The sequence below is a fragment of the Balaenoptera musculus genome, chromosome 12 (genome assembly GCF_009873245.2).
Source record: "Balaenoptera musculus isolate JJ_BM4_2016_0621 chromosome 12, mBalMus1.pri.v3, whole genome shotgun sequence".
Classification (NCBI taxonomy): Eukaryota; Metazoa; Chordata; class Mammalia; order Artiodactyla; family Balaenopteridae; genus Balaenoptera; species Balaenoptera musculus.
Window position 1 is genome coordinate 64876788 of NC_045796.1, and position 72089 is coordinate 64948876.

A 72089-nucleotide genomic window follows, 5' to 3' on the forward strand; every position below is an offset into this window, starting at 1 on the left:
TCTGCTCTTTCTTTTTTTCATTCATGTCATACATGTTTTTATTTCTTTCCCCTTCCCTTATCTATTTTTTCTCTACCCTATTTTCTCTTTACTCCTTTTTTTCTGACCTGTACCTCCTTCTTCACTTTTACTTACTCCCCTTGAACACTCTCTACTCTGTTTTCTCCAAGTTATATATGAAAATGAAGTCTTTCTAAAAAAGAGGTTATGTTGGGGGATCTTGGAAAGATGTATAATATTTCTTATTTATTCCTCCATAAATTGCCTCGTAAATGGCAGCATCTAGCCATACATACAAAAAAGTCACATACCCTCATTTCATACATCTAGTCTCAATACTCTCCTTCCAAAATATACCTTAAATCTCTCTACTTTCCTTCAACTTCACTTTTCTAAGTCCGATGCAGATTAATCCACTTTCTCCCCTCATTTGTAGTATTAAAACAGTCTACTAACTGGTTTTTCTTTTTCTCCACTTGCCAAACCTCACCAAAGCCACAATCAGTTCAATGGCCAATGTGATTGTAGTATAAGTTCTTGGTGACCTAGGTTGATCTCCTTTTCCAGATGTTGTAAGGATTGGCTAATAATAATACACAGATGACTGTGGTCCCCTCTGCAGATCGACTTACACAAAATAGGAGCTGCCTCCTCCTGAGGCTGCACCCTCTTACAGCCCCACAAAAGAAAATGGTCAGTGACTGATAGGTAGGGTAAAAGAGGCTGGACCCCTGCCTCCAGGACTAACTCTGTGGTGCAGTTTGTGTCCAGAGCTTTCCCATGGGATCAGGTGAAGTCAGTCTCCACTGAGACTGCATTCTTGCTTCTCTCACTCCCATTCTTCTGAGACTGCTGGTTGTCTCATGCGCTGCTTCTAGGGAAGTCAACCTAAGACAGTAAAAGTCCAATATTCTATCAAATTATTTAGTTTTCTGCTTAAAACTCTCCAATGAATTCCAACCTCTTCTTTTCATCCTACAAAATACTGCTGTAACTGACAACTGCCTATCCTTCTGACATCATTTCCCATCAATCAGCTAAGAAGGAAAAATCTTTCCCCAGGGCATTTGCGCTTGCTATTTCTTCAGTGTGGAATTCTGTTCCCTGGATTTTTGTCATGTTCAGATTTCACTTCTAACATTACCTTCTGCTAGAGGCCTTTCTGACCACTCTATCTAAACTTGCTCCCTACCTTCCTTCCTCATTCATTCTGTTAAATTAATATTTTATGTTTTTCAGAGCATTCACTACTATTAGAAATTATTCTGTTTACTTATTTATTTTTAATTATCTCTCTACCCACTAGAATGTAAGGAATAGGTTTTATCTGTTTTGATCACTGCTGCATCCCTAAACATAGAACTAAGTATGTCATATAGTAGATGCTCAATAAATATTTGTTGGCTTGAATTAATATTGAATTATAACATTTATGCAATTAGTTTTAAAGTAATGTTGTATTCCATGATAATTTATTGATTTCCTCATTCATTCATTTAACAACTACTTTAGAGACTTATTTTGCTGAACTTTAAATTAAATGTTGTAAAGGTTAGAAACCTGTGGTAGACACTACTAGTTTTCTTCAATATCTTGTTATTTTCCTCCTGGGAACACAAGAAAACTGCACTTTCTAGCCTCCTGTGTGAATAGGTAGGTCGTGTGAAAAATCCCATAACAGTAGTATAAGCAAAGCCCTCTAAGAATTCATCATTATGGGAAAGCAGGTGATAAGCAAAGGTTTCAATGAAAATGTGGTAATTGATGCTTTTATAAATGAATATTGGAGTAAATAATTTTAGTCGAAAGAACCAGGATGAAAGAGAAGAAAATGCAAAATCCAGTCAAAGGACAGAAAATAGTTTGGCCAGGACAAAATTATATGTGGGGGAGGAGTATTTGGATTGATGACCTGGTGCTGAAGGGAGAAAGCCACCCATTCCTGTTCTTCTATGATTTACAGATGGCCAGAAAATTTTTTAAAAAAGAAGAAGGAAAAAAAAAAAACTCTTCAAATACTCGTGGCTTAATCAGCATAGTTCTACTCTTACAGAAAGTGAAGCAGCAGCTGTGTGAGATGTGATTCAGGATTTCATCCAGCTGTCTGCTTCTCAGCATCCTTACAATGTGGATAGTGCTGGATGTAGACTTATCTTTCCCACAAGCAGGGAAAGAGCTCTACTTTCCCTTTGGAGCTTGCACCCCATCTAAGACTGCACCCAGTTACATTTCAATGAATAACGATTTTATTGACTAATACCTATCAAAAATATAAGTACTTTTATTGTCTCTTCTGTTGAACAAGTGCTTTATCAAAGTGCAAATATATTTGGATAAGCTTCTTCATCTGAGACTATGCTAATACATAAACCCAGGCTAATAGGTAACTCAGATAAATAGCTCAATCAGAGGCAGGGATTGGGGAAGGGGAGGCGGAAGCAAACTAATTAATTGACAGTTTTCAAACTGATCGATCAATGAAGTCAAAAACCTAAACCAGTTTATCCACCAGATTGAAGTTTTGTTTAAATGTTATTAATTGCAAACTTGGAGAACAAAAGAAGATGACTGATTACCAAAGTTTGGAATTCTTGAAGTGAATTTAAATTATTCCCTTTATCTTGGGAGGGAAAAAAAAGACATGACTTTCATCAAAATTTGTACAATGTATAACCCTAATGGTGAAGTTAAGCTCCGGAGACCCTTTATAGAATATAAATCTCTAGTATTCTGAATGCTGTCACAATAGATGCCTCACCATAGGCAAACATGTTGTAAGATGCAATTGATGCACTTGCCAAACAGAAGCCAGAGAACTACCATGTCTTTTAATGGCTAAACAGAGAACATATCAGATTGCTTACCTGTTTATGTTATACACAGTCAGGAAATATGTTCTGACAGTTTCAAAAACAATATAATTATTTTTGAAAATTGAGGATGACATAGCTGTTTTATGATTCTTTAAATGTAATAAAATATAGAATCTATCTAGAGGGAGATTCCACCTTGATTTTCAATTAGCTTAATGAAACAGAGTAAACACAATTAGCCACAATAATTTTTACAGCCTCAATCATTATCTGTCAAACTATTTGGGTGATCATTTCTGCTTGCATAGTTGGGATAAATAAACAGGGCATAAAACACAGCAGGTCTTTTTGTCCCTGTGCTAGCTAAACTTGTATATCTCCTACGCATAATTTATTATTTTTAAGCTGTAAAAGCTTTTGTGTCTTCTGTGTAATTTGTAAAGATGGATGACAAATGTTTAATAAGTAAAGGAAGGTGGGGGAGGCAAAGGAGAAAACGTATGCTTACATTTAATCAAAATTTAGCAAAGTGTTCAATTAGAAAATATCTTCTTTGTAGTGCAAATCAAGAAGGTGTTATGGCTCCTTATCAATGTCTAAAGCTGACTGGACATAGTCCCTAAAGGTTATCTATCAATCCATGATAATAAATAGTTACATTCTAGGGAGATGGTATTTTCTTACACTTGTAAGACAAATTACTATTGAGTTTATTTGTGTTCCTTTTCCTCACTCACTCACAAGTTTGAGCCAGTCATTCTCATCATTAACTTCTGGGAAGTAATAATTAACCCAATGTTCTAACACCATCACAAGGGCCTCTTAATATGCCATGTCTCTCTTCCCAATCTCACACTGTATGTGTGTGTGTGTTTTCTTGGTTTTTTTCTTTAACGAATTACCCATCAATTTTGACAGTACTGCTTATGAAACCAGTCAACTCAGTTTAAGTGGTTAGAGAAATTGAATGCAAAAAATGCATTGTAAAATCTCATAGAATCTATTTTAAAGAGAGGAAATATAACATTTGAGGAAGAACAAGGAATGTAGAAAGGTTAATAAGATAGTAAGTGGTAGAAAGTTTCAAATATAGTTCCCGAAAATTCTTTCTTACACACTAACTCTTCTCCAAGTTGTTCTTTCCTCTAATCTATTTGTCACTCTCATAACTGCTTTAAAAACTTTGTTAATATATCATATCAATCTCTAAAATGAAGTCATCTTAATGATATTTTACCTTTAATGTTCCATTATTGTTTTGATACAACATATTCTTTATCTCATTTAGAAATATACAACAACCCTGTGGAAAGTTCTCCAGATACCCCCATTGTACTCCTGAAGAAAGTCAAAGTTGCAGACATTTCCTAACTCATGCCAAGTCATGCAAGCATTCAGCCCTGTGATTGGAACTCAGCCCCAGGTCTCTTTACTCTCAGTTCAGCATTCTTATGACAATACTCTCTGAAATCTGAACATTTCTCCACAATCTGGGAAAGTAATTTTTCTGCTCATCTCAAAATGTTTTTGTGTGAATAGTGCTATGGACTGAATTGTGTCCCCTCAAAATGTATATATTAAAGCCCTTACCTTTAATGTAATGTCATTCGGAGATAAGACCTTTGGGGAACTAATTAGGGTTAAATGAGGTCATGGGGGTGGGGCCCTCATGAAGAGATCAGTAACTTTATAAGAAGAGGAAGAGAGATCACGACTTGCCTTGTGCAGACACAAAGAAAAAGCCATCTGCAAACCAGGAATAGGGCCCTCACCAGGAATCAAATCAGCTGGCACTTTGATCTTGGACTTCCCAGCCTCCAGAACTGTAAGAAATTAATGTCTGTTGTTTAAGCCACACAGTGGTATTTTGTTATAGCAGCCAAAGCTGACTATAATTATACAATTCATACCATGTTTATTGTATTCACAAATTCACATATTAACAAATGCATTAATTTAGAAATATGCCCCCCTTTTCCCCAAATTTTCATAATACCTGAATTTTCAAATAATTTTATGAGATTAAGGCCAGTTTTATTAATCACTCTCTTTTTGTTTGATTCCTTTTTGTTGGTGGAGTATTCACTTTTTCTTGTCATTCTAGTGGCTTCTCAGGAGGGCTTCAATATAAATGTGAGTAAGAAGTCAGATTGAGATGCAGACCCGACAAAGTCTGGACCCATCTTGCCCATCAGAGTATCAGAGTTGACCTGCCTTGGGCCAAAATGGCCTGGCCTTTTCACCCACACCTCACTCAGCCACTGTATGGAGGCTGTTCTGGGAAGCACAGTGGCTCACTGGAGTTGAGACACATCCTGAAAGTGCTGACTGCTGGAAATCTCTGTTGACTGCCTTCCTTACAGCCAAGCAGGATCAGGTTGGCCCATCTCAGTCTTCACAACAGCTGGATATTTAAGATTACCCATTACCATTACAGTGTGGGTAAAGGCAAATTCTGAACATCCTGAATGATGCCCTGTGTCAGAATATCCTGAAAAAATACAATACATAGATCCTGTTGAAGTCAATGGGATGACCTTGGCTATTTTCTGCCGTGTCTACACCCGATCACTTGCCTACTATGGTCACCACCTGGCTACTTTTGAAGAAACCGGTTCACTGTGGAAGACCACACTAGCCATCTGCTCATCCTCTGGTCACAACTCTTGCTCCATTAGACCCACAGTATAATTAACTTTTACCACACACTTTACCTGGGTGAATAGCAAAGGGAGGGAATCTTAATAGCCAAGTGTTTATCCCCTCTTTTAGTAACCATATTTTGGATCAATTAATTAGCACTAGACATATAAGAAGAAATGTTAAGCATATATTAATCCTAAAATATTCAAAGAATCATTTAATCTGAATACAGCTGTTGGCAAATATAAAATATTGTTTTTCTTTGTTTCTTTTTAACAGAACTAAAACGTTTATCCCCAACTCTCCTTGAAAAGCAGCTCAATTAGTGTATCTATAACAGATTTCTCTCTCTTTGCTCATTCCGTCCTTGGGAAGTGGAGTGATCTAAGGAATTTGTGAATTTGGCAAAGAATAGCTGGGCATATGTGACTCCACTCTGCCCTTCTTCCTCTTCTGGGAAAGCTGCTGAAAGAGAGCATGAGTTATACCCTGTTCTCCCAGGACAGGTCTCCACACGAGGCTGCCTATGAATGGAAGGTAAGGACCAGTCTAATTTTGAAACTATAATCCATGTCCTAAACCTGACTTTTATTCGTAATAAAAGAGACACTTGGTATTCATGTTTATTCTTTGTGTAATTTCTTCCTATTTCAGTATCCAAATATGAAAGAAGATACTGTGAGGGTCTTCCTCAGAAACTCTCAATAATTATAACAAGGTAGACAAAATAAATAAAATCCTAATCTGTCTTATAATGATGTCTTTGAATTACTTTTCATATAAGTAAAAGAGAAAGGAAAGTTAACAAGTAAATATGAAGGGGAAAATGTATATTTTAAGCTCCTTTAAAAGTCTGCTTTGACTTCAAGGTAATCAAAATTCTTATAAATATCTGATAATAATGCAACACAATAAATAATGTAAACAACTCAAGTTTTCATCTGCTATGCCAAATGTAATTCCTCTGGTTTCTTTTTGTTTGTTGGTTCATTCGAGAAAGTCTTCTTAAAACATGGATTGACCAGATGGGCTTCCTGTACTGCCATTATATAAGAACAGCTAGAAATGTTGAATAAATAAATCAGTATGATAGAGCTGTATATTAGAAACAACAAACAGGGATTGTCCTAAATGTTTGCCCCATAACCAGGTTACTTTGAGCCAGCATATGAAAGATTTTGTGATTAGGCCTCAAAGCACAAAAATACCAATTAATTGTGATGATTAGATATGTCTTCATTAGTATGCTATAAATAAATCATGCTCAGCATTATGCAGTCAGCTATCCTGGAAAAATATTCTTCTAGAGGGCTGTGAAAACAGATTTATTAATTATAAATGCTCTGCAACTTACCACATATTATATTTTGAAATGTTAAACGTACATATATACACATGTTATATATGTGTGGAGGTATCTGTCAAACTGTTTCAGTGTTTCTTTATGCTACTTACCACTAAAATACTTTCCAGAATCAAGATGGGAGTTTGTTAAAAATCTGTATTTATTGTTAAAAATAAAAATGTTAGTTAGAACACTTATATTTCCAACTCCTTTCATGTTTTCAGATGACAGTGTTTCTCTTTGATATTTAACTTCTGTGTTTCCAGAGATGTTTTGTGAATGTGTTCCTCTCCGCTTCCCACCCCACCCTCTTGCTGCCCTCAGTATATTTTCTTCATTTATTCAAACGAATTTCTTCCTGAATATGTCGCTGTTATTAAAAACATTTTCATTGCATTTGAAATTAAGCCAGTTGTGCAAGGTATCCCCCATTCCCTCCTCCAGATCCCCTGTTCCCTTTTCTCTACCCTGCTAGACCTCTAAGAGACTGACCTCTGTGAACTGCGTCGAGCAATTCCTTGCCCTCTAGTTTCCAGTTGATTTCTGCTAATACGGATCCCTGGCGGGAGATCAGAAGTGGGTAGGGGAGTTTATTCCCTAGCTCCTTCTCTGCAGGTTGACTGAGTACCTCAGCCAAAGGTCACAGCTCCTGGCATGTGATTCTTACCAACAGATCTCTCTATGGGTTTTAGTCCTTTCAGATCTAAGGGTGGTAACAGATCTTTCCCTGTAACTTGACTTGGGAAACTGCATTATCTCTCTGGTTTCCCTATACCCTAGGCTAGCTTTTGTAAATAGTCCTTTAATTAAATTTATCTAAAATTACCCAATTTGAATAAGTAGTCTGTGTTCTACAGGACCTTGATTGATACATGATTCTCTTGTAGATTATTCAAACAATACAAAAAGAAAAATAGTAAAACATGAATATCCTAATTACATCTTTTGATTGTGAATACTGGAAATACAATTCAAATTGGCTTTAGCACCTGGATTTTTCTAGTTTTCTGAGTCAATATATCACATACAGAAACATACGCAGAAAGATGCACTTTTCAGAGCCAGTTGGGGTTTAAATAGGCCACAACAGAAGTTCTAGGTCCCATCAAACATGATTTTCCATCTGTTACCCTGGGAAGGAGTTTGTATCAGTCAGGAGACAAAATCAAATTAGTTAACTTAACAGAAACAGTATATGTAAAGAATTGTTAGTTAGGTATTGAAGAATGAAAAAGGCAAAAAGAAAAATTAAGTTATTATAGAAGGACTGTCAACAGGCTGCAGCTACCATCCTAGGGCTTCGGGAAGGAGAGCAAATGTATAAACTTGGAGTAGGCGCCCTGCAGAGTTGAAACTCAGACCTCAGAGAAGGGACCACTGTTTGACCTAAACTGTTATCTCTTAGCTTGGAGGAGAAATGCCACTGGACTAGGACCCAGACTCCTGAAGAGGGATACTGAACAACATCAGAAGGTGCTGGAGTTTCTGCAGGCACACACCTAGGCTGGTCCAGCAAGTGTTGAAAGACTGCAAACTCAATTCAACATTTTACTAAAGCAAACTAGTGCCTCCGAAGGGAAGAGGTGAGAAGAGGCCAAGGTGATGCTGATAGGGACAGGAAGCCAACAGCAAGCAAACAAGATGAAACAAGTCCCTCTTCCTCCTTCATCCTTACAGCTCCCTCTTGTGCTTCCTGCTGGCCAACACAGACAGAGAGGCAACTGCAAAGCTGACAGATTTCCAACCCCAGCATCACAGAACACTCTAGAAGAGAGAGTTTGAGCTGAGAGGCAATGGCTGAGAGGCAATGACTTAATAACTGGCATAGGGTAACAGCCAGAAAATCAACTACACTCCTTTAGTGAAAACACAGTTTCAGAGTTTTCACTGTATACCAGGCCCTGTGTGAGGCTAGTCTGCCTTAACTGCATGTAAGTTTTAGTCTTATTTCTAATAGGGCATTTAATATGACAAAGAAAGCAATTATAATATTATGTAAGAAGTGCCATGATAAAGGTAATAATATGGGACTTTTAGAGTGGCATTTAAATTAGGCAAGAAAAATAAAGTATCCAAATTGGAAAGGAAGAAGTAAACTGTAACTATTTGCCAGGGGCATGATTTTATAGGAAAATTTAAAAACTCATCAAGAATCTGTTAGAACTAATAAATTCAGTAAAGTTACAGAACACAAAATCAATATGCAAAAATCTATTGCATTTCCATACACTAGTAACAAATTATCAGGAAGAGAAATTAAGAAAACAATCCCATTTACAACTGCATCTAAAAGAATGTAATATCAAAAAATAAATTTAACCAAGGAGGTTAAAGATCTGTATACTGAGAACTACAAAACATTAATGAAAGAAATTGAAGAAGACACAAATAAATGAAAAGGTATTCTGTGCTCATGAACTGGAAGAATTAATATTGTTAGAATGCCCATACTACCCAAAGCAATGTATAGATTCAGTGCAAACCCTATCAAAATTCCAATAGTATTTTTCACAGAAATAGAAGAAACAATTTTAAATTTGTATGGAACCAAATACAGATTTGTACAAATGAAAAACCAAGTACAAATAGCCAAAGCAATCTTGAGGAAAAAAAAAAAAAAAGGACAATGCTGGAGGCATCATGGTCTCTGATTTCAATCTATATTACAAAGCTATAGTGATTAAAACAGTATGGTGTTGCCATTAAAAGCAGACACATAGATCAAAGGAACAGAATAATAAGCCCAGAAATAAACCCACATTTATATGGTCAATTAATTTATGACAAAGGAGCCAAAAATACAATGGGGAAGGAACAATCTCTTCAATAAATAGCACTGGAAAAATTAGACAGCCACATGCAAAAGAATTAAATTGGACCACAACAAAAATTAACTCAAAATGGATTAAAGACTTGAATGTAATATCTGAAGCCATAAAACTCCTGGAAGAAAACATAGGCAGTAAACCCCTTGACATAGGTCTTGGTAATGAGTTTTTGAATCTGACACTAAAAGCAAAAGCAACAAAAACAGAAATAAACAAGTGGAACTACATCAAACTAAAAAGCTTCTGCACAGCAAAGGAAACCATCAACCAAATGAAAAGGCAACATATTGAATGAGAGAAAATATTTGCAAATTATTATATATTATGTACATATATATAACTATATATCTGATAATAAGCTAATATCCAAAACATATGAAGAACCCATACAACTGAATAGCAAAAAATAAAATAAAATGAAATGTTTCAGTTAAAAAAGGGGCAGAAGATCTGAATAGATATTTTTCCAAAGAAGCATACAGATGGCAAACAGGTACATGAAAAGATGCTCAGCATCATTAATCATATGGAAATGCAAATCAAAAGCATAATGAGATATCACTTCACACCTGTTAGAATGGCTGTTACCAAAAATACAAGAAATCAGAAGTGTTGATGAGGATGTGGAGAAAAGAACCCTTGAGCACTGTTGGTGGGATTAAATTGGTACAGCCACTATGGAAAACAATATGAGGTTTCTTAAAAAATTAAAAATAGAACTACCATATGATCCAACAATTCCACTTCTGAGTATTTATCTGAATAAATCAAAAACACAAATTTGAAAATACATATGTATCCCCATGTTCATTGCAGCATTATTTACAGTATCCAATATATGGAAACAACCTAAGTGTCCATTGATGAATGAATAGATAAAGAAATTGTGGTATACATATACAATGGAATAGCATTCAGCCATAAAAAAGAAAGAAATCTGTTGTCTGTGACATCATGGATGGACATTAAGAGCATTATGCTAAGTGAAGGGCATAGAAAGACAAATACCGGGACTTCCCTGGTGGTCCAGTGGTTAAGAATCTGCCTTCCAATGCAGGAGACGTGGGTTCGATCCCTGGTCAGGGAACTAAGATCCCACATGCCGTGGGGCAGTTAAGCCCGCACGCCACACCTAGAGAAGCCTGCACGCCCCAATGAAGACCCAGCGCAGCCAAAAAAAAAACAAAGACAAACACCACATGACCTCTCATATATGAAAACTAAAAACAAATAAAACACAAGCTTCTAGATACAGAAAACAGATTGGTGGTTGCCAGAGGCAGGAAGTGGAAGTTGGGGGAAATGGGTAAACTTTTTTTTCAGCTTAAATAAATTGAAAAAAGGGAGCAAGGGGGCATCTGGTTGGTGAAAGGTAGGTCCCTTGCCCTGCTCTATGTGCCAGAGGAAAAAAGTCTTTGACCCTTTTGTCTCTCCTTGAACCTTGGCTCCCTCCAAGATTTACATAATGGAGACTTTATTCCCAAATAAATTAAACATTTGTATTTTGGCCCTGAAATATGCTCACTAAAAATTGTCCCTTTGGCAATCCAACATTCATATAAAATGTTCTTCCTATTTTGAAAGAAAAAACTCCTACCACAATGCAGTTTCCTCTCATAGCAAAAGTCCATTTTTACCAGTGTCTCAAAAAGAGAAAACTCTAAGTCTCTTCCATCACAGCATCTAGCTCCAAGTCTAGGATCCTTCAGTAACATCCGTCCTGACCCTAGTTCTCTTGAATCCAGTCTTGATATTCAACAAAATATATCTGAAATTATAAAGTTAACCATCACTTATTCCTGTAGCAGTAGTGACTGAAAGAAAAGGAACTGAAAGGAGAAAGAGGTTACAATTATGTATATATATTTTAAATAAAAAGGTTTGCAGAGAAAAAGATGTATACAATGGAGCCAATGCTCATTTTTACAATGATCACAAAATAATATATACATATATATATATATATGAGTGTGTATATATATATGTGTGTGTGTGTGTGTGTGTGCATATATATATATATATATCACTTTTTTTTTTTTGTCTGCACCGCGAGGCATGTGGGATCTTAGTTCCCCAACCAGAGGTCAAACCCGTGCCCCCTGCATTGGAAGCGTGGAGTTGTAACCACTGGACCGCTAGGGAAGTCCCAATATCACTTTTATTTTTCTCTAAACTATATATTTCCTTTGCCATCAGCTGTTGTGGAGTTCTTTAGCAGTAAAGTGATCAACCCTTTATTCCTAGGAGTTCCAAGTTCTTGCTAGTCCTATCTATACAGAGTCCCAGTATTTTACAAGTAGATATGGTTGTATGAAAATTCCTCAGGGACCGTTTAAGAATGCATCCTCCTTGACGCATCATTATTCTCTTTTTTCTTGATTTCCAGAATCTAATGACCCAATCCAATACAGTAACCCCTTTTTTTGCCTGCTGGCTCAGTTTCATGAGACTGAATTGTCTAGATGGTGTTGTTGACTTCCATGTAACCGTTGCTGAATCCCCTGGTAGAACATTTTTCCCACGGTTATTACTAATGTCTAAACTAGTAGTTCCCAATCTCAGGGATGAGAATTTTTCTAAAAATGAGAATGGCTGATTAGGTTTAACTGTGAGAGGTGCTAATTACAATTTTATTCCTTTGTTTGGGAACCTATATATACTTATTATGAAAGAAATAGCACCATATACTGGTCAATGTTTCAAATCATAGGTGGCATCCTATGATCTGGTGCCGTAATTGATTCTTCAATAAGGTATATGATAAGACTAAAGTAACCTAAGAGCACTACCCCCATTGTCGTATTTCTTTCATGGGAAATTGAGTTCCTTGTTTGGAAGAAATTATGAGCAATATCATCATGCTGAATAAGGTATTCAGTTGATTAAAACATTCATGAAAATGCTGCCTTGAGGCATGATGAATGGAGAAATCAAATCTAAATCCAAATACAGAATAAGTAACTAATCCACATCACAGGAACTCTCCACGACAAAAGAAGTAAAAGAAAAAAAAAAATCAACTGTTGCCCAGAGGTATTATGGTACAATATTATAGGTTCATATTTACTACTTTTGGAAAAATGTCTTCATACGCGGGTAAAGGGAATTCTGTGTTGTTGCACTTGTGAATTGCATCCATCTTGTTCACCATAGCCACATAGTTCATTAGGCAAGTTCTGAAGATATTATAGAAGGGAGATGACTGACACTGAGAGATCATGTTCTCTTGTCTACCTAATTATTATGAGTGAAGATGTCCTTTGAGCATGTAGCATGGATATTCTTTATGTTCCAAGCCCATTTCAAAAAAATTCTTCCCTGCTTCTCCTTCCTCTCCAAAATACTTATCCTTTGAGATTCCTTATTATCTACGAAAACTAGCAGCCACTTCCCATAAATTCTTATAGGTTCTTGTTTAAGGCAATGTGAAACAATTGTCAAGGTCTACATGATATACTAGCACCAGAGAAAACTGGACTTCCTGTGGCATTATTTTGTACCATGACATTCACAAGTGGCCCTGAAGGTTGTAAAGAAAGAGTATCCTCCAATAGGTACAATGAGTTAATATATGCTTAAAGTCTGAATAAGCATTTCTCTTTCACCAGGGAACCTTTACCTTGGTAAGTGGCTATAGGTGTCTTTAGGGAGAGGAATGAGGATGCTTCTTTGCATGTTCTTCAGTGTCAATGGACTACAGGTGGGAATTGTTTAGGGTGCCAACATACTCTTCCTACCAGTTCTTTAATTTCCACATGCGAGAGAAGGAAAAGCTGTGAATTCAACTGATAGTCTTAATTTTACTATCTCTAAGACCACATTTTGTTTTTTACCCAGCTCAGTCCCTGCAGCAACAAAAGATAAGAGATTCTTTTATCTTGATCCTAGAAACTCCCTGGATTTCAATCAGTGCTATGAGCCTAGAATTCAAGGATTTTAACTTGTCATTCTCTTTCTTTAAGCTGCCCATTATGTTTGAAACAGCTGCTCCTTTTCTACGTCCATAAATTCCTCATGTCATCCTACTGTTCTGTGGTAAAAGCAACTCAATTCCCATAAGTCATGCCTGCACTGCGCACTTGATGCCAGGTGACCACAGGCAATGATTTGATTAGGTTTTTCACTGCTGAAGAATTCCCATCTTGGCATTTGAGCAAGATTTTGACTAACTGACCCAGCTATGCCAGATAAACAATTGACGGTCCCCATATTCCCTTGCAGGTATCTATCGATGCACCCCATTCCTTGGTAACAATTTCTCTCTCAGTTAGGGATCTTCGTTGTGAGCAGCAAAAACAGGTCTTCTAGCTAATAAAAGGAGAAAATTAATTTATTGAAGGAATGTCGGATAGCTCATATAATTAACTGGCAGGATGGAAGACCTGCTAGGAAAATGGGCAGAAGACAACAGAAGCTTTGTGGGAGGAACTGCAGCCAAGATGATGTTGAAGAAATGCACTTGTTTGGATGCCCCTTAGGTACCAATGGTGCCATGGTACAGATCCACCGCTGCATACTACCACTGCTACACACACCAGAAAGTGATAGATGATAAATGCAAAGGACATAAATCCAAATATAGATCACTGGTAAGCATGAAAAAGAATGCAAAGCAAACAGAAGAGAAACTAAAGGTCATCTCTGTTGGTGATACTCAGGAATGTAATAGAGGCATTCATTATTTGAGATTAAGGGGGAAGGGATATTAAGAGACATTTGATTAATATGCCATCTTTATTTAATATCTTCCATTATGCTCAATTATCAGTTGTATGACCTTGAGAAAGTCACTTATCCTTCCTGTAACTGGTTCATTATCTCTAAAATGAAGATAATAATATCTACCTCTGAGGATATCGTGAGGAAAAGATGAGTAACACACACGAAACAGGTACAGGTGGTACCCAGCATATAGTATGCACTTTTAGGTGTTAGTTTACTAGTAGTAGTAGTAGTAGAGAGGTAAGAGCCACTTTAAGTTTGAAAAAAGAAATACAAATATGTAAATACAAAGAAAAGAGAGCATTTAGACAATTGTTACTATAATTAATTTAAGAACTGCTATTGGAACAAATTAGTCAATTAGATGTGTTTTACTTTTCATCTTATGTTAAAAAATTAAGTCATAATAATTGAATGAGTATTTTTCTCAGAGCTGATACTTGTCTTCAGATGGAAGTTTCTTTATAAAAATAGTTAATATGCTGGAATAGAAAGAAAATTTGGTTAAGCATATCTAGTAGGAACAGAGCCAACAATATACTTGATGCTAAACTATTAGTGGCAGTGCCATTATAGTGAGAAGCAAGATGCCACTATTACTACCGACTGAGTTCCTAGGTAATGTAATTATACAAAGCAATACATATATGGGATATTACAATGGTAGGAAAAAATTACTCTTGCAAAAAACATGATCGTCTATCTCAAAAACACAAGGGAATTAATGGAACAAAATGTTTAAATTAGGCCTAATAAAATAGTTCTGAAAAGTAATTGAGTTCACCAATAAAGAAAAATCAATGGCTTTCCCATTCATATACACAAGATTCAACTACTAGAAAATACAGTGAAAATATATAATAGAAAATTATGATATAAAATAAAGGACAAATTCCATTCACAGTGGTAGCAAAACCTGTAAGATTCCTATGGATTAATCTGATGAGGATGTGTAAAACCTAAGTGGGGGGGGGGAATATTTCCTGAAGACATGAAATATACCAAGATATTTTTTTCCTGAATGAGGAGTTTCAATCCTAATTCTTAATTTTTCTTAATTGTTAGTTCTCCTCCAAATCAGTTAATTTTTTAAAAAAATTCAAATTCACTTTTTAATTGTATTTGTCCAACTGATTCTAAACTGTTTTTCATTTGATATTTTTTGTTTTTTGCTTTGTTTTATTTTTGCTTTTCCTTAAACAAGTTTTCTCAAATAGAGATATTGTTAACATTTTGGTTAAAATAATTCTTTGTTGGGTGGGACTCTTTTACTTATTGGAATATCTTAACATCTCTGGCTTTCACTTAGTAAATGCTAGTGGCACACCATCAGTCATTTTGACACCATAAAATACCCCCACACCTTCCCAATATTCCCTAGTGATATGGAACAACTTAATATTGAGAATTAGTGGTCTGGAAAATATCAAATCATACTATAAAGCCAAACAAGCAAAACATTGTAGTGTATACACAGAAATAGGCAAATAGGTCAGTAAAATCGAATAGGAAGTATGAAATAACAATAGATATATGTACATGTACAAATTTTGCTTATCATGAGCATGATCTTTAAAATCATTGAGGAAAAGATCTATTATATATTGATTAGTGTCAAAAACAAGATCAGGTTAGAGATCTAACACTCACACACACACACACACACACAAGTAGTTTCTGGATGGATTGAAGCATTAAATAAAAAGGAAAATAAATGAATTTCTGGGAGGTCTGTAGGGGAGTATTTCTACAACCTTGACATAAACAATATTTTCCCTAGGAAGGAAAAAACTAGAAAAAAGTAACAGTTTTGCTTACAAAAATATTTAAAACTTCTGTAAAATGACAGACGCCATAAAACATTAAAAGGTAAATGACATGCAGAGAAGAAAAAATTAACAAACAAATAATACCAATAATATAAAGTGTTTCTGTACAATGATAAGTTGAAAATAAATTAATTTGGTGTGAAATGATCTTTACAATATTGAAATTTCAATCCAATGTATCATTTTAATGAAAAATGTTTTGTATACATTAAAATCAACAAATTTACCCCAATTGAAGATCAATTCTGATGATTAAAAATGTCCCTTCAATATTGGACAAAAAATAAAAGTAGGAAGAAAGAAAGAGACAGAAAGGGAAGGAAGGAAGGAAGGAAGGAGGGAAGGGGGATCTAGTTGGTCATAATCTGGTGAAATGTGTGAATTTCAAGGATTAAAAAAATACTAATTTTTAAGAAGTGGAAGATCCAGCAGGAAACAAATCAGTAAGGACACAGTTGAATTCAAGGACACCATCAATCAACTGGATATAATTGACATCTATAGACTGCTTCAACCAACAACAGCAGAATACACATTCACCAAGATACGCCATGTTCTGGGCCATAAAACACACTTTAACAAATTTAAGAGAATAAATAGAGTTCATACATTATCTGCTCTCAGACTACAGTGGGGTTAAACTAGAAACCAGTAAGAGAAGGATAACTGAAAAATCCCCAAATAAGTGGAGATTAAACAACACACTTCTAAACAACACATAGGTCACTGAAAAAATTCTCAAGAGAAATTTTAAAATATTTTGAGCTAAATGAAAACACAACTTATCAAAACTTGTGAGATACAGTGAAAGCAGTGCTTAGAGGAAAATATCATTGAATAAATATATTAGAAAAAAGGAAAGATCTAAATCAATAATCTACATTTCTAGCTTGGGAAACTGGAAGAAGAAGAGCAAATTAAATCCAAAGTAAGCTGAAGAAAATAAATCATTAGAATTAGAGCAGAAATCAACAAAATTGAAAACAGAAAATCAATGGAGAAAATTGATGAAACTAAAATCTTGTTCTTTGGAAAGATTAGTAAAATATATGTATACACCTCTAGCAGGCTAAGAAAAAAGAGGATAAAAAGTACTGTATCAGAAATGAAAGCAAAGGCCTCAGTAGAGATCCTTTGGACGTTAAAAGAAAGATAAAGGAATACTGTAAACAACTCTATGCCCACAAATTTGATAACCTAGATGGAATGGACAAATTCCTTGAATGACCCAATTTTTCACCCAAGAAGAAACAAATGAGTCAGTCTAAACCTATTACAGAAGTTGAATTAACAATTAATAACCTTCCAAAACATAAAGCACCAGACCAGTGAATTCTACCAAACATTTAAGGAAGAATTTGTACTAATTCTCTAAAATCTTTTAAAGATGATAGAAACAGAGGACATACAATCTAACTCATTCTTTAAGGCCAGAATTACCCTAATATCAAAACCAGACAAAGACATTACCAGAAAAGAAAACTAAGACCATTATCTCTCTTGAACATTGATGCAAAAATCCTCAACAAAATATTTGCAAATTGAATCCAACAATGTATAAAATGCATTATATACCATGACCAAGTGAGATTTTTCCCAGGTATGCCAGGTTAGCTCAACATTCAAAAATTAAATAATGTAATCAATTATATCAATAAACAAAAAAAAAACATATGATTATATCATTAGATGCAGAAAGGCACTTGGCAAAATCCAACACCCATTCATGATAAAAATTCTCAGCAGACTAGGAACAGAGGATAATTTCCCCAATTTGATAAATATTCTCATCAAAAAACTTACAGCTAACATAAAAGCTTTCCTACAAGTACAAGACAAGGATATCCTCCCTAACCAACTCTTTTTCACCATTGTACTGGAAGTAGTAGCTAATGCAATAAGAAAAGAAAAGGAAATAAAAGATATACAGCTTGGGAAGGAAGAAATAAAACTGCATTTGTTCATAGAAGACAACTGTTTAGAAAATCCAAATGAGTGGACAAAAAAAAAATGATGGAGTTAATAAGTGATTATAACAAGGTTGCAGGATACAAGGCAACATATGAATCTTCTTCACATAAAGCTTGGGCACCTCTCGATTGGCTGCTTCTGCACAGGCCCCTGGGAGATTGGACTTCTTATGCTGAGAACAGGCCTCTGTTCTCTGGAAATTTAGAGACAATTGATCAGTGCTTATGTCTTGGTATGTGTGGGTTGCCTGTATCTCAGGGAGGGAGTCAGCAGCACAGAAGCTTTCCCAGCCATGAAATTTTGCACAGATATATATTTCGAGATTGAAAAAAAATCTGGAAGAATTATTTCCACCAAGGGACCAAGCAAGTTTATAGTAGAGTCATGGATGAACAACTCCTAGTCCAAGAACTCCTGGGAGACTTTGAGGGTTTACCTCAGAGACCATCTGGTTTTGTTCATGAAGCTTGTGAGCATTCTAAACTGATCCCCACATTCAAGGAAACCCTTTTTCTCATTTTATACAGAGCCTTCTGACTGAGCTGTGTCCAAGTCTGGCCCCTTCTGTGATTATTTCCAACCCTCTAGTGAGTACCAGACCTGTCAATGCACAGATGAAGATTCCATGACCATGCTGGAATGCTGAAGAACAGCCAAGGGCTTTATTTCATAGTTATTTGTATGGTTTCTTCACACTGCAGGAAGGTGAGAATGAGGTTTGTTAGGATTACTGTGACCTTACAAACGAGGCCCAGACTAGTACTAGCAGTAATCTGGGAGCACAACCTGGGTCTTTTGTTTCCCTGCCCAGCCCATTATGTAGTTTTTTAACTCTTTCCTTTTTGAAGCTAATATATTATTGATATCCATCCAGTATTCACAGAAGAGGGAGAATGAAGGGGTTATTAAAAAATTGTAGTTTGAACTTTGTAGCCCTATAATGAATGGGCTATTTCCTTTCTGGGTTCAATTTCAAAATGTAAACAAAAATGACTCCTTCAGTTCTAAAGTACTACTAGTACAGTTAAACACTGTGCGTAATTTTTTTTTGCTGACTTTTTAGGAGAACAATTTAAACAGATAGTAAGATTGTTGCTCTTTTCAAGTAAACAATGAGAAATCAGGTAGAACTTATCTACCAAAACATAAAAACACAAAGAAAAAAAGCAAATATGTTTTAGAGGAAAAAGGAAGAGAATTTTTTGTTTGTTTTTTAAGGGAATGGTATCAACATGCCATTTTTTTTTTTTTTTTTTTTTTGTCTTCCTGAGCTAAAACCACAGCTGAAAGTAAGTTTTCTAGGACAACATTTAGCTTGGGAAACTTCAACTATCTGTACTCAAGGACTCAATCTATCCCCAGAGGATCATCTATGGGAGGTAATGTTAATACCTAATTTCAGGTTACTTGCTGCTTTTAACTCAATGCAGAGTCTAGTTGTAGTAAAGATACAAACAATGCTTTAAATTCTGTATAAGTTCATGGATTTCATCCAATATGAATTAAGAGTTTTTGTCCTCATTTTTTAAAGTAATAATAGGGAAAATGTTAACTTGACACTTTCTGATTACAAAAAGTAATGCCCTTATAAAATCTTCTAACTAATTCAACCATCTAGGGTGGTCAGCTGCAGTAAACCTTTCATTTCTTCAAGATGCTGCTTCTACCAACAGAATCTCATGTTTTCTTCTTTACAAACAGGAAGTCCTTTACATTTCAATTGTAATTCCACTTACCTTGGATGGGGCACAAAATTCAGTTCAACTTCTGGCCAGTTCCTACATCTCCACTTAATGATTATATTTTCATTTGTTAACAATTCCATACATTTACAGTGATTTTCCCATCAAACATTTGTGATTTCCTTCCCTTTTCATCTTCTAATACAGCAGGAAACTTATATAATTTGTGCACCAAACTTTCACATTGAAGACACTATACAGCTTCTCTACAAATGTGTCAAATAGTTCCATCATGTGCAGTGCCACCACATTGGGAATCCTGATGCCCAATGCCATGGGAGATGGGGCCTGCAAGGTATTCTCACTCAGTCTCCTTTTAACAAGTGGCAATTCCTGAGTTGTCATAGCTTTTTTGGTAAATCATTCCCATCTTAAATTCCTTCCTACGTGCCTTCAGGCAATCTCAAAAAGCCTCCCTGCTCTTGGCAGTGCCTTCAGTTTCCATAATGTCCCCATCTTTATTTTTACTCACATTTGCCCCAATGTCATCTACTTCATTTTCTTCAGAAAGGTTGAATATTTCTATCAATCCCTTGTGCTTTGCTCTAGATTCTTTAATTATACCTTTCTAACCCAGTTTGATGTTCCAATCATAAAATGAAATACGCTTTCCTTTCCAGCTGCTGCAGAAAACCTCATCTTGCACTTGCTTCAGCTTACTGATCTTGCAGCAGCCAGCCTATTCTCTACAACAGTGACCACCAGTAGCTCATCGAACTTCCCCTTGGACCAGCTGGTGACATCCTGCTCTGTCCATTGCCAGTTGTTCATGTTGGTCTGTCCTCCCACTCCTCCATGATCCAGGGCAGGTCCCCAGCCCCACTTGGCCATGTCTGCACAGGTGCTGCAGCCTCGTTCAGATTCAACACATGATATATCCTGAGGAATGTTCTATGTGCAATTGAGAAGAATGCCTATTCTGTTGTTTTTGGATGGAATGTTTTGTATATGTCTGTTAGGTCCATCTGGTCTAGTGTGTAGTTTAAGTCCAATGTTTCCTTATTGATTTTTTTGTCTGGATGATCTATCAATTGTTGAAAGTAGGGTATCAAAGTCCTCTACTATTACTGTACTGCTGTCTATTTCTCTCTTCAGATCTGTTAATATTTGCCTTATATATTTAGAGGATCCAATATGGGTACATAAGTACTTACAAATGTTATATCCTTTTGTTGGATTGCCTCCTTTAATATTATATAATAACCTCCTTTTTCTCTTATTGCAGACTATTTTATCTGGTATAAGTATAGCTACCCCTACCCTCTTTGGGGCTTCATTTCATGGAATATCTTCTTCCATCCCTTCAGTTTCAGTCTGTGTGTGTCCTTAAAGCTGAGGTCTCTTGTAGTTAGCATATATTTGAATGTTGTGTTTTTTAACCCATTCAGCCATTCTATGCCTTTTGATTGGAGAATTTAGTCCACTTACGTTTAGAGTAATTGTTGAAAGGTAAAGACTTACTTTTCCATTTTATTTGTTGTTCTGTGACTGTTTTATAATTCCTTTGTTTCTTTCTTCTTCCCTTACTCTCTTCTTTCGATATGATGATTTTCTGTAGTGGTATGCTTAGATTCCCTTCTCTTTATCTTTTGTGTATTTAGATAGGTTTTTGCTTTGTGATTACCATGAGGCTTACATAAAACATCTCATATTTATAACATTTTATTTTAAGCTTGATAATAACAACTTTGAATGCATAATAAAGCTTTACATTTTTACTATCCCACCCATGCACACACACATTTTATAATTTTGATGTTAAAATTTACATCTTTTATCTTATGTATCCATTAACAAATTATTGTAGTTACAGTTATTTTTAATACTTTTTTATAACTTTCATATGAAGTGGTGATTAATTTACTCCATTAAAATTTTAATCAGAGTTCATTTTACTTTCAAAGGAAAATAATTCAGATATTAGAGCACAATTAAATCATGTAATTGTCCAGCTTCTATCTGTATTTATTATAAAGGTCATTTAAACATTTTATTGGGTAAGTCATTTTGCAAGATTAAAGAACTATTATTTCTGATCAATATGTATTGAATTCCTAAGTAAGACTGCTCTATACTCAATGATTTGCCCTAAACATAGACTCTATATTTAACTTAAAACCTTTATAAGGTATTTCTTTAAATTAAGAAAATTTTATATAAAAAGGTATTGTTGAGACACTCAGCTATAAAATTGAGATATTGACATTACCATTGGAATTATAATAATGGACTGAGTGTGAGACTCTGAAAAAGATGATGTTTCATGCTGAATCACCTACAGCAGCTTGTATTTGCAGGGCACTTTGCCAGGTTGGATTTGCACTCTGTGACTCAGGATTCTTGATAAAGATAACTTCCCAGTGTGGGAGAGTATAACAAAACATTTTTAATAATATGTTCTAACAAATTGAGTTTGAATTGCATGCCTCATCTTTCTTTCTCTGGTCAATTTTAGATTCATTTCTTTGCAGAATTCTAGATTGTACTTAAGTGTTTCTCAAGGTCATTCATAGATCTTGGATTCCAAGGTCATAGAGACCTTGGCCTAAGTCCTGATACTATCTTGTAACAGGTTTATGAGTTCGGGAAAGTTACATAACCTTCTAAGCCTGCTTTCCCTCATGTACATAATAGAGATAATAGATAATAGTACCTGCCTCATAGGACTGGGGTGAGAATTAAATAAGAAATTGCATATAAATGTTTATCTCATGCCTGATAAGTAGAAAAAAATGAATAAATGTTAGCTATTATATTATCATTATTTATTTGACAATGCCCGTTCCTCTAGTGGTTTGCATAGAGACGTTGCAAATATAATCAAACTGGACCCACATTCTTAGAATTTGAAGTCAGTTCCACCGTATGCTCATGTCTACACAAAGCTACTGATAGAACTGGATCCCAAAGTTGGAATTCAGACCAGAAGATCTGCCTTGTTGTGTATATGACAATGTACACAAATGTCTTTTCACAGGCCTACCTTTCAGCTGTGTTTAGCTTCTGTAATACAGATACAAACTAATTTAGACTTTGTTGCAAGATAGATTGCATAGGCAGCATGACTTGAAGCAATTGCAGTAGGTGGCTTTTGAGAAAGCTAAGCCGAAATGAAATGTATTTCATTATGGGTTTATTCTTGAGATGCAAAATATTTTAGGAAGACTAAGTCTTGATGTATTAACTTCTGCATTTGCCCCTTTTAGTTTTCAGTTTCAAGGCAGGCCCAGATGGGAATATCAAAAAGGAAATGCCCATCTTATGTGAACACCCTGTGTGGTACCTTTGACCATACAACGATATTTGTTCTTGAGAGGATAATTAAACTGTCCTTATCCAATGTCTCTTGCACATTATGTGTGTGCATTTTTACAAAGGGAAAACAAATCCTGACTGCAAAGCATAATTATAAATGGTAATAGTTACATTTTCATCATATGTATGCAATAAATATATCTGTCAAATCTAGAATTTGGAATTTGTAGTGTATATACAATATATATAAATATATATAAAATATATTTATTTTGCTCCTCTGCTAATGAGGCTAGCTTTAGATAGCCATGAGCATCAGTCTCAAATAAAAATTAAAAGTCAGTATATTACATTTCTCCTTCTGTTCTTTCTGCATATTACATTGCTCCATAAGCTCATTGATGCTGGAATTCTATCTCTCCTTTGGCACAATTTTCCTCTGTGGTATGATGCTATGAATATTTATGATACAATAAAAACAATATAATAATAGGCATTTCCTAATCTTGTGCTGCATATATCTTCCGACAGGAGCTGGGAGGGCTATATCTGTTAACTCCCACTAGAGAAGATCTTTATGTCCTGTGAAATAGATGGCTGTCCCAAAGACCTTCACTTCCACGTGAGTTAAATGGCTTCTGTACTGAAACATTCCGAGAAGAATTTTTTCTTCTTCCATATATAGTTTGGACTCTCATCATCTCTGAAATATTGCCAGATTTTCCTTACATTGAGTAGGCATCAATTGATATCCTTATTCATCCTTCCTATGTCAACCACTACAATTCATTCTTTTATAGCCACCTTAAATCTTTAGTCTCTAAAATTCCAGGGTCCAGAATACTCTGAGCAGACTATTATCTTGCTCAGTGAAGCGGTACTGCTTCATCCTCACTCATCCTCCATCACCTTAACTGACTGGATTTCTTTTCGTTTATAAATTTCACTCAAATTGTTTTCTTTTTTCAAATATTTGCCAAACTTTCTCATTCCAGCCAGTTTTCCCAGCTTGATATCTGCTTAGCTACACATAATGCTCCTAATCTGTGACTTTGGATATTTCCCCATGTCAGTCTCTGCAGTCATTCTTCTTATCTATGTTATTAATATAATTAGAATTCATTCCATATCCCATTAATAATTACTGGAAAAACAGGGTTTTTTATTTTTTCAACTACTAAAGAAATTCTGACGTTCATATTATATGAATATCCTGATATTTTTATTGTAAAACTTCTTGGAATTATTTTAAAGCTATAAGATACCTCAAAAACACTTCTTCAACGTTTGAGGGGGGAATGTGTGTGTGTGTGTGTGTGTGTGTGTGTGTGTGTGTGTGTGTAAGAGAAAGAGACAGAAACAAAAACACAGACAGAAAATGCACTTTAATACATTTTTACAGGGGAACGTTTTTGGGAGACAGTTATCCACGAGTTTCTCACATTTCTGCATGTCTTATGAGCAGAGGCACAGGCCTTTGTTCTGGACTATTATTTCAAGGATGTTAGTACAGCAAACAGCTTCAGGAGATAGAGGTAGTTTCTCCTTCTGGAGCAAAAGGCAGTTTTATTTTTTGTTTTTTGTTTTGTTTCTTTGTTTTTGTTGTTCTTGTTTGTTTATGTCACTGTCCAGTATAATGAAAACATGTTTATCTTTGGTTAAAAAGTAGGCATGTTTTCTACCTATTACAGAAGATTTGGTTTCTCTAACTCATGTTTTGTGTCTCGTACTGTAACCCACTACATGTTCAGATGTCAGCTGAACCTCTTCATGCCACCCTATGGGAATTGGAGCTTGGGGAAGCAGTGTAAACACTGACACTCTGGCTATTACTGTCATTGGAAATAATAAAGTCCTTTGTCTCCTATCCCAGGGGTTTATTTTTTATTTATTTATTTTTTGTCTTCTCTGAGTATCTATGAAAGAGAGGCAGAATAACTTGCTAGTCAGGTAAAATCTCAAACCCCTCCATTGTCCTGAGAGATGGGATGCTGGTGGAGACATGGCTTTCCGCAAGAATAAAGATAAGGGTCTCATGGCTGATTAACAGGAGAAGAGGGAAGTTAGAAGAGGGAGGTTTATGTAAGAAGATCAAGTGGGTATAAAAAGTCCTCCATTTTATTTCCTTTTAATTAAGAGGAATTGTGGAGATGGTTTCAGGCCAAGCACTAGGAAGTAGATGTAAGACAATTTCAAATGATGCCCTAGGTATTGCTAATTCTTTTGTAAGAGGGGAAACTGAAGGCTCTCATCCACTGATCATCCTCAGGCCTATTTTTTTGCATTAACTGGTACTAGGACTTGTCCTGGAGTTCGGTGGCAGAAAGTTCTACCACCAAACTCCTTTGGGAAACCACAGATGCAACACTGATAAGGATTTGTGCTCTAACTTCCCTGGGTGAGCTTTACCATGCTGATGAAAGTGACCCACTAATGAGTAAGAAATGGACCCAAAGAAGCCTAGTAAATTTGTTCAGTAAGCAATGTCACCTTGGAAAACTCCCCTAGGCCTTACATTGAAACTGGGAAAGAACTTAAGTTGTTATTTTGATAATGGAACTTCAGATGTCCTAGATTAAGGTGGAATAAAAAAAGTCTCCACTGCATATATCACATCCAAACTATCCAAGGGGAATAAATCCACAGCCTCGACCAGAAAGCAATGTGACTATGGCAGTTGGATCAAAGGTTCCCCAAAGCTAAAATAGCTGGTGTCAGTATGTATAATCTTGGTGCTCATATATGGCTTTGGGTGGACTGAAAACATTGGAGGTTCATTTGGTTGAGCTGTATGTAGACACTACTCTGCTCACAATGGAAAGTAAACATAACTTGCCTTCTGATTCCCCCAGGCTGTCTGATTCCTCCCTCTTCATTAACCTGTCTTCAGCCACTTTAAAGAGAAAGATGATTTTGGATGAGTTCTAGGTGTCCCTTGACTCCATGAAAAACCAAAGCCCATATCCGTCCATCTAGATTTGCAAGGGAATTTGGAGGAAGGAAAAAATTCAAATGTGTAAAATTCTGTTGGAGAAAGGTCCCAACTCACAATCCCTCCTGATTCTGTAGTTCAAGGGATACGCAGATTTCGTAATGAGATTTGGGCTGGGTGCACATTAGGGAAGGGGAGCTAATATGTCTTGTGTGGGGCCCTTTGAGTCAGTTCAATGTACTGTTGTGATTTCTGCTCCTGAATGTACAATTTTATTAATTTATATGTGTTTACTGAATCCAGAGTGGATTCTCCCAATTAGGAAGTGTCACATATAGAAAATTGCTCGTGGGACATGTAAACCAGATCCTCTGCCTGTCTCCTCCAAGGTGGTCCATCAGAAGTGATATATAATCCAAGGACGACAAGTGGAAATCATAGTCTCAAGGTCTTAAAGATAACAAGGATAGGTTGCAATACCAACACAACAGCCCTGTGTGTCCAGTGAAAAATAATAATGGGAGATGGAGGCTTATAGTGGATTATTGGCAACTGAGTCTTGTTGTTGCTACTCTAGCCCCACAAATGATTTCCATTACACATACTGATGTCACTTGGTATGCTGTGTTAAACATTGGCAACACCTTATTTTCTATCCCACTGGCACCTAAGGATCAAGACCAGTGTACCTTCATGCAGCAAGGCCTCCAGTATACATTTGCAGTACTCCCCTGAGGGTACCTAAGCTCCCCTGCCATTTGCTTTCAGGGGGGTGGCCTAGGTAACATTAATGTCTCTACTTTATGAAGTCTGAAGTCTTCACTAAATAGATGACAACCTGCAGGTTCGCAACTTTGAAGCCTCAGTGTGAATGGTCTTGACTTCAGTGTTATTACATTTCTCCCAGAAGGAGTGGCTGATAAACCCCAACAAAATCTAGAGACTTGCTAGCCAAGGAGTATCTTGAGACTATGTGAGTGTATATCAAAGCTCTCAACCCCTCTGGCAATCAAGGAAGTTCTGTCTCTTGGCCCCTCCTCAAAGAGAGATCCAACAATTTATAGAACTCTTTGAGTATTGAAGACTGTACATGTCTTGAGTGGGCATTCTACTTGGAACATTATATTGGCTAGTTCACAAATATGCATCCTTTGAATGGGACCCAGACCAAAACTGTGGGTTGGAAGCTATCAAGTGAGCTTTGCATGATCTCTACACAAATGACCTCCGTGACTGATGATATTGCTGATTGGAATCTCTGGCAAAGGGAAGCACCCTACATCCAGAGATGCCTCTTGCAACAGTGACATAGTTAAATCATAAAGATAATGACAACTTGGTTGAGAACATTGCTTGCCAAGATCCCCTACAGTAGCCCACACTGGCCAAAGTGAGGGAAATAAGGGAGCTCTGTAAGTTCTAGTAAATTGCTTTTGTCACTTTTGCATCTATCCCTTCTGAGTGTGAGCAGTGGATAATTGAAAAAGGTGAAGTTATAGCTACTGTAATGGGACACAGATATTTTATGGCATTGGAGGAAGAGCATCACTCTGGAACCTGGAGAAGGAACATCTTACACTCTGGGGAGACATGGATGAGAAAGGAACATTAATATTTTTTTTTCTTTCAGACCATCCCTGGAGTCTTCCTCAAGATAAAGGCCCTCATGTATGTTTCTCAAACTAATGAGCACTTAAATTTAACTGATTTCAGGATCTGTTCTCCCCCACCAGGCAGCTCTGGTCACCATTGGATTGCCATTCCTCTTAAAATTACCAGAAGCCTATCAAAGGGGCAGATGATGGCCCTGATCCCTACACTTTACAGTACAATTGCTGTCAACACCTTTAGTATCTACTTCACCCCTATGCCAAGTACTGTAGTTCAGTGATGCTACAGAATGGATAAAAGCCACCCAGCTGATGATGCAGAAAAGTAGGACAGAGCAGACTGACTGTCCTCAGACATTACCTTCAAAAACAATAACTAGATTCAATTGTTCAAACTAAACTGAGAAACATAAGATCTACTAGCTGGTTATGAGGCCACACTGGAGCGGAGTCAATGTATGCTACTGGATGATGTAGACCTCCTCCCATTCAGTGGCCCCAATAGCACTTTCTTTTTAGGGATACCACGTGTACCCTTAGGACTATATGTCTTGTGTGGAAACCAAGCATTAGCTTATTTCTCTCCCCCAAATGGTGATTATAACCTTAGGAGTGGTCACAAGAGACCTCCAAGTTTTTAAGGAAATACCCCTAGAGGATAACGTAGCCCTTAGATAACTGCGCCATCTTCCCAAAATGATTACTTGGGGAAGCTTTCCAGAAAGGGAACTGATTTGTACTTGCACCCACCTTGCAGTCAGTTTTCCCTACAATGTGAGTTGTCCAACTAGAAAAGGTGATACAAAATTTGTCTTTGATATTAGTTGAGGTGATCAAAGACACTGCCTCAGTCCTGGAATGTATTCAGGTTAGTAGTAACTCAGTGATCAGGCTTGTGATAGATGATATTGCCCCTAAATTTTCTCCTTGAGTGCCAACGTAGAGTCTGTGTAATCTCTAAAACTCCTGCTGTACCAGACTAAGGCCATAGGCCAAGTTGAAAGGTCAATGTGGAAACTTAAGGAGAAAAACACCTAGATTTCTGAGGTAGATCCAGATGGTTTATGAGATTTGCTCAGCTGGTTGAGTCTGGGACGGTTGGTGTTAATACTGCAAATTTCCTCATACTGCTGCTCAGAGTCCTACTGACATCAGCCTTAATGAAATGTAGTATGAGCCAAATGGAACATATTAGTCCTAATCTCTATCAGCCAGATTAATCAATGTGGCTGACAGAGGGCTATGCTCAGAGGAAACATTTTCCAGATGCCAAGACAGTGTTGGATGGAGAGGTGGATATCATTAGAAGACACGTCTCCATAGGTCTTGCCTGTTTATTGCTCAGTGTGACAAAGATAGTGTTTCCCTTGGAGGCAAAGATCAGGCAGGTTTACTGCCCATTATAAAAGATTCAGTTTCCCTAAGGTTGGAATCCCACTCCTGGAATACAAACCACTGTGTGTGTGCAGGCACTTGGCTCATTTCACACTGTCCTATGGGGCACCAGCATAAATGCTGACAACTGCTATTGCTGTGAGTAATAAAGTCCTTTATTTCTGCAGTCTCCTGTCTTCTGCAAGCACCCACGAAACTGTGTCAAGCTAACTTGGGACACAGGTAGAGTAACGTCTCAGACCCTTCTAAGTTTTTGACGTGTATAATATTGCTAATGTATACTAATAATAATTTCAGTTACATTAAGGAGAGTAGGAGAAAAAAAAATCCTTAGTCTACAGATCTTGTAGCTAACATTTTCACGGCATACTGGGCTTTAATTAAGTGAATAAATGAATGTGATTAAATAGAAGGCAATTCAGCACAGTCCTGAAGAGAACTTCTGATTTCCACTAAGAGGATTTATTTTAATATGTTGGAGAAATCGATGAAGGGTATAGAAAACTCCCAGTGACACAAATTGTGCTTTGGCATTTGTAGATGGTTCTAAGGCTGTGGATTGTTTACATGAGAACCTTGCTCTAAATGAATTTACTCCTTTTCTGGGGTATAGGGTGAGTATGCTGCTCCCAGGCCAACCTGCTGGCACCTCCTAGGAATGACATAACAGGTTTCAATACCCTCTAACTGAATTCTAGGCAATGAAACATACTGATAATCAGAACACTAGAACATCTGAAGATGATCCATTACTGAGTAGATGGGTATATGTTAATATAGTGTAAATCCGGAGTCATATGAATCAGGTACATTTGTAAATTAATTTTGACTTCATACGTTAGAAGTAGTGGGGGGGAAGCTTATTGAAAAGTTTAAAAATGTATACAATATCTAACTAATGGGTTTGCTAATAGTTGTTCTCTGACCATGGACATGAATCTAGCGTTTTACATGTCATTCACATGAAGTTCAAAATGCCAGGTAGCCAAGAAATAGAAAACCATATCCATTTGGAGTCAGTTATTTAGCCATGCCTCAAGCATGAGTTGTTTAGTGAAAAATAGCAAAGGATGGTAGGTCAAATCTTAAGGAACCATCTTTCTATAATGCCTTATTCTTATAGCAAAATGGACTAACACTTGTAATTCTACAATTCCGTTCAGAAATGTGTGAGGGAAAATGTACTTGGGAAAAAATACTCAAAATTTTCTTCTTTGCTGGTATGAGAAAAAGGTGCTGAGGGTAGGGAAAAGTTATTAGTTTGCTATTACTCAATCCTTGCTGAGCACAGAACATAAAATAGGAATAAAGAAAGGAAGCCATCTCTCCAATCCCAGCTGCAGGCTGATGAATCACTTAGTGATTAATTGTTGCTACTAGTAATTGAAATAATCATATTTCAGAGAAGGAAAAAAAAGTATTTGGTCTCTAAAATGTTTTCTCCTAAAACTATCATTGCTGACATATTAAGGACTTTAAAAAAGGAGATATAAAAAAAAAATAAAAATAAAAAAAAAAAATAAAAAAATAAAAAAGGAGATATAAAGGTCTTAATGTAAAGCTAAAAGGAATATAACTCCCAAGATTGACCCAACATCTGGCATCAGGTTTTGAAAAACCTTCCTCTGGCCGTCAAAATCAGTTGTCCCCTTTACAATAACCAGCCCTCTTATTTTCCTGTATAGTTTTCTTTTCAGTAGAGTTTGCTGTATAGAGAACACAGCATAATGTAGAACACAAAATAATGAAAAACTGTTTAATATATATTGCCTCTTTTTCCAAAAAGCCAGTGAATTCACATTTACTGCCCCCAAAATTGTGTTTAAACTTTTTAATTAATGTGAGTCAATGGACAGACTTTATCATGTTCCGAGTTCTGGATGTGTGTGGTCGTATGTCAAGAATCTGGGGAGTCACTGCCTTCAGGGAGTTTACTGTCTCTAATTGTGGAGGTGCAGTGCATACAGAAAATGTTAGCAATAAGTATGGGACACGTGAGCACTAGAGAAAGACATCATGAAGTTGGACATTCGCATTTGGTGTGTGCTTAACGTGTTCGGGCCTTTTCAAAGTTTTTTCAAAACTAATCTCCACAATGACCCTGAGATGAAAGTATCATATCAGTTTTAAGTGATGAATAAATAGGATCAGAAAGGCTAAGTGATTTACTCACTTTCACACTGCCAGTAAAAGGTAGAGCCAGTTTCAAATGTGGTTCTCTTTCCATCTGATTGCAAAAGAAGGAGAGAAAGGTAACTCCACATTTTATATCCTTGGAGATAATAAAAGTCTGCAATAATAGCATTTATAGAATAGAATTATGAGAAAAAGCTGGCATGGGAGGAGAGATGGCTTTACTTGTGTATATTGTTTGTGAAGCAATACTAGGACATATAAGAAGAAATATTCCATTATCAGATAGAGATTAAAAATGCTAGTTAAAAAAAGAAATCAGTCTTGGAGATGGGGTATGGTATTCAACATTGTTTCACTGTAGACATAATGAAAAATAATAATAAATGAGCAACTGTATTCTTGATTCCACACAACTAAATGATGCCATCTGGAAATTCAAATTCTAGGAAGTGTGATGAATAGTCGGCAATGGGGGCTGTAACAGTTCCTCCTGTGCCTGTGCGTGGATAAACACCTCACATGAAAAATTGGAACCTATTTTTTCTCCCTTGGAATACGGGTTAGACTTACTTGATCAATAGAATGTGGGGAAAGTGATGCTGTACTAGTTCAGGTCCTAGGCTTTATGGGACATGGCAGCTGCTGCTTTTATTCTTTTGCTATCCTGAGCCACCTGGTAAAGAAGTCTAGGCTGTCCATCTGGAGAAAGAGGCCACGTGGAGAGAGAGGCCCCAGCCAACAACCCAGCACTAAGGCCCCCAGCGTGGGAATAAGGCCATCCTCCAGCCCGGCTACCATCTGAATGGGTGAGTGCCACCGACACAACAGAGCACAGAGGAGTCACCTCTGAGGAGCCCTGCTCAAATTTCTGAATCACAGAGTCATGATTAATAAATGTGTTTCATTTTAGTCCACTACGTGTAGGGTACAGTGTTACCCAGTACTGCTAAAAGAGAGAAGAGACTGACAGTAAGTAATTAAACAAATACTTGCTTTTTCTTCCTGACAGGACATGAAGCATTCTATTAAGAAACATAAAACAGGACTTGATAGCGAGCTGCCAAGGAGGTGGTAGAGAAGTGTTTGCGTTGGGTGGTCAGAGAAGGCTTCCTGAGGAGGTGACATCTGAACAGAAAAGGAAGTTAGAGCACTGAATAGGTCACAGTGATGAACCATGAACATCAGGAAAAAAATAATTCCCCAGTGTTTCATAATAGGTTATAATCGGCATGTCCAAAATCAAATTCCCGTCTCTATATTGGCATCAATATAGAAGGCTCTTCACCATCTTTTCTTTTGTCTGTATTACTATTTGTGTTTTAAAATGAGTTCATACACCATGTTCCTCAGAAAGGCCTGAGTTCTCTAACCTGAGCCAGTATCCTCTTCTACATCATCATTGCCACCCACATTTTCTTCTGGGAGAGTTGGAACATTTTATACAGCTTATTTCTTTTTACCCCAAACTTAAAGCTCGTTTTGACCTTTCTAATCTCACAATATATATATTGTAGGTGAAACGGCAGTACTTTCTTGCCTCTACTTACATTACATTCACTATCCTTTCTTTTATTCTTTTTTTTTTTTTTTTATCGCCTGTTGGATCCCAGCTTAAGCACATCACCAAAATTTAGATTAAATCAAAAAAAGATTTTTTTTTTTCCTTTGGCCTATGGCTGCTTAATCTGTCACTGAAAAGTAGCAACGAAACAAAGCTTTTATCAACCAGAAAATGTACTGTGCTTCCTTTGGGAAGGTAAACAAGACAGCAGATATAGAAGCCTCACTCAAAGGGGGAAAAAAGAAACTGAAGGATTTTAAGAGTAACACCTGTCAAATGGAGCAGTAATGTGTACTGCTTGACAAAATAGGCTGGTGACTGTCAAAATAAATAATAAACCTTCCAGCTCTGACTAATGATAGAACTACACCGAAGACTTGAGGGAAGCATCCAACAAAATGCAAAATTGAAAGGAAAATTGGAACAATCGGCACAGCCTCCCAGCAGCTAAATTTCAAGTAATTTTGGAAAAACTCAGACCATTCACCAGGTTTCATGGCAGATGGAAAAGTTCCAAAAACTCTTCTGATCGAGCATTCCTGTTTTGTTAGGAAATCACATCTCTTCTGAGGGAGTGCCAAGAAGCTGGTTTCTGCTTTTTCAATACAGAAACAATCTTGCCGTGACTGTGGCATTCTCTGTGCAGACATTCAGCTGACTGCCAATAATATCAGGAGGAGCCGCCAGAGCTGGACCCCTTTGTAGGCAGAGTGGGGCAAATGGCAGAGAAGGCAGAGATCCAGGGAAAGGCCATCTCTGATTCCTTTCTACCTCCATTTCTTCCCAGCTGAGGTACCTATTTTTCTTTTCCCGTAGCTCCTTAGAGGATCATCTTATTTTTCCTTTCCAGAAAGCCAGGTTTTCTAACACGATTACAAAGAAAACTGCCCAAGAGTCTGCAGATAATGTTATGACCCTTTCCAGGGGCAGTTTCATTTAAACAAATTGTTTTGTGGAGGCCCCAAAACCCTTGATAAATTTCTGCTCTAAAATTTAATAATACATCAAAAGTGGAAGAATATATTGTTCGTGGAAGAATTTTAAGCATCTCAAAAACATAGTTCTGCAAAAGCCATCTTGCTTCAGAAATTATCCACTTATGCCTCAAGTTCTTAGTGGCAGAGGTGAGGGCTGGTTTGTCCCTCTGCCTGACTCCTTTAATTGTATTTTTGTTCCCAGGCAAAGCTATTTGCTGGGCTCCCAAAGTCAAAGTGAAAGAGAGAGGAGGAAAAACACGAAACAGAGTTATCATCTCCCAAGGAGGGGCCACTTCTAGATATTATTTAGCCTACAGTAACATGACTTGCTTTCTCATTTAATTTTATTTATTTATGTTCTTCCATTATTTATTCCTCCTTTATCTGTTTCATGCATTATATTTATTGACCCTAGTTCCAAATAGGTTTTTCATAAGAATTTGATTCTAAGTAAACAGTTTTGGGATGTGAAACAAGCAAAACATCAAATCTAAAAACATACATTTAGTACTTGTTTCTTTGCAGCCAAAATTATTTCCTAAAATCTGCAATTTAAAAAAAATCCTGACCATTTTTTTATTTTAAACATTATCTTGGAGCGTTATACTAGTCTAAAATCTGCATTCTATATTATTTTGATAGCCATATTTATTGCAGCAAAAAATCAAGAATACTCAGATTACGGAATGAATATCTGAACTCAGGACCATACCAGATATATGAGTAGCAAGTAATTGTCAAGATGTGTCATAAGTGAAGTGAAAGGTTGGTTCTCCCCAATAACCATGACTCACAAATGGACAGGAATCAGGATGTTTTGGCTTTTTACCTAGTGATTTCAACATTCTAGGATGATTTTATTCACCAGTCCTTTTGCTTGATCCATCCCACTCTAATTGAGGGTGACCCAACCCAGTCACCATCATGTCCAAGGAATCCTGCACTTCCTGCAGCAGTTATTCTGCTTGGCAGGACTGTCTTCTCTAAAACCTTCTCTGCTCATTATTCTTGCTGCCTCTGCAGGGTCAGTACTGTGTCTGCCAGTAAAGTGTTGTCTCCTTCCATTTCCTATTCCCATAACCACAAAAAGTAGAAGCAGTTCCCCAGTTGAGGAAAGAGCATTTGTCCATTAATAACCACACTAGTCTAGCAGTGAAATCCCTTGCTGATGCTCTAGTCATTTTTAACTTGGACTACTATAACCACATTCTGTGCTGCCTCCAAGGCTTTATTCTTCTTTCCAGTTTAAAATGATCTGCATTCTGCAGATCAAATCATTTTCTAGATGGACTTAAGTTATGTCCATGGGGAGAAAGAGCCTGGGCTTGGCAATGTTGCATACAGGGAGTGTGGTGTGGAATGGGGAGATGTGTGTCTAAAAGGGCATTTAAATATACCATATGATGACAGGGACCCAACTTCATAGTTTTTTTGCATTCCAGGAATCAGGAACTCTCAAGATCTTATTACAATTTTAATGACTACATTTGCAAATTATGGGAATTTGCTCTGCCCGTGTCCCAGCTTATTACATAGTATTTAAAAATATTTTGTGTACAGCAAAATGATGTGACTTACATACATCATGAAATGATGACCACAATTTGTTTAGTGAGCATCCATTATCTCTTATAGATACAAAATTAAAGAAATAGAAAAAACTGTTTTCCTTGAGATGAGAACTCTTAGGATTTCCTCTCTTCACAACTTTCATATAGAACATACAGTGCAGTTGATTATATTCATCATGTTGTATGTTACATTCCTAAGACTTATTTATCTTATAACGGGAAGTCTGTAACTTTTGACTACCTTCATCCAATTCCCCTTCCCCTTACCCCCACCTCTGGTAACAAATCTGATCTCTTTTTCTATGAGTTTGTTTGTTGTTTTTGAAGTATAATTGACGTACAGCACTCTGTTAGTTCCTGTTACACAACATAGTGATTTGACATTTCCATACATCTCAAAATAATCATTACAGTAAGTCTAGTTACCATCAGTCACCATACAAAGATATTACATAATTATTGACTGTATTCCCCACATCTTACATTTCATACTGGTGACTCATTTATTTTGCAACTGGAAGTGTGTACCTCTTAATCTCCCTTACCTATTTCCCTCACCCTCTCACCCCCCTGTTTGTTCTCTGTATCTATAATTCTGTTTTTGTTTTGTTATGTTTGTTCATTTGTTTTTTAGATTCCACATGTAAGTGAAATCATATAGTATTTGTCTTTCTCTGTCTGACTTATTTCACATAGCATAGTACCCTCTAGGTTCATCCATGTTTTTGCATATGGCAAATTTCATTCTTTTTTATGGCTGAATAATATTCCATTGTATATAATACCACATCTTTATCCATTCATTGATTGATGGGCCCTTAGCTTGCTTCCATGTCTTGGCTGTTGTAAATAATGCTGCAATGAACATAGGGTACATATATCTTTTCTAATTAGTGTTTTCCTTTTTTTGGATAAATATCCAGGAGTGGAATTGCTGGATCTTATGGTAGTTCTATTTTTAATTTTTGGAGGAATCTCCGTACTGTTTTCCATAGTGGCTGCACCAATTTACATCCCCACTAAAAGTGCAGAAGGGTTCCCTTTTCTCCACACCCTCATCCTCACCGGCACTTGCTGTTTGTTGTCTTTTTAATAATAGCCATTCTGACAGGTGTGAGGGGATATCTCACTGTGGTTTGATTTGCATTTCTCTGATGATTAGTGATGTTGAACATCATTTTGTGTCCCTGTTGGCCATGAATATGTCTAACTTAGAAAAATGTCTATTCAGATTCTCTGCTTATTTTTTAATCAGGTTGTTTTTTTATGTTGAATTATATGAGTTATTTGGTGTATTTTTGATATTAACCCTTTATCTGATATATTGTTTGCAAGTATATTCTCCCATTTAGTAGGTGGAATTTTTGTTTTGTTTCTTTCACTAAAAAGCCTTTTAGTTTGATGTAGTTTCATTTGTTTATTTTTGCTTTTGTTTCCCTTGCCTGAGGAGACAGATCAAAAAAAATACTACTAAGACCTATGTATTGGGAATGGGAATTTGCTCTGCCCGTGCAAATTTAAGGTCTACCTTAAATTTAAGGTCTACAGAGGTAGACCTTAAACTTATACAGTGCTGTATGTCGATTATATCTCAATAAAACCAGAAGAAAAAAATAGTAAAAATTTAAAAATTTAATAAATTAATAATTGAGAAAACATCCATAGTACAGGAAACATTGTAAGACCTGAATGTAAGGCAAAACTCTTATATTAAAGGGTAATTTGGGGGAAAATCTGCCTTACATTTATTTATTATCAGATTAAACAAACACATAGGTTGTGTGTGGCATGTAACAGATGCTCAGTAAATGTGTTTCCTTCCATAAGACATATATATATGGTGTTTGTGTGTGTGTGTGTGTGCGCAACCTTTGCAAGCTGAAAAGCCACCAAGGAGTACTGCCATTGTTTAATAACTTCCTCTTTGATGCAGCCAAATCAGCAGAGTCAATTCTTAAGAAACTCCTTGAGCAATAGGTACGTTGTCCACCAAAATCTGCAGATAAGAAAAGAGTAAAAGCAAGAGCAGCATGAGACAGTGATAGAAAAAGAGCAATTGTCTGCTACCCCTGGACATTGTTTAATTTCCTGGCATCCTAGACATTTTTGTGGCTTATAGTTTAGAATTACTATAGCCCTCTAAGAAAGAGTTAATTCATTACCAAAAGGTGAGCCATTTCCTGCCTACTCAATTGTAGAATCAGAGTCAGCACTATTTTATCAAAGGAACATTGGCTGTCACCCAGCATTAATCACTTTCAGAACAATTATGATTTATTTTAGACATAAGGCTATGGATCTCTATTTCCGGATTCCATTTTGGCAACTTTGAGCCTTACCTCTTATGTAAGATTATTGCTGAAAACAGTGCTTCTCCAAATTGTCTTCCTTCACTTTTTTTGTCTCTTAAAAAAAATTAATTACATTCAAGCTAGTGAGCCTATGAACCGATGTGAGACCAATGCTAGCTCAAATATTGTTTGCATATAATCCTACACAGGTGTGGAGCCAATAGGGAGCTAGATCACTGTGTGCTTTTACACATCTTTTAGTTAAGTTAAAAATCCAAAAGCTAAATCTTGTGTTCTGGGACAACATGTGAATTTGACATTTCCTGGAGGCTATTAGAACCATAAACCAATGAATAGACTATATTCATCCATTTAAGTGGTTTGTGACTGTGAAAGACTAAATATTTACAGTATCTTTTATCCTTAGATACAATATAATGATATCATCATTTTAATAGCTCTTTACTCAAATGTGGCTGCATCCCACTTAGATTTTAGAGACATGCATTTAAAATAGTTTGGGTCTCATTAACCATCTGAGTAAGGCCCAAGAATGACAAAATATATAGCAAGAGTTCAAGGCGTTGAAATTATGATTTTAGTTTTGATTTGTCTTCCCTCCTGAGTCTTGCACTATTTACCAAACTTTGCTCTAAATGTTCAGATAAGAAGATATATTTGTTCACACACAGTTAGTCAGAAGAAGGTCACTAACAGATCCCAGGCATCTGCACACACAAATAGGGATTGGGCATTGGAATGTGAATGAACCAGGACAAAACTGTGGCAGCCACTATGGAAACAACGAAAGCAATGTGGCCCACTGCAAGCTGCGTGAATGACCTTGTTGTATATAGGAAAATATAGTATTATCTCATAAAACCTATTATCTTGTCATTTGCTTTTCCTTTTAGAGTCCTACAAGTGCCTGAATGTTCTTCCTCTCATTATTTTCCCTGTGTATACTCTCACGGTTTCTGGAAAGAAAATTGAGTTGGTATATTTGGTTAATATTATTCTTCCCTTCTCCCTCCCATGCAGGATGAAAACAAAATCTGGTTTATTTTCAACACAGAAATGTAAGGACGACATTGACTAGTTTCTTCTGTATTTGGCTGTATTACTCACAGGTTTTCACTTATATTAATTCTCAGTCTTTTGCATAGAAGAGAAATAAAACATACTGACTGACATAGACATTATCAAAATAAATTTATGGTTACCTCCCCTAAGGTGTACAAAGGATATGATCTATTAGGACTTTTGTACTAAGACTTTTGGAATGCTCCATTCATAGTAGTTGACCTCAATGATTATTTCATAAATCATTATCCTAAAGCACCTATCTAAAATGTTTTATAATACCTTGGTTAGATCATTAGTCAAGCCATAGTTTATGTCATGATGAGGTAGAATCAAAATGAAAGAAATGAAAGCTAAGGGATTTTTTGGTTTGTAATATACTGATCCTTAATGAATGTTCAAAGAAAATCATGTATATACAAAGGGGTAATGTTTCTTTCTATCCCACAGCAGCGGGGAAATACACACACATATATATGGGATTAAATGTAATGTTAATAATAAAGACTATAAACGACAAGGTCCTACTGTATAGCACAGAGACCTATACTCAATATCCTATTATAAACCATAATGGAAAAGAATATAAAAAACAGAATGTATAACTGAATGTATAACTGAATGTATAACTGATTCACTTTGCTGTACAGCCAAAGTTAACACAACATTGTAAATCAACTATACTTCAACTATATGTAAATCAACTATAAAAGAATAATAAAGACGGTGATATACTAGATAGACATTAAAGGATAAGTAAAATAAAACAAAGCAAATATTTAAAACAAAACAAAAACTCAGTTATTTATGGACTTTAACACTCAATTTCCTTATGCTATATGGGAAAGATATCTGCTGTGTAATACTTTACAAACTTATTGAAAGTATAAAATGAAACAATGTGCTTGAAAGAACTATGAAAATCAAAAGCAACAGGTAATGAGAAGATGGTATTATTACTTCACTGGTAGTGCTGGCAAGTGAGGATATATGAACAACACCCTGTGTCTGCCTTTTAAGTGGAAGGATCATACCCATAAAATGTCATGGGTAAAAGAGTAGGGAGTTCTCAGCTTCCTTTGAACATAGCGGAAAGCTACACAGAAGAGATAACATTTGGACTTGATATTGGAGGTAAAGTAAGGGTTCTTCAAGTGGAGACGAAAGAAAACAGTATTCTGAACAGAGGAAACAATATGTACCCCTACAGATAAGCAAGAAAAATCATAATGAACTCATCAAACCTGTGGCTGAGATGGGGGAATGGGAAGATAGTGAGCCAGAGGTGGCTGAAAAAAAACCTGGTGTATCAGGGTCATTCATGTGTTAGTCTGAGGAGTCAAGATTTTATTGCCTAACTGATGGAAACTCTTGGATTTTATTTATTTATTTATTTATTTATTATTGAAGTGTGGTTGATTTACAATATTATATTACTTTCAGGTGTATGGCATAGTGATTCAGTATTTTTACAGATTATACTCCATTAACGTTTTCACAAGATAATGGCTATTATTCCCTGTGCTGTACAGTGTATCCTTGTTGCTTATCTATTTTATACATAGTAGTTTGTACCTCTTAATCATATACCCTTATCTTGCCCCTCCTCTCTTCCCTCTCCCCATTGGTAACCACTAGTTTGTGAACACTGGGGTGGGAAAGCTTTTGAATTTTTAAAATGGAAAATGTATAATACAATGTATATTTCTGAAAAAAAATTAATTTCAAGTCAGTAGTGTGGACCTGTTATGGAAAGGATTGGTAAACAGACTAGAAAGAAGAATGGCTAGGAGGTTATTCCAATTATCCAGAAAGAAAGGATTAACAATCCATGCTAATTTGGTTGTCCTGAAAATGGTGAAGAAGGATGAGTTTGAGAGGTAGAGATATGGCAGAATTAATAAGATCTGTTAACCATTTAGAGTTGTGGAGTAAAGGAGAGGTAGTGATATGTCGGTGTATTAGGGATTTCTGATATATAAAATGGGAGTAATTCTCTAAGCATGTGCTTAAAACTCTACCAGGATGAAAAGTATATATTGCTCTAGTGTGGTTCTCTGCTGTGTTTGCCAGTAAGTAGTTTATTTCCTATTTGACCCTCTTCCCCACAGTATATAAAGCATTTTAAAAACATGTAAAGCAGATGCAAGCTAGCAATCCCTTCTTTTTAGTAATTTCTCAGATGAGATATAGAAGATTTAGGAAAAATTCCACTGTGCCCACCCCTTCTTATCATGCTTTCATTTGAACAGCATTCAGTCAAGTCCTGGGATTTCAGCCGGGGTCTTTCCTACGTGATTGGTGGTGTGGTCGTGAATCACTGAGACATGCATCTCCTGAGTTTCTCCTTTTTCACCCAGTTCACTGATACACTTTGTTCCAGAGTGCAAATGTTCATGGTAAAAACTTACTTATCTCTTTCTCTTTGTTTAATGCATGACCTTAAAATGCCTGCGTCATTGCTGTCTGTACAGCTCACACTCTAACCTCCAATGAGGCAGGAATTGAGCTTAATTAATTCCTGTTTGTAACACTCAATACTGCCTTCTAAAAATATGGACATTTAATAAATGTTTTGGTGATAGTGGAATAATTTGTCTCTTCTAGGGTGCATCCCTTTCAACTGAACCTAGAACAGCATACATTGTACTGGTTTAGGGAGGATAAATGTAATTCCATGACAATTAAAAATGATAAGAGGAGTAAAAACCCATCCATCTGCCTAATGACTAAACTTCAGTGGTGAAGATTTGATAATTCTAGTGAAGTTGTTAGTGGAAGAGTCTTTTATTTTAACACATTTAAAAAATTCAGGGAAGTTTGACTGCTCCTGCTAGCTCAGTAGTGTCGAGTCACTTGAGGCAACCTCAGTGAACTCAGGAAAAGGAGAGGATCGGTATTTTCACTTTAGAACAAAAGAAAACATGATTTGTTTCTGTTTAAATTAATCCAATCTTTGTTCATATTGTTTCCAATATGGTACCCAAATCAAAGAATTTAAGCTCCCCCTTACACACACACATATACACACACACGTGTGTGTGTGTGTATATATATATATGTATATATACATATATACATATGACCTTATATAAAATATATATGTGTATCTTCCCCTTGGAAAATAATCATTTTTCTTTATGTTTTATTACTTGAAAAGATTAAAAGATTATTATATTCAACTTCTTGCATCTAAAAGCTGCTTATCAACTGAAATGGGTATATATCAATTAAAATGTTTTTATTGATAGAATTTAAGAATTAGATTTTTTTTATTGATTTAGTTTGTGTATGGATTTGTGTGTGTGTGTGTGTTTTTAATACCTACAAAAATTGACCCATGAGGTTCCTAGGGACAGCTTGCTGAAAACTTGGCTGATTGGGTAAGGCTTCTTTTCATAGTCATATAATCAGTACTGTGAGCTTGGAATTGAAAAAAAAACTCAAAATGAAGCAAAACAGATTTGTAAAAGAAAATTTCTCATTCTTACCAGAACACATTTTACAAATCTGTTCTATCTAGGTTAACATGTATTTTCAAACAACAGGAAAATTAAAAGCACAGTATAACTCTGTGTCCTAGGCTATTGAATAATTTCTTCTTGTTCAGGCCCCAGAGCAGGAGAAGTGCATTGGTTATTTCAATGACTTAGAAAAAGCATTACCTGAGTATTTTCAAATCAAGCTTATTGTTTCTAGCCAAGCTATTAAAGCAACCATTGTGATTATACTGTATTCCTTACTAACATATAATACACATTCAATTTAATTCTTTTGCTGCAGTTATTTTTGTGGTAGATGGTGAGTTCTAAAAAAGAAACAATACGCTCACGTCAGTAGTTTTTTGTATGCATCAGGAATAGGATATTTAGAACTTCATTTGTAGAATTTTAAATCATGGCGTTGATTTTGTAGATACCACTGAAATACTTATTTAAGAGACACAGTCTTATTTTAGAAAATGTAGTTCCCATTTTATCATTTATATTTATGTTCCAGTAAATTTGCTTTCTCCTTTGATTTAATTTTATCCACTGAAAAATTGCCTCTGATGTGTTTTGCATTTCCCGCCCCTCTCCAGATGTGTCCTTCCGTGTTTCACCGCCAGCAGATTTACTCTGGTGTTGTTAGCAATTTCTGCCACCACAGAAAGTTATGCTTTAGTTTTTTCCTGTGGTCCCGTTGCAAAGGTTTAAGCAAAAATGAGCTACATTTCAGTTCAAAAGGACATTTCTGTCCAGTGAAGCTACTTAGTTATTTCTTTGAAAATTTAATTTTTATGCCTAAAAATAAATAACATTGTTAGTTTCTATTGACATTTTGAGACAAATTTTACTATTCCTAATAGTATTTCCCTTGAATTAACGTTTTTTATTTATATACTTGATTTTTTAAAGGTTTCTTGAATTCATAATTAAATGTATTATGTCTATGACTTCTAAAGTGTGTATATCTAGTTTTATATTTCTAATCAATAGATAAACATTAAAAACACGAAGTTTAATCTTCCCCACTGAGGGGACCTCTTTGGGTCTAAGTGCTGACACTCTGCCACCTCTGACAGGTCATTTGAAATACTTTGACATTACTTTTCCTAGTTGTGAAGGTAGGACCAAAAGACTTGCACTTTATTTATTTATTTAAACCAATAAATACCTTTTTATTAAAAAGAAAACAAAACACTAGTATGAGAGCCCAGGTATCTATCTTCAGAGCCTCTGCTATCATGAACCATGTAATAATGTTTTGTTTTTTGTTTTTAAAAAGAGTTTGACTATGTTTCTTGTGTCTAGATAAGCAAGAAGACAAACCTGAAATATATCATAGATCTAGCGAAGACAGTTTGGAATTTGAGAAGTCACAGTCTGTATTAGTTGGGTTTTTTATTTATAAGACAGGCAAGCTCCCAGTAAAAATGTAAGGACTTGCACTTTAATGCCTGAAACTCATTTAAGAGAAAGATATTGATTCCCTATTCTGTTTCTATAGTGGCAATACAAATGTTGCTATAATAAAATTAATAATGATGATAGTAAGAATTTACCAAATACTTTCTGGGTGTCAGACATTATGATAAAGCTTGCATCAGTAAGAATAGGACAGGTTATGCTCTTGTAAAACAATCCCCAAGTCACCTCTGATGTCCAGCATGAGTCAACATGAAGGCCTAAGCTGAAGGAGGCCCCTTCTCCATAAATGTATCCGCGGTACTTCCAGCAGGGGAGAGGAGGTATGGCGAATCTTAATTGGCTCCTCTGAAAGTTTCTGCATGCAACTCCCTGCTGTCAAAGCAAGTCAACTTTTAACTTTCAAGGCAAGTCACTAGGCCATGCCTAACTCCAAAGATGGTAGAAACTGTAGTCCTATCATACATCAAGAAGAAACAGAATATGTGTGAGCAGCCCTAAAATTCTGAGGGTCTTCTACAATCCTCAAATCAGCTTCTCCAATAAACATCAGGACTTTTTGCCAGCTCTGTCAAGCTCTATTTCCTTACCTTGCTTTATTTTCTTTAAAGTGGCTATAAATGTATGAACTTCTATTGTTTGTTTGTTCTGTAGGTATAGATATGGATAGATATGAATACATTCATAGCTAGAATGTACTCTCCATGAGGGCAAGAACTTTCCTCCTTTCCTTTCCTCCTCTTCCCTTTCCTTTCTTTTTTTTTTTTCTCCCCTCTTAACTCTGTCCAATACTTTCATTAGCACCTGGCGCATAATAAATATATGAATGAATGAATTATATACAGTTTACAAATAAGGAAACTGAATCTTAGAGATGTTAAGTAACTTAAGTAAGATGATAAAACCATGAAGTAGCAGATCTGAGTTTCAGAGCCCAAGGTTTAAAACACTCAGCTGTAAAAGCTGCTGTGCTCGACAACTACATAGGCTAGTGGAAAAGACATATAGAATTGTGAGGTAACATGAAAAAATTCTATAAGAGAAGCATATACAAATTACTATGGAATTACAGAGGAGTAAAATCTCGCCATTAGGTACAGCATGTTTGAAGGTGATGAAAATAGTAGGAAGGAAGATTTCATGGGGTACCGTACTAGATTTCCAGTGCTATCTTGAAGATGTGTTTACTACTTTGTTTGAAGTTACTTCTTTGACTTTCTGCTATGAGCTAGGCATGTGCTAGCTTCTAAGGATACAGAAATACCCTAGACAGGAAAAACCTTTGCCCTCCTAGTGCCTCTAGTCTCATGAGTTACATGCCAGACACACAGACAAAAATCAACCCTCAGTGAGAGGCTGACAGTCCTCTCTGTAGCTTGTGGAGGAACAGGTGTGGATGAGGAAGAGGAGTTTTTACAGGGGTCAAGTGAGCAGATGTTGACAGGACCACACCCTGCAGAGAGGTCTTTGGGGAGTTATTGACTCCAAAGGCTGTCCCAGCTCACGATCATGGAACAAGATGAAACAGGGCCTGGGTTCCTGCTGTATTCCTTCTTCTCTCTTTACTAAAGCACCCCTCCCCCAATCATATTCTTCTACATTACTTTACAGGCAGATTCAGGGAAAAGGAAAAACACAACTTTTCATAAGACAGACTTAGGGCAAGCACCCAGAAAGAAAATACTTAAACTATCAGTCTTCTGCACTTAGAAGGATGTGAAATTTGACCCTTCCGAAATAAATGGGGAAAGCGTCATTCTTATCAATAACATACATTGATTAACTTCTGAGTTCAGGGCATGTTTGCAACATTTTAGTTAAGGGACAGTGGATGGTATGACAATGGTAGATAATGATACATTTAGACATTCTCAGCCAAAAGTAAGTGGTAAAGGCACTAAGTCTATTAACATTCAGAGGAAGGAGTGGCATCCAGGGGAATACAGTGGATACTGGGATGTGGTCAGTAAAGCAGCACTTTCCAGACAAGTAGAACAAGGAGTTATCAAAGTGAGGAGTTACCTCATTGAAGATTATGCTTGGCTGCCTATAATATAAAGCCCCAAAATAACAGTGTCTTTTAAAAAGATAGATTTTATTTGTCTCTTACTAGAAAAATCCCTAAGTATGTGGTAGAATATGGTGTGATATTTCCCCAGGATCCTCTTTTTGTTCTGTCATTTATTCTGGGGGAAAAGTGACTGCATGCTCAAAGGAGTAATAGCCCACAGTTAAATAAAGGAACTATTTATAAAGGTGTCGAAAAGGTTAAGAGCAACAAAAGAGAATGTTGAAGATCCCAAGAACTAGTGACAGAGGGAAGCCAACATATCCTCAGGCTGCTCCAGGAAGTTAGAGCTGTGGCCATAGGAAAAGGAGCTGTGGCCATAGACAGAGGGACACAGCTGCTGCTAAACAGCAGCTCAGCAGAGAGGAAGTGCAGGGAATGAACAAATAATCAATCTTTCCCATTGCCATTTTATTGCATCCCGTTGGCCAAACACAACAAGAAGCTACAGGGCAAGAGAGTCCAGGGAATACTTTCAGCCTCTCAGAGAACAGAACAGGGTGTAGAAAAGTAAAGAAATGAACCAGAAGAACAAACAGAAAAATCAACACAATTTTCAATCAACCCCTCAACATTGTACCCCTTAACATCTGTTCTTGTCTTTTTTTTTTTTTTCCATTTCGGGCGGCTTGAGTCACAAAATCACTTGGTGTCCCGTGGTTAGTCATTAAGAGTTTACCAGGACCTAAGAGTATGCCAGGAGCTAATTTTCAAGTCGAGTATAGCTATTTGGCAGTATAGGGCATGGATTTAATCTAAAATCCAAGAGGTCTCTGCTGCTATTCTCATGTTTCCACTTGCTAGAGACCTCACAAAGTATCTCCATGTACCACAGCCCCTTGCAGGACCACTGTGCCTGCCGGGTCCTAAGGACCATATGTCAGGGAAGCGTGCACTGCAGCCTAGACCTGCTGTGTAGCCTTCTCTTGCTTTGGGCCCCACTCAATACTATAGCCTTAAAGACCACTTGGTAAACATATTGAAACAACATGCCCAGTTATTTTATGTTATTTGCTTCAAAATCTAAAGAAGTTAATCAACCATTATGCCTATTTTGTGGGGGGGAAGGGTATTGAAAAGTGCAGCAACTTATCTTTTACTTTAAGAGAGTATCCCTAGATATTCCCCACCTAAGAAACCCGAAGAAACTTCATGGATTTTGCAGGCCAGCACGTATCAAAATTATGGTGCTTGTTACTTTCTTCTTACCTGTTTCAATTAGCGTAATGCAATGCATCAGCATGCCACAAGCAACCAGATAAAGAAAGAAGATTCGTCTGTGCTAGATTATGACAGAGAGCAAAAGAATTGTCATAGAACTGAAAAAGAAAAAAAGATGGTAAAAAATGGTAAATAGTGCTACTGTTTGTGATGCGTGAAGACAATCTGTTTCTGATTATGTTAATTAGGTGGCCATTAAAAACAGCGTTTTTTAGGGTGAAGGGTGATAGCATACCAGGGTCTAGGGCATCCATTCACTTGCTCCAGTGAAGACACCATGTCCAGAACAGCAGATACAAACTGTCATATTTTCTGATGGTTATAAAGGTTGTTATAATCCACAGTCATTCTCCAAGATCCCTCTAACTTTTGCAGTAGTCAAACCGGAAAGTTAAATGGGTAGAAAATAAAGACATCCACTCCATTATCTCTTAAGTCCTTGGTTGGCGACAATAATGTTTGCAGTAACCACCAGGAATGCGGTATTGCTTTTGGTTTGGTATCTTTTGATTTAGTATCTTGAGGGAGAACACCACTAGAGGAAATTACATGGAACATTTCTACAATAATAGCCCTCATTCCATAGCTCAGAGGACCAATGTGAGGACTCTGTCAGTTACTAAGTATATATATTTACTCCAAAATATCTCAGGCCTAGGGAAATAACAGGAGAAACAATCCCAATGGATTTAGTGTAAAATTGGCTTTGCCAAGATTGCATCTCTCACCTGATCTCCATTACCCCTAACTGACCAGAGGACCACATGCTTCCACTCAGAGCCAGCATCTAATAATCATGTAAGGCCTGGCTATTTGCTTTTTCTCAGTCACGTTGTTAAGGGATTATAGCCTTCAGAGAGGACTTGGAGGAAGATTCACAGTACAGGGTTGAGGCCCTTTTCAAGGGTTTTTTCTCAAAGAGGGCTGGCCTCCCTGCCAATCATTCTGGGTCTATGAGATAGTTTACATTTTAGAACCTAACGAGAGGCCGTGAACCTCACTACAGTATTTCAAGTCTTAATTTTGCTCAGCAGGCCTGGAATGTTCTGCTTATAAGTCAAACAGCGCATTAAGAGGTTGCCCAGCTGTTTCATTTACAGAGCCCTGGGATTAATTAGCCACTGCTGTAGACCTCTGTGGCTGATTATGGTAATTGCGCCCACTATATAGCTAAAGGTTACCTGCCAGCACCTGACCTCACCACGCTGGGCTCCGTCATTTCCGCAGGGAGCCTAGTTCCATGGCAGCAGACTCACTGTCTTCCTGAGCTAATGGAGAGCCACCACCGTAGCCCTCTTCATGAATTCTGGCGATCCCCTCAGCCATGGACTCCTTAGTGCATTAGTGAAGAGAATTTCCTGCAAGTTGACAACTGTCTTGGCGTGGAAGCAGTTCCCTCCTGGTGGAGGCCCCTGTCTGTGCCACGCTTGAATCTGATTCTCATTTGGGGAATGGAGTCAACGAGGAACGTTGGGAGTGGACACTGAAGAGCGTCAGCATCTCCTCGTGAAGTATCTGCACCAGGTAACATGATTTAAAGGTTTTTGTTTCATTTCGCATTGTTTTTTGGTTTTCACCGTGAGACAGGACTGGTTCTCTTCGGCAGGAATGAGTGGTTGGAAAGGGAGGATGGTAGGAGGGGCTGCTCCCTCAGAAAGCTGTGTTCAGGCAGATATGAGGGTTCAAATTCTCAGCCTCATCTGTGTCTGTCTAATTGAACCCAAGCCACATCTCGGGGCCCTGGTTTTTCCCAGCTACTACTGTTAACTTATCGTAAGAGACCTGGTGGGAATGTGCAGTTTAGTTTTACACATCTGCACCGACTTTCACAACCACTCTATCCCCATATACACAGTGTCTGGGGAGCTGCTAAATATTGGTCATCCAGGATGTAGTGAAAAAGTATGTACTGTAGCTTAAGAAAGGCTTGAGTTCAAAGCCTTCCTCTATTAGAATTGCTAGTTATATCTCTACTTATCCTTGTCTGTTTTATTGTTAAAATTCGAGTATTGTTTTTTTTCCATGCTGCATGTAAGGAGAGGACACGTATAATGTTCCCCGTGAAAGCAGTGCTCGCTATGAATTCCCATTTCCATCTTTCCCTTTCTTTTCTTTCCTCTCCCTTTCTTTTACCTGCCTCAGTATAATTTTACAAAACAGTACTGCTGTAGTCCCCACTTCACCTCAAGAATTCAAAACCTTCTAAATCCCCTGCCTTTAAGAAAATATAAAAATGCTAGAGACACCATTGTATGTCCTTGTAGTATCCCTTAACACAGAAAACATTAGAGGAAGTATTACTAAAGCATTGTAAACATCTTGGGAAAATAATAACTCAAATATTCAAAATTTTATAACAGCTATGTAAACAAAATGAAAACAAGTTTTATGAAGATCATAAATATTGCACATTTCAATTCTGTTAATTTTTTTTTTAATTCTGTTAATTTTAAGGACACCGCTTCCCAAATATAAAACAGGAGTTGGATACCTGTAAGAAATTCAATAATTGAGTCTCTGTTCTGTGCCCTTTGAGGGCTAGTGCTAAATCTGATGGGTGGGGTTGTTTTTGACTTCCCGTTAATATTTCCTCATTAATCATTTGAAAAGAATTAACAGTGCCAGAGAGGAAAGATTTTTTTTTCTTTTTTTCTTATTCTTATTTACTATACAAACAGCCGTTTGTTTGATTTCGGTTTTATTCAGCGATTCCAAATTGGTCAATAAAATGCTAATGATTGCCAACATACTATATTTCTCCCTGGGAGATCATCATTTAATTCTAACAAATGCCAGTTGGATACTTGTTAAAACAGCAGGAACTAATTCATAGATTCGAGCTAAATAAATAAAGTTTGATTGCATATTTGTTCCACTCAGCTTTGATGACTAGCGCTGTTAGAGAGGTGCTTCGTATAAATTACCTTGGAAAGGCCTGATAACCAAGTCTCAAGGATAAAACTGACATGTTAAAACAGTGTTGTGTGCCTACGTATCACCTGTTTGTGTCCCTGTAAGTGAGCATTAGCTCTTGAAACTCACCTTCTGAAATTCTAGGGCAGCCCTAGAATTTCAAGCCCCATAATAGAGACCTTCAGGAACTTACTTTTCCAAAGGGTCTCTATGTGTTAGCCCACCCACTCCCAATTCAAAAATCCTGCTAAGATTAAGGATAATCCTAGAACATTACAAGATGATTTTAACTACCTTAACATAAAAGTGAGTTGAAGGAAATACTTAATGTTCACTTTGAAATAGACTTTCATAGGTGCTCTACTTGAAGCTTCTTTTGATTTCTTGGGAAAATCTACACTTTCAAAAATTCATCTTTGAACCAGCTTCTAGTAAAACATTTCTCAGGGCTTGCTTTTGGGAAATATGACCACTGTCTTATTTGTGTTTAGATCACATGATTTACCCTCCAATGTAGTCTCTCTGTCTGCTATTTACATAAGATCAGCAAAGTGTCTATGTGTTTGCCCTACTAGGGTCTTATTTTGTAGCTTCATTTTACAACAGTCAAAAAAGTATGGAAAACCAAAAGCTCAGTTGTTTATCTTGATGTTTTACCAAATATCACATAAGAAACAAATTATGTGTAACTTTCCTTTAATTTTTAAAATTTGGTGTAATTTCTTTAAAAGTTATCAGGATCACAGAAGAAAGTTTAAGTAAATAGAAAAGTGACAGGTCATAAATCTTTTATTCCGAATTGAAGAGGAAAGAAACTGAGGACTTCCTGTAAATAATTTTAATAGATCCAGTAAGGACATGGAATGATTCTCTGGTTGCTGGTTATTTTCTTTTTATAATTGCCAAACAACTGTCTTTATGTAACCTTCCTTCTCCAATATCACTAATATTCAGAGAGAAGATTTTTAAGCAGGTTCTTTAATATAAAGATTCACATTTAACAATACTTTTGCCTAGAGACTTTGTGTGTTTGTTAGAGATCAAACAGCTTCTAACCTCAGAATGAAAACTCAAAGAAATAGACAAAAACTTTACACAGGGCTCTCCTTGACATAGTAAGAAGAGTTACAAAGATTTTAAAGTTGCAGTATATACATTGAAAAAAGGCTCTAATACTTCTTTATTGTATGTATGAATTTTCTGTTATTACTAACAGTAATTAAATTGTTGACTGTATTTTTAAATTCCAAATTGTGAATGTCAGCAATGTTATCACATTCATGTACTTCTATGTAGAATGATTTATCTCAACTGAGGTGACCAGCAAGTTCATACTGATGGCATCCACAGGTGATGGACAATTACTATGTTACTAATTAGTTAAAGATCTCTTAGGTAATTCAAATATAAAATGGTGGTTTAATATGTATTTGTGTTCAGAATCATTATACCTTGTTTCTTTGGCATAATTTGAATGAGAGGATATTGAGCTATCTTTAATATATGTCTGAACAACAGGGATGATTCTGAAATAGAGTTGAATCAGAAACCATTAAAGTTTTTAAATGGAAAAAAATGAGCACGGGCAATAAAGTGTATAAGAGAAATAGAGAACCTCAAGAGAAAAGTTAAAAGGCTAAAATCTGAGAAATAAATGTTTATTTAAAAGGTGACAGCTAACTGACTAACAAATGTGTATTGAGCATCTGGTGTATGCAGAATGCCATGCTTGACCCCAGGTCAATAATGAGTTCTTTACCCTTGTGGGTAGATGTGCCCAAGAGATAGTCATTTATCAATGCGTTAACAGTTTAGTTGTTATTCTGTAGTGTTGGGGAGAGAGAAAAATAAAACCACTTTTCACTTGCTGCTCCAGATAATGAAAAGTTAAAAGAAAGAGATCTCATAATTCTGCTTATTTCTACAGGCCACATAAAGACTCAGAGGCTGGGTTCCTCCTCACACAGCGATTATGCACTCAGTGTGTGCCGAGAGCTGCTCTATGCTTTAAAACAGCTGCCATTAGTTGAGTACCTACTGTGTGCAGACAGTGTTTAGTGCTTCATATGTATTAGCAATTTTCGAAACCAGTTTTGGGTGTACCTATTTTACAACAGATGACTCCAAAGTTCAGAGAATTAAGCAAATTACCTGAGTTTACAGAGCTAGTGAGGGGATGAGGCAAACAGGAAATCTCTGTCACCCCACAGCTGATACATTTTCTGCTCAATTCCAGAGCCACCTTCAGAGGCATTGTGACCTTGATGACAAAAACTTACCATTAAGGTGTTGGGTGAATCTATACTTGTAATCTCACCATAATATTCAATTAACCCATCCACACTTTGACCAATTACCTTCTAATACATCGAAGTGCATCTTTTTCATTTCTTCAGACACAAATCATCATGTTAATGTAACAGAAAAATTGCTAACTGCTCTCCTTTTTATCTACACCTCCTTTTTTTCCCCTGGGATTTAAGAAAACCTCTAAAACAGTAGTTTATTGGTGTTTTAAAATCTCAATGATACAAGTGAGTCAGTGATGAGAATGAAAATAGCTTCCATTTAGTTGTAGTTCATAACTTCTTCTTTCTTTTACTCCCATTCCAAAGAAGACTTTATATACATTTAATAATTCAGTGCACGTAAGACACTTCATTAGAGGTTAAAATCACTTGGGCTCAAACTAGACCCGACAAGATTAATGGTGCTAAAGAATATAAATAAATAACTACAAAATGTTGATGTTGTAATTAAAGGGACATGATAGAGCAGATATCAAAGCTACCTTGAAAACAATTTATGTCTAGCTTGTGTGAGAAAAAAATATGGAATGTCTACTATGTGCCAGACCCTAGTAGGTAGTGTAAATAAAATGGGTATAGTCCCCAAACACGTGGAGCTTACAGACATGAAACAGATTTACAGAAATAAGTATAAAATTACAGCATATTAAAGTGCTAGGAAGGAAAGAATACTGAGAAAAATGATAATGAAGTAAGATTGAGATATTATAGAAAAACTCATAGAAAATAGCATTTTAGGTAAGCATTGGAGGGTAAGTTAGAATAGACAGGTGAAAAATGGGAAGGGGAGTGTGCTAGGCAGACCCTCTACTGCAAAGTGTTTAGTACGTTTAAGGAATTGAAATATCTGTTGGAACCTTGTGACTCAGGCAGAAACTAGAGCAAGATGATATCATTTAAAATAAGCAATGACCAGACTCTGTAGACTTTAGGCCTAGCATATTAAAAATGGGTACGTTATAGTAAGGGAAAGATATTAAGGGTTTTAATCATGGGATTGAGGTCATTTGGTTTAGTTATAGCAGGATCACAATTTAATTAAAACAACATTACAAATGTGCATAAAAACATATGGATTATGTTGCTTGTTTATAGGTTCTCATATTTGTCTTTAATTTCCTCCTATCTCTTACCCATGGATCAACAGGGGGTGGAAATAACTAAATTCTGGATTCTACATAAAGATTCATCAGACGTGATAGTTCCTTTGATGTTTAATCTTTCTTGGATAAAACACCATGTCTCTCATCAGGCTTCCCTCTCCACTCCCTGACTCTCTCCCTAAGGTGTCTTGTGGGTATTTCCAAGGTGCAGGATAGCTGGGTGCTATCATGGGGGTGGGAAATGGAGAAAGAAGTGACGTGATTTTCAGATTCTCCTCTTCCTGTGGATTCTTCTTCCCTCCCGCACCCCTACACTCTACGCCCAATTCCCCAGATCAGAAAGGGGCAGGTTTTCAGGTTACTTCCCCTCTGTCAAACCCTCCTAATACCAGGAAGCAGCACTCATTGCCACACATGGAAGGGGAGTTTTTTTCAACAATAGGAAAGACTGTAAAAAGAGTCCTAAGCCCTTGCCCCATATAAAGATAAAGGTGAAGATGAAGGAATTCAGATGATACTTTCTCAACAAAATTCACTAGCAAGCAACTGTTTTGCTGCAAAATCCCCTTATGAAGATGAGAAGAGGAATATAGTTTCCGTATTTCTCAGTCTTCAATCTGCATCAAATCCTAATCTACACAGACCACTCCCTAGATCCTGAGGAAGACTGGTGCTTCCAGAACACTAGGACAAAAGTCACGTAAACAGAAAGGCAAAAGAGAAAAAGCTCTGTAACAACTTTTAATTTATGACATGAAGTTTGTATAACGTGTAAAGATTTTCTAGAAGAAAGATGAAGTGGTTTGCCCTTTAATGGCAACAGAGGAGATAGTGAGAAAGGAAAGAGTAGATGGAGATCCACAGTGATAGATAAGGGGAGACAGAGGGAGGAAATGTCTAACACTGTACCATACATCTTAACTAAAAAAAATGAATGTCCCCCCCAATTCTTCAATATTTACTTATTTTATGTGTTTAAACATATTTAAATTGAAATCTACCGTATCAGGAAGAAAAAGCATCCTCTTATTAAAATATATAAGGAAATTTTCTTGTATTTCTTAAGAGCTTTGGAAAGACTTCTTCAATGCTATTCTTATTTAATTTTTTTTTAACTTATAATATTTGGATAACCCATTCTTCCATGGCTGACAAGAATAAAAGATTGTCAGCTTTGCTGGCTTAATTACTAAGTCCCAACATTTTTATGTTTACACTCTTTTATTTGTAATCATGTTCCCCCATTGCTGTTTACGTGGACCATGGTATCATGATTTGCATGTATACTTTATCTAAAGTTGAAGAACTAAATATGTTATTTTCTATCACCTAATAATTCAAATTCGAAAAGAGAAATTACATGAGTGATACATACATTCAGATGTATTCTATAGGATGCCAAATACAGATAATAGAAGGTTAAAAACCTCCATATTAGGTTAGTCAAAAAGAGTTTATTGAGCGCTTATGTTTTAGGTACTGTTCTAGACACTAGAGCTATAACATGAACAAAACCAACTAAAGCCCTGCTGTCATGGAGGTTATAATCCAGTTTGAGGAGACATGTAATAAAATAAATTATTTTTTCATATTAAAAAGTAATAAGTGCTTTGGATAGAAATAAACCAGGGAAGGTGATGGAGAACTCTAGGTAAGGACATAGTCGCAATTTTAAACAGGCCAGCCCAAGAAAGTTCTCATTAGGAAGTGCCGCTTAAGTAAAGATAGAAGGTTAGAGTGCAAGCCTGTGAGTTTCTAACAGAAGAAGGTTCCAGGAAGACACGAGCAAGTTCAAAAGTCCTGAGAGGAGTGAGCCTTGGGTATGAGGCAGGGATGCCTGTGGAGCTGGGGCAGAGCAGAAAGAGAGGAGGTCAGCGTAGCAAAGAGAAGCTGGATCAGGTAGTGCTGTGTGCACTGGACAGGAGTCTACCTGCAAAACCCATCTGTTCTGCTAGTGTCTGGAACACACAGACATGCTAAGAGAGTGAATACAAAACCTAGCTATGCAATTTGAGTGAGTTTAATAAAAATGTCTTTCTTTCAGAAAAGACAGATTTCCATTTGTCTCAGCTAGCTTTTCATTCAAATTTTGGAAAGGTATCCATGCACCCAGCATTATATTAGTCTCCTGGTGGGTGAAAAATACATAATCCTGGTCTTTAAATGTGTTGATAGTTACTCTCAAATTTTGGGTCATGAAAAACACCTGGTAAGCTTGCTGAGCATTTATATTATAATGCCCAATTCCCAGAGATACTGATTCAGAAGTTCTAGAATGGGAACAAAAGTCTTTATTAGACACTCGTTTACTTTGATGGAGTTAGTCTAGGAACCACAGTTTAAGAATTGATTATCCAGGTGGTATGTTGTACCTTCAAAATAGTAACAGGTTATACATCTTCAGAATTGTATTTCTACTTAAGAATACATAATTATAACTAAAGAACTTTTGAGTCTTTATTAGTTTAATACCTGTCCCCCAACTAGAGGAAGTTAAACTGATGAAGTTTACACCTGCTAGATACTTGTCTGTGATGTAGAAGGCAGGATAATTTGCTGAGTAAGAAGGAAGGGAGGAAAGGACCAGGAGATTAAAATGTAGGAAATGCACAGGGTGTAGTACAAGACGATGATGCAAGAAGGAAAACTGCCCTAAAATAGCCTTCCTGAACCAACCATCTGTACTAGGTTCCCTTGCACAGGATTCTCATAAAATCCTCTCGTATCTCACAAAGAAGCGTGTACAGTGCATTAATGAGTAACCAGAGTTTTAGACAAGATAATAATTTGTCCTTGGTTATTCAAGTAGAAAAAAAAAAAGGATAGGAAAGCTGAGCTTCAAACCCACATGCATCTACTTCCAAAGCCATGTTCTATTAACTGTACTTTCTGCCTGCCTCCGGTATAGTACAATAAATTTCAAGAGTGACCCTGACTGTGTAAGGAAGTTTTTACATTGAATTTTTCAACTCCATTCTTCCCATTCCATATGCTGGTCTTTGTCCTACTCTTTTCTAAGCCCATTTTCATATGACAACATAGTTCTTTAAAGATAAGTTCCATGTTGCTCACATCTACTATATCTAAGACTAGTTCTGAGGTAGTTTGGGGCTAATTCAGCAGTCATTAATAGAGCTGAATGATCTTGGGAATATTGCTGAACTCCTGAATTTCATTTTCCCAACCTATGAAACTGTAAAATGAAGATAAAAATGGTACTAACTCATAGTTATATATATACTATATATGTAACTATATATAGTGTATATATATCTACACACATACATGTGAAATGTAAAAAACTTTATACAGTGCTTACAATTGTGCATGGTACATGGTAAGAGTAGGTGAGGCATGTATTATAGCTGTCATCATCATCATCTTCATCATCTGTGGTTTACAATGGTACAGAATTGACTCCTCAGCATGTGTTCCTTGTTTTCCACATTACATTGCTTTAAGTAAGAATTTCTCTCTTCCTTAACTAAAAAATATAAAAATAAAGCCTATTTATACCACACTCATACTCACAAAAGAGAGCCAGTTCCCATTATCTTTACATTGAAATAAAAATGTTTCTATGTGTCTAATATAATATGTAAAAGTATTATCATTCTTCATAATAATTTCTTTATAGACTGTAAAGTATAAACCCAAAGAACTGAATAGGGGTCCTAACTCATTTTCTTGTTTGATAATTTATAATGAAGCCTTATAATTTGCCTTGGAAATTTTTCTAAAGGTGATATTTTACATTTAAACCAGAATGGAGCATAAAGACTCCTCCTCTCTCAGGAAGTACTGAGGAAAAGACTCCCCAGACCTGGGGAGCAACCCAAAGTTATAAGCTTTACCACCTGGTCAAACAATTCTAAGGTTGTTTCCCAGCCCAGACTGATAAAGGAAGATTGCCCTTCTCTTAGCCAGGTGACTAACCAAGTGAACTAACTATAGGACAAAGAATAGCTAGAATTTACTCCAGTTAGAAGAGGCTATTTGAAACGGTAATTTCAACAGCAGGATGGATTTGTAAGAGTTTCGTGTAATAATAATTGTATATAAGAATTAAGCTCTAAAGCACAAGTGCAAGAAATACTTTAATGATTCAATAGAGAAAAATTACGTCTTAATTTAATCTGAGGTAACTGTTTCTAGACTGACACTGATGCTGAACTTCTAGAATACACACTATACGTTCAAGTAATTTTTGAATCTTGTTAAATGCTTTTTAATGATGATGGGTTCTTTGAATCCAGTATAATATAATGTTTCTTTCTATGTTTAGATGGTGATGATATGACAATGAAAGATAGGAAATCATATTTTACTCTTTTTTGCTATCAAATTCAAAAGAATTTGGTTGTCTGAAAGTAACAAATTAAAGGGAACATTTCCATAAATTATAAGGAGCAAAAGTGAGTTACATTAAATTGATTCTCTATACTTCTAAAAAATAAAATGATTACTTTTCACATTTTAGTATATTAACATATATTGGCTTCAGGTGGACAGACCTTGTGTGTGTGGTGGGGGAATTATTGTATTTAAAGAGAAACAAAAGTACAAGCTATAAATAAAATTATTTTTATTGTTACTGGTGTGCAATAAAAATAGGAAAATATTTTTCATTAAAATTGATGCCTTCCAACTTTAACTATTAAGGTTTCCTTTTCAACTCTGTATGGAGATTTCCAGTAAGGGGATAGAATTTATTTTATTTTTTGATGTGTTTTCTGATATTTATTAAAATCCTCTCAGACAGTGGAGAAGAGTATCTAGCTTACTCTCCAAGAGTGTCATTTATGGTTCAGATATAAGTCTACAACGCTGTAATCAAGTATACAATATGGTATACACATCAACCTCTGTCTTTACTCCATCTGACTCTGCTTCCTGAATAGAGGGAGGGAATCTGATTGCCCAGAATATTTCATTCACAAGGCAAGGATGCCTTATTTCCCTTTCCAGTGTTAGTAGTATCCTCTCATCATTGGGTAGCATTGGAGAGTGTAAGTGAAGACAGAACAAGGGGAAAACATACATCCCCATCAGCTTACCAAGTTTCATATGTTGAGTGGTGTTTGTCCTTCATTGCCATAGTTGCACTTTCTCAAAATTGACTATATATTTGGATCCAGGATTTTCACCATGAAAGAAGGAAGATACAAATAGGGAATGGGAACAGAGAGAAAAATTCTGAAGGGCAACATTAGAGGAATAAGTAAAAGCTATGCTTGCTGGGAAGTTGAGAAGTAAAAACACCCATAGCCGTGAGCACATTTGAGCATATTTTCATCTCCAACACACCATTTCCCACTAAAAAGTATCAAGGAACTATGGAGAAATGGTTACTTGAAGGGCCATGGAGGGAAAGTACAGTACTTTATAGTGCTAGAAAGTTTTTAAAGTGCTCAAAAAACAACAGAAACATGTCAAAAAGATAAAGGGCTCCTAATGGCTAAATCTTGAACAGTTTGAACATCAAAATAAATAGTGATGTTAATCAATTCTGTATTAAAAAGAAAAAACAATCTGTGTCCATGCTGATACTAGAGAAGAGAAAGCTCTTCCTTATAATAAAATGGATAAATTATAGTCATAAAATCCCTTCTTAAATCATAAAAATAAGTGATTTTGGGGAAAACTCGTCAGTGTATGCTAAAAAGGTTTGATGGAAAATTGATTATTTATAAGTGTCAGTTTATGTCATAACTGATTATTTATTAATTACAAAGAAAATGGTCAGTTTTTAGTGGAGAAGCCTGGCAACATTGCTATACCAAATGCCATCAAGTTAACATCACCAAATAATGGGATAAATTGAAATCATGTGTCTCTGGATGTGAGGCACTGAGAAGGACAAGAAATCACTTGTATTCCTGACAAAAGATCATAACCTTTATCTATTTATGAGGCAACAATCAGAAAAAAAAATTTCAGGAACATTCAGCAAAATCTCTGGCTACTACTATTAAGAAACGCCAATGTCATGAATGGCAAAAGGTTAGGAACCATTCCAGATTAAATGAGACTAAAGAGACATGAAGGCTGGATTAGAAGAAATTCTATTAAATGAGACTAAAGAGACATGAAGGCTGGATTAGAAGAAATTCTATTAAATGAGACTAAAGAGACATGAAGGCTGGATTAGAAGAAATTCTAACAGGACTTTAAGACACTTGGCAAAATTTGAATATAGGTGGTATATTAAAAGTACTCTAAGATATTAAAATTCCTCTATTTTATATTTGCATTATATATAAAATAATACCCTGTTGTTTTAGAAGATAAACATACTGAAACAATTAGGGGTAGACAATTATGATATCTTTAATTTACTCTAAAATTGTTCAGCAAAGATATGTATATACACACACACAAAGTAAATGTGACAAAAATGAACAATTGGTGAATGTGAGTGAAGAGAATAAGTTTATTAAGCATTCTTGCAGCTTTTCAGTTCCTTTGTAATTTTTTAAATTAAAAGTTCAAAGAAAGATTGAAAGAACAAAGGGGTGGGGTACTTTTCGTTCATCCTGAACTGTACTATGGTACATTGCCCAAAGGTGGGAGTGGAGTTGGTCAAACAAAAGTTAGACATTTTTAATCAAGACACCATAAATACTCCCTAAAAAACTGTGTTTTCAATAAAATGTTACTCATGTACATGATAATTATTTATTAAAATTTGCAAACATTTTCTCATTTTGATGAACTCTACTCTACTATTAAAATAATAATAATTACTTTAAAAGGAGAAGGCATAAGAGTTCCCTAGAAAATTTGTAAAAGTGAAAATCCCTAGCCACAATGCCCCCAAACTCTGACTCAGTAAATGTGTTGTGGGTACAGGCATCTGTATCCTTAACAAGCACTCAGGGTGATTCTGAAGCAGATCATTACAACCTACCTGGTAAGATACAATGAAGTGCTTTCAAGCTTCCTCCCACGGGAAGCCAGCTGAGTCTGGTTTTTGCCTAGGAGCAAGTGCAGGCTGTTAGCAAAAGATTGAAGAAAGTCTTTTCTAAAACCCAGGGAGCAGCCATTCTGGAGCAGCAAGGAAGAATCTATATAATTTTGGTTTTATGCTCTAAGACTGAACATTTAATTTCTCCCACCCTTGACAAAACACTTTGAACATTTTCCTTACTCTCTCCTCCTCCTCTCCTTTTCATGGCTAGATAGAAATTAGGGTTTAAATGTATATTAGATATTAGAATTTACAGGCATTTCCTTTTTAGCAATTAAAAATATAGAAAATTGCAAATAATAAACACCTGCCATTTAACTTTATTGACATTTTTGTGATTTTTTTTCTATATTAAAAGTTTTTTTTCTGCTAAAGTTGAAATTCCTATTGTTTGGAACTCCAGGTCCCATACCCATATCTCATTCCTATCCCCAAGAGCTAGGCATTATTTGGGATGCATTGTAAAAATTTTCTAGTTCATTTTCCTTACCTTTATATATACATATTTGCTCATAGAATATATATAGCATTTTGAGTGTTTTTCTTTATTTACATAAAGATACCATATCATACTGGGTGTTTCTCTTTGGTATTTTATTTTGTCAGTGAAAATATTTTTTAGTCTATTCATGTTGATAAAGGTAACTCTAGTTCAATCGGCACACCTTTAAGGGAAACGTAGCTTAAAATGATACATTGAGAAGTCTAATGTTAAACAGTATTGTCTCACAATTTCCATGGCTTAACCTGAGTGCTTTATTCAGAGTCTATAGGCTTAAATAAAGGTTTCAGTGAGGGTTGTGGCCTCATCTGAAGATGTGGGACTCTCTTACATGCTAATGTAGCTGTTGGCAGAGTCCGGCTCCTTGCAGTTGTAGGGTTGAGGTTGGGAGTTCTCTTCCACGTGGCCCCCTGCATTGGCAGTTCACAGCAAGGCAGCTTAATTCTTTTTTTTTTTTTTTTTTTTAACATCTTTATTGGAGTATAATTGCTTTACAATTGTGTGTTAGTTTCCACTTTATAACAAAGTGAATCAGTTATACGTATGTTCCCATATCTCTTCCCTCTTGCGTCTCCCTCCCTATCCCACCCCTCTAGGTGGTCACAAAGCACTGAGCTGATCTCCCTGTGCTATGCGGCTGCTTCCCACTAGCTATGTATTTTACATTTGATAGTGTATATATGTCCATGCCACTCTCTCACCCCGTCACATCTCACTCCTCCCCCTCCCCATATCCTCAAGTCCATTCTCTAGTAGGTCTGTGTCTTTATTCCCATCTTGCCACTAGGTTCTTCATGACCTTTTTTTTTTTCCCCCTTAGATTCCATATATATGTGTTAGCATACTGTATATTTGTTTTTCTCTTTCTGACTTACTTCACTCTGTATGACAGACTCTAACTCCATCCACCTCACTACAAATACCTCCATTTCGTTTCTTTTTATGGCTGAGTCAAGGCCAGTGTAAGCATCTTCTGGCGTGTGTGTTAGTAAGGCTGAGACTTTATACAGGCAGTCCTCTCTTCGCAGGGTATGGTGGGGATATAAAAATGATAGTGCAAGCTGAAACCATGCAGAACAGTCTTAGCAATCAGTGAGACATTACAATTTTCATTACTGTTTTCTGTGGCCTTAAATTTTTGTCAAAACATTTAAAAATTCTCTTATTATAGATTGAAAATATATAGAAAAAATTTTAAATAGTAAAACTAAAATATATCTAGAACTGTAATTTCAAACAGTAGAAACATTCAGAATTAGTGTTTGATTTCTTTGTAAAAAAAATGCTAATTATGAGTAGCTTGAACAGTGCTCACTTTCTTCTCATCCCATAATTTATTAAATGGAATGAGCATCTTTTCTATGCCTTGGTGAAATGTCATAGGCCTTTCTAAGTTTGAGTTAGCTTCCAACACTTTAACCTTTGTACCTTCAATATCATGAGATGGTTTCCAAGAGTTCCTTTTATGTAAGGTGTTCTACCAGCCTCTTCTTCTGGACGTCTCCATCCTTTCCATCCCAACCACTCCATTTTATGTCAGTAAGTTCACTTTTACTAAGTTCTTCAGGGTGCATCTCCTTTATGGTCACTTGTAATTCTGTACCATTGTTGATGTAAATTTTTAAAAGGATTACCTTCCAAAATTGACTTGTCTTATCACCATTAAATATTTCACAATTATTATAACTGCCTTAAACAATACTTGGAATTTGGGTTCAAATTTTACAGCTGCATTCTTATCAGCTCTAGTAGCTTCACCAAACAGCTTAATTTTAATCAATTTATGCAACTTCTGGAACAACGAAACCAAACTTTACTGGCAGTAAAAATTATTCCTTCAGCCTCAGTAATTATCTTCTTTTTTTTTTCAATTAAGCAACTAAAGTCAGTGCTTTGACCTGAATCTACACAAACTGACTGGGATTTTTTGTGTGTTTATTAGAGCCTTCAATCCAAAGTGGAAGTAAAAGCTCCATTCCTTAGTGCAATTTAAACTGAAGATATTGAAACAACTTTGCCCTTTTTTTTTTTTTTTAAATAGATTCATGGTACTTTTTCAATATCATTGAAATACCATTAGAAAAAGTAACTTCATGCAGGGGTAAGTCTTGTCCTATATTCACTTTGCTGTCTCCATATTCAAATACTCTAATCAAATCAAATTTTACTCCCAGTGTTTTCATATTTCATTTCTTTCCTCTACATTTCTTTGTTAGTCAAGTCCCTCTATTGTTTATCCATTTCTGTGAAATGCTACATGTTTTATTGCAAGACAAGGAGATAATACAACTACATGCTTTGTTGTAAGTGCATGAAGTGACTAACGTGTGTAGTGAACAACTATGAACAGACTTTGAAAGAAAATCAGTGATTGGTCACTGATCATGATGTGCATCTGTTATTTATATAGTTATATGTAGACTGAAGAACTAGAAGCAAAATGTGTATATTTGCAAATACAATTAATATGCAAATATGTGAAATCTGGATGATATATTTGGGGGACTGGTGATAGTTATCTAAAGTATGGTAAACGAAATTTGTGCATATCAGAACCATGCTAAGCAATGACTGTATATTGCAACCTAGTCACAATAGTGACATTCTGTCATCTTTTCTATTGATTAGACACAAGTGACAGGTCCCACTCACACTCAAAGGGAGGGGATTATACAGAGCATAACACCGGAGGGGGAGGGGTGGTGATCAGGAGGGCTGTCTTAGAATTTTACCTACCATAGCATTTGTAATTTTATTAGATTCTGCCTAATTCTGTGGCATTGTATGTTCCCACCAGGAGTATATGAGGATTACTGCCTCTCCACAGTTTCACTGAAACTATTATCAGATATTTATTTTTGCCAGTTCAATAGATTAAAAGCCCTATCTTTTCTTTTTTTTTTTTTTAATTAATTAATTAATTAATTTTTTTTTTTTGGCTGTGTTGGGTCTTCGTTTCTGTGCTAGGGCTTTCTCTAGTTGCAGCGAGCGGGGGCCACTCTTCATCGCGGTGCGCGGGACTCTCACTGTCGCGGCCTCTCTTGTTGCGGAGCACAGGCTCCAGACGCGCAGGGTCAGTCGTTGTGGCTCACGGGCCCAGTTGCTCCGCGGCATGTGGGATCTTCCCAGACCAGGGCTCGAACCCGTGTCCCCTGCATTGGCAGGCAGACTCTCAACCACTGTGCCACCAGGGAAGCTCCAAAAGCCCTGTCTTCGCTTGAAATTTCATTGCCTTAATTTTCATTGAAATTAAATATTTTTCATGTTTTTAGCCAATCTGCTTTCTCTTTTGAATTACCTATATTCATTTCTTATTTTCCTATTGAATTGTTGATATTTTTCATTTTGCTTCTTAGGAGTAGTTTATATAGTCTGGATAGTAACTCTTAGTATATTACATACAATGAAAATTTATCTTCTCAGTCTAGTCTATTCCTAGCTTTAATTTAGTTAATCATGTCTTTTATTGTATAGAGGTTTTAATTTGAATGTATTAAAATTTATCAATCTTTCCCTTCATGCTGTTTCAAAAACACTCTCCGAGCCCTAAACCAAGGTCATTAATATTTTTTCTTCACAAAAAATAGTACCAAACTATGAAATTAACAATTGATTGCTAAACCATGAAAATTACTCTAAATGTGTTGCAATAACTAGTTTAGATTCTAAATAGACAAAGTTAAAATTTAATATCGAAAGCAAATATAAATATAGAGAGAGTTCAAACAAATCATTACTGCTATATTAGTGGTATTTTCCAAAAGGATAAATAGTGCATTCTGAAAGCAACTCCTTCCAATAGGACATAGGTAGAAGATATCAAAGACAATTTCAGATTCAGCAAAAAAGGAATATGACTAAGATATCTTGGCAAATTTACACCTAAATTTAAATGAAAAGTGCTATTATTCATTTTAAAATATCTCAAATGCATTAGAATGGCAATATTATTATAAAAACTGTCTACACTACAAATTCAAAGCATCACTCTGAAGCTTGGCCTGAACAATTTATTTTCTAGAATATAAGGTCTGTTTTCTTTTCTTCTTCTTCTTAACAAGTAGGCTAATACGAAAGCACTTCAGTTAATAGGAAAGCCAAAGGATTGAGTCTTTTCATCAAAACACAAAATAGAAATGCTGTGAAATTAGAGATAGATCTGTTTATTTGTATAAAGATAAATTAAAAATGCATCTGTAAAACAAAGTCAGCATTTTTGTAGTTGACTTTCATCTGAAATAATCTAATGCAAATAGGAAAACACTTGTATACTACGTGTGTTTGTTAATTAGAAATGGCTTTTAAAAATATCACCCCAAATGCCCATTATTTAATTTCCGACGACAACTCAACCTCACCAAGTTTTTGTTAAAATTGTCATTATATTACTGGGTTGCAATTCTTTTTTGTTTCTATGAAATGGTTCTAGAAAAAAATATTTTTCTGTTTTTAAAACAACTTTAACTTGTTTAATACATATTGTTTCACATGGAAAATATGCACACCCTTGAAAAGTCTATTTCTGTTATCTACATGTTCAGTATCCATGTGCAAAGAGAACCCTACAATTCAGCAAGAAACTCCACAAGGATCCTCTTAACCAATCCAGAGTCAGGATATCTGGTCATCTGGTCAGAGTCAGGATATCTGCAGAGCTTTACAGTACAGCCTGTTGCCTTGTGGATTGCAGTTTATTCCCTGTAGGCAATGCATCAACATCTGAAAACTTGAATTGAAGTTTTAAAAGAAAGAATTTTCAGGCATATAGACTCCTACATCAATCTCCAGATGGTTTCAATGCATTTTAAAATTTCAGTCTCAGAAATTCTCTGTAGGATTTTGTATCTTCTTAATTCTTTAGTCTAAGAAATGTTCAGTTGGGTGCTTTCTGTTTGCTCTTTTTGAATTTCCCTTATATTTTCATAACATTTAATAACAACCACTTATTTTAAAAATCTCATTAAATGGCAAAAGCACAGGTGGAAGTTCTCTTTTATAAGGTCTCACACAGTCTTGCACGGCCCTGAGAGATGTGAATGTCTGAGGAATGTATAGACATTCGTTGTATATGTTTGTACATTCAAATAGCATATTACAATACTGTGGAGAATTGAGACAAGCCCATTGTATTTGCCCCTCCAAATCCACCCCCCTCTTCTTCTTGGGGGAGGGGGAGCATGACCTAAAGGGACTAAATAGGAAGGCTCCTATGCCCTGGATTGTCCAGTTGTGAAGGGCCAATGGAAATCCCAGCAGAAGATGAGAGAGAGAAGAAAATGCGTTGAGGGTATTTTTTTCCTTGGCTCCCTTATAACACGACCAGAAGTCACTGCTCCTGGCAAGGCAGCCAACTTATACTCTTTCCAAGTTCCTGGAACTGCCTTCCCCACTCCGTTTCAGGCTGAGGGGTGGTAACAACTTGGCAGTTACTAGTTCTGTGTTACTCCACAATTCTCTGGGTTCCCCTACAATCATACTTCTGAAGTAAATTGCTTTTTTGTAAATAAACTTGCCTCAAATTATTCTATTTTAAGTAGACCATGTTTTTACTGGGGCTCCTAGTATACTCACTATAACAAATTAATCATAAAATAAATTAATGATTCTCTAGACCAAATTATAAATATATTTTACATACACACAATTTTTCTGATTCAGTCATCCAGCAGCCACTAGCAGCATGACAACTATTTGGAGGCATTCTTGACATTTGTTTTAGTGTCTAAAAGGAAACTTGAGAGAATATGATAGTGTATCCAGGTTATGCCTAGACCAGTCACATGAACTGAAGGGGCTAATATTTTCTCACGCAGCTTGTGGAACAGGGAAAGACAGACTGTGTGTTGGGAGTGAAATACCAGGGCCCAGAAGAAATACTTGAGTTGTGCTTAAATTGTTCGCTAGAGGAGCCACAGGGATGGCCAACCCTCAACAGAGATTACATGAGCAGAAGAGAAAGGATGGCTGTGAGACGGGAGAATTTTAGAGAAGAGTCCTGCTGGTGTAAAGTGCTAAGGAGAGTCCCCTGAAGATTCTGGCCTGAGGGGTTCAGATCACTGTGTGGGAAATTTATGTGGACTATGGATATACTGCTGAAAAAAATTTCACCAAGGACTTCCTGAGCTCTCATAGTTCTGAGAGAACAGGAAGGGGAAGATAAGGAGGTAACATGTGCTTTCTATAAGGAATAAGATCTGCCAGCTGGGCTGTGGTGGTGCAGACTTGGGGAACAGGAAGTGGTATTCATCCTTGAAGTTTGGTCTTCCACCAAGGCAAGAGTCTAGGGTAGAGTGGGATAAGCAGATACCCTCCCATCATTTGATCATGGGCCTCATAACAGTCAGGTCTTGTACTAAAATGTGTTGGCTAGAAAGAAAGCACCATCTCCCAGTCCCCATTTTTTTTTTTTTTTTGAATCCTATTTCTAGTATATTCCTCACAACAGAGTTGACTAACAAGGACAGCATCAGCTCTAACCTAACTTCTGGGGGAGTGCCTGTGAGGAGCGGGGGACATGAACCTTCTCCAGATAGAAGTCACCAGTCCAAGGGAAAAATTCTCCCCAAAATGGCCTCACAGTTGGGTTGGCCAACACTCCTAGGAAAAGAAATTAGGGGTTGGATTAAAGGAAGAACCTTTGAGTCTTGAGTTGGTAGAGGCCTGGATAGTAATTAAATATCATGTCAATCTTCCCATTGACTCTTTTTAAGAAGGAACATATTGTGAACCCACTCAATGAACAAATATGGAAATATCATGTGAAATGAGCAAAGAATTGTTCTAGGCACAAAAAATCCCGCCTCGCAGCACTTAGGTCTAGTGTGGAAAGACAACAGACAAGATTAATGAGTCAGGTATGTCGTAGGTCAGGGGTCCCTAACCCCCAGGCCTCAGACCGGTACCGGTCGGCAGCCTGTTAGGAACCGGGCCGCACAGCAGGAGGTGAGCAGCGGGGGAGCGAGTGAAGCTTCATCTGCCCCTCCCCATCGCTCGTGCTACTGCCTGAACCATCCCCCCGACCCCCGTCTGCTGAAAAACTTCCACGAAACCAGTCCCTGGTGCCAAAAATGTTGGGAACCGCTGTCGTAGGTGTTATTGGTGATAAGTGCTAAAGAGCAAAACAAATTGAGAAGTGGTCTAAGGAAAACATGAGGGAGGGAGATGTGTTGACAACTGGGAGAAGAGGGTGCTGTGCCCAGAGAGCAAGTAGACTGGACAGAAGTCTCCTGTGCCAGGAGCAGCACCGGGGCCAGTGCAGCTGGAGTGGAGTGAACCAGAGAGAACGGCAGAAGAGGTCAGAGAGCCAAGGGGACCTAGACCCCGTGAGGCCATTGTAAGGACTTTGGCTTTATCATGGAATGAGGTGGAGGTGATGGGGGGTGATGACAAAGGAGGGATGTGATCTGGCTTCAGTTTGGGCAACGTCGTTCTGGCCGCTGGGTTGAGAGGTGACTGAAGGAGAGCAGGAGCTGAAGTTGGAGGCCAGGGAGGAGGCCACTGACTGAGGGCAGCCGGAGACTTGGTGGCTTGGGGGAAGGTGGCAGCAGGGAAGGGAATGAGGTCTGGCCCAGTTCTGGCTGTGTTGTAGATGTAGAGACTGCAGGCTGTGATGACCTGACCTTACCCTTCCTCCTATGCCAGAGGGAGCCTCCACCACACTGTCTGCCCCACATCTTGTGGAAAAGCAGCTCAAGTAGATTTGCTGAGGGCCGAGAATATTCACTGGTTGAAGAGAAGGTATTTCATACAAGGAAAACCATTTTTTCTTAGAGGTAGCCTCCTCTTAAGTAAAAGATTTGCTTTTATCAAATTTGTATTTCCTTATGATGTTGAGATAACTAAATTTATATATAAATAAATATATAGCATTATATATAATTTATACATAAATATATAATATATAAAATAAATATAGCATATATAATTTATACATAAATATATAATATATAAAATAAATATAGCATTATATAATTTATACATATATAATATATAAAATAAATATAGCATAATATAATTTTTATATAATATATAAAATGTATATATAAATACATATTACATACAATTTATGTATATTTGTATATATCATTATATATAAATACATATTTATATGTAAATATATAGAGATAGCTTTCAAAGGGGCTAGGGATGGATGGCTAATGATCAAACTTTTGTTTTCCTGAGTGCATTATGCTAATTGAGGGCTAGGGCTAAAAGGATGAGAATACTGAAGGGATTTTTCCTAGCCTAGCCATGTAGACCTCTACTGCACTAGCACTCAAAGGCATAATGCTGAGGCTCTACAGGGTCCTCTGAAAATATGTCAGATCTGAGGAAACATTGGCTCCAAATCACAGAAAAAAACAAACAAAAAAACCCCAAAAACCTGCATAATGAAAAATAAATATTAAATTTTAGTTAAATGTCTACCAATATAGACCCTTATGTCAACTTCATTAATTGTTAAATTTTGAATTCTAAAAAAACATTCATGATATATGGAACAATTTTAGGTTACCTCTTTTCACTTTGCAAGAATCCTTGAGTTAACATGATTAATACAGTACAATTAGAGTCAATTGTAATTTTAAAAGTCACTTCCAGCTAAACTACTTCAAAAGCAAAGTTATAACAATCCTTTCAAAATTGTTTACTGCAAAAAGTCATTTAATGTGTTATTTGGATGTCCCACTAAGTCTGAGAAAGGAGAGATAAATGTCTAATGGGAGTCACAGGGATCTTTGGAAGAAATGGAGACACCAACCAGGGAACCTTATTAAATGTCTTAATTTTCCCATGGTGTCCTCAGTAAAAAGTTTAATATCTTATGGAGTTAGGATCCACCAAAATGCTAATTCTGCTTCAAGGTAGGATTGGAACAAATCAGAGGCTGCTAGGAAGAAAAAATTAAGTCTGTGTAGCATTGAAATATGCTAAATGTTGACTCACCATTTTTTTAAATAAGCTAAAAAGAATAAACACAGATCATTGTTTTGGGAAAATGTTGTAAACTGAAGTTTTGATTTTAGTTTGCAAAAGGTATGAATTATGTTCAAAAATTTTTGTGGTATGTTTATAATTTGTAGATTATCTGGCAGAAAAGAAAATAAAGCTTACTGCTTTAAAAATGAACATGAATTCTTAGAAAAGGGAATGATAAAAATGAATTATCCAGAAAATTTTCTCTGACCTCAAGCAAAAGAAGAGCTACAAACTGTAGTAGCTGTAACACTTCCATAACAAGGAAAGGGCTGAATATGCTGATAGGAGTATTTCTAAGAGTTAACAAGAGGGGGAAAAGAAGTAAAAATAGCTTAAACAAAATTACTTCCAGCAATAAATTGTCATCTTATTAAAACGTAATTTGCTGGATGCTGTATGTATTAAATCATTGCAATAATGGGAAGATTTGCACCAAGATTTGCAGCCATTATGAGATAGTGATTGGAAGTTTTACCATTTTTCAAGTTTGATAACTTGAAATGCCCAACTTGAAACACCTCCCTTTCCTATTTCCCTTCTGAAATTAACCTATCTCCCAATCCGAAGGAACAATAGTAAGGATATATCTCTTTTTCTTTGTTGTCCAATTTGATAATTCTTATTCATCACAAATCCCGAAAGAGTATCCTTTTCATCTATCATTTGTCATTAACTGAGAGGAGGAATAGGTTTAACAAAGTTCTCATGTTCTTTTTCTTTTAATCCACAATTTCAGAATATAGTGGTCTACCAGAGGTCTTATTCCTCAACCAAATGCAAGAGGCTAAAAGTCCATTTAAATCACTGGGCAGGGATTCAAGAGCTCCCTTGGGATTCAGACAGCTCTGGGGTCTGAATCATAGCTTTGCTTCTTCCTGACCAGCCTTATTACTATTTTCTGTAAGACTCACTTCCTTAATTGGTAACTCAGGGGTTTGGTAAGTTATCTTATTAGATATATGTAAGACATTGTCCACCTTATATGGTGTTAGAATTCTAGAATGAACCACATTATGACCAGTTCTCTGGCTTGTATGTTCAAAGGGGAAACAGAAGAGGTAAACTTTCATAAACACTTATATTTATTTTTGGAATATTAACCATAAATTTTTTTCATTATGAAATTATTTAATCTACTCAGAATAAACTTTCTAATCAATAAGCACAAGATACACCCATGCTTTAGGAATTGTATTAAAGGCCACAGCACCTTAAACTTTAGGTGGGATGCATTTGATGGCCCATTAGTTACCTCATCATTGTGGGTGCTTTCTCTCTCCCTAAACCTACTGCATATCTGTCCTAGCCAGGTCTCATCAAGGACAGGTCCTGAGGCTCCATCCAGAGACTTTGATCTTCAACAGTTAGGAGAGTTAAGAGACAAAAATGCAAACCAGCTCTGTGAGCAAGTGTCCTTGAGCTATGAGCTCTTCTAGTTGATAGAGTTGTTACAGTCTGAAGAGCCTGTAGTTATTCCCTGATCAGGATCTGTTGCCCTGGGGTATTCCATTTCACTGCTTACTAGAGCTGGTTATATACAAACTAATTAACTGTAATGTGTTGATCCTAGATATGATTATTGAACAAATGTTGACTCTGTTACACCTGCCCATCTAGCTATAGGATATTTTGGTTATACAAGTAGACATTCCTCATTTGTTGATGCTGATAAGATGCCGAGGCCACCACTGGGACCTAGTATCTCAATTCACAGATTAAATGAGTAAATATATCTTAAAGCACTTAGGCCTGTGCTTCATACTTTGTTAACAACATATTGGTGTTCATTTTTTTTTTCTTTTAAGAGCCAAAGAAAAACAAAAACCATCCATTGGTGTAGCCGCATGGGAAGGGGGTAGAGAATGTATTTCAGTTTGAAAAGTGAGTAACAGTTTGACTCAAATCTCAGGCATGTGGAACACGAAACCATTTTTCTCCCTTAAATCCCTGTTGCAGGCCATGAATAAGGCTTAAAATTCCCGCTTGTGCGGGGATATGAGCCCAGTCATGCCTCAGCCATTATCTCCTCTTCTTTAGGTAACTTCAGCAAAGTGAGAAGGTAATCCCAGATTTGTGTGTGATCATAAATTGTTTCTGTCCCCTTGCAAGTACCTTGCAACCTGAGAAAGATTTAGGATTCAGCGTAGGAATGTTTGAGAGGATCCACCCCATAACTTTTATATACGTGGGTTAAGAAGTTTGTGTGGTTTTGGTTTTTTATGTGCTTGAAAGGTTTAAGATAATTTAACCCATAACAGTAAATTTAAATGTCTAACTCAGTATTTGATTTAGGCTTGTGTTTTTAAGTTGAAATCTTACCATTTCTATATAGTGTTAGAACATTTAATTGTCTTTAGGATTCAACATCTTTAAAAGCTTAATTTATTAGAATTTAAGTACTCAAGAAGATTTT

The 72089-nt window shown here is 36.4% G+C and overlaps 1 pseudogene; it reads right to left on the reverse strand.

The window, feature by feature from the left end:
• Positions 1 to 19757: 19757 nt before the first annotated feature.
• On the reverse strand, positions 19758 to 48119 carry LOC118905012 (annotated as a pseudogene).
• Positions 48120 to 72089: the final 23970 nt, after the last annotated feature.